The sequence below is a fragment of the Aotus nancymaae genome, unplaced genomic scaffold, assembly GCF_030222135.1.
Source record: "Aotus nancymaae isolate 86718 unplaced genomic scaffold, 86718_ANA_hifiasm-v0.15.2.pri h1tg000081l, whole genome shotgun sequence".
In the NCBI taxonomy this organism is placed as follows: Eukaryota; Metazoa; Chordata; class Mammalia; order Primates; family Aotidae; genus Aotus; species Aotus nancymaae.
The window spans coordinates 1,860,998-1,933,086 of record NW_026988496.1 but is presented as its reverse complement, the minus strand read 5'-3'; the positions used below and the strand labels follow the sequence as shown (position 1 = coordinate 1,933,086).

General features: G+C 39.2%; 1 protein-coding gene and 2 pseudogenes across 1 annotated transcript; 1 reads left to right on the top strand and 2 right to left on the bottom strand.

The window, feature by feature from the left end:
• Positions 1-14,584: 14,584 nt before the first annotated feature.
• LOC135271559 (small integral membrane protein 30-like) lies at positions 14,585-14,764 on the bottom strand (annotated as a pseudogene).
• Positions 14,765-21,096: 6,332 nt separating this feature from the next.
• On the bottom strand, positions 21,097-55,705 carry LOC135271543 (testis-expressed protein 11-like). Its single transcript, XM_064368971.1, has 4 exons — positions 55,631-55,705; positions 55,417-55,536; positions 45,030-45,110; positions 21,097-21,186 (listed from the first exon to the last, which is right to left on the bottom strand). Exons 1-4 carry the CDS (start codon positions 55,703-55,705, stop codon positions 21,097-21,099), a joined length of 366 nt encoding a protein of 121 aa, XP_064225041.1.
• Positions 55,706-59,465: 3,760 nt separating this feature from the next.
• LOC105732802 (WASH complex subunit 3-like) lies at positions 59,466-60,050 on the top strand (annotated as a pseudogene).
• Positions 60,051-72,089: the final 12,039 nt, after the last annotated feature.

Below are 72,089 nucleotides of genomic sequence, written 5' to 3'. Positions count from 1 at the left end.
GTGTGTGTGTGTATGTATGTATATAAAAAATGTCTCAATAGCAATAAAACAAATAATTCAATTAAATAATGGGCAAAAAGCCAGGCATGGTGGCACACATCTATAATTCTAGCTACTCCAAAGGCTGATGTAGGGGGATTGCTTCAGCACAGGAGTACAAGACCAGCTCAAGATCACTTTGGGCAATATAATAAGATCCTGTTAAAAAAAAAAAAAAGTGGGCAAGAAAAGTAAACACACATTTCTCAAAAGAACACATACAAATGGCCAACAGATATATGAAAAAACGTTCAACATCACTACACATTAGGGAAGTGCAAATTAAAACCACAATGAGGCTGGGTGTGGTGGCTCATGCCTGTAATTCCAGCACTTTGGGAGGCCAAGGCGAGTGGATTGCCTGAGCTCAGGAGTTCGAGACCAGACTTACCAACATGGTGAAACCCCGTCTCTACTAAAAATACAAAAATTAGCTGGGCATGGTGGCAGGCGCCTGTGATCCCAGCTACTCAGAAAGCTGAGGCATGAGAATTGCTTGAACCTAGGAGGCGGAGGTTGAAGTGAGTGGAGATCGCACCTCTGCACTCCAGAGCAAGACTCTGTCTCAAAACAAACAAAAAACCCATGAGATATCACCTCATACCTGTCAGAATGGTTATTATCAAAAAGATGAAAGATAATAAGGGTTGGCAAGGATATAAAAAAAAGGGAACCGTTGTACGCTGTCAATGAGAATGTAAATTAGTACAAACATTATGGAAAACTTGCATAGAAGTTCCTCAACAAACTAAAAATAGAATTACTATATGATGCAGCAACCCCACTTTTGTGTATTTACCTCAAATATTTGAAATCAGTTTGTCTAAGAGACATTTACACTTCTGGGTTCACTGCAGCACTACTCACAATAGCCAAGTTATAGAATCCACCTAAGTGTCCCTCAACAAATGAATGGATTTAAAATGTACCATTATAAAAATAAATAAATAAATAAATAAATAAAATGTACCATTATATACACAATGAAATACTATTCAGCCTTTAAAAGAAAGGAAAAACTGTGACTTGTGACAACATGGATGAACCAGAAGGACATTATGCTAAGTGAAATAAGTCAGGCATGGAGTCAAATACCACACGTTCTAAATTGTACCTGGAATCCAAAACAATTGAACTCATAAAAGCACAGAGTAGAATGGTGGTTACAGAGACAGAGCTGTGGAGAGAATGTGGAGATAATGACTAAAAAGTACAAACTTGGATAAGGAACAAGACGGTTGCCATGACACAGCTCGGAAGTGCCTCTCTCACCAAGAGAAACCAAAATATCAAGTAAACCATCACACTTCAAACAGATCTTTTGAGAGAAAACACTAACAGTCAACAGAGAGGCAACACAGACACTGACTTGGAATAGGCACAGGAAGCTGGGAACTCTGCATGGAGTTACCAAGCACCAGGACCAGCTGTCAGCCTTCAACAGGTCCTAAGGAAGGAGTAAATGAAGGAATTGTGGGTCAACACACTCCTACCATGGACCTCTGGGATCCTAGCTACAAGAGATTCCACAAACCCCGTATACATTTAAATTGGCAGGGGAAAATGCCAAGAGAGTAGGCAGAGGCAGAGCTTAAGCCTGCACAGAGCCCAGAAGGTTCTGCATGCAAGGCAGCTGCAGCAAAACATGACTCTGCTGACTGCCGGGCCAGGAGGGAGGAGAGGGCAGAGATGGCTTTCCTGCATGACTGAAGTGCATCCGATCTGCATGCCCCCTGTCTGCCAACACCTCCCAAGACCCCTGCCTGCATTCTCCCACAAGAGCAAGTACACAGCATAGCCTCCACTGCCCTGCCTGAGTGCTTTGCCAGTGGCTTTGGCGCACTTCAGCACCCCCAGGACAGCTAGTGTTCAACTGTGAGGGGCCAGAGTACAAAGCTGCAGGCCCAGTCCCAATCCTACATCGTTCGAGTACACAGCTCAGAAGTTTCAAGCTGTAAACAGAACTTGAAAGGAGGAGAAGTCCTGACTCTCGGAACACTGAGAAGAGTGAGGTGTGGGTATCTGAGCTGGTGTGAAGGCTGGGTGTGCCTCCCTCCACAAGACCGGTCCGGGTGTAGCCTATTTGCCTGCTGCAGCCTCTGCCTGAGGGATCCCTGCACCCTGGAACACCTAATGCCCCAGCAATCTGGACACAGAAGGCTTGGGAACTATGAGTATCCTGGCAACCTAACCTAAGGCTCAGGATGCCCTGTAAGGGAGGGGGGAATGCAGCCAGCAAGGACTCCCTTGGGACCAAGGAAACACAGGCATGATGACAGTGATTGGAGGGGACTCCTCCAAGGTGCAGGAATAGATTTGGTGAGGGGTTCACCTCTTGACTCCCCCTATCTCCTCCACCTCAAAGCACAGCTGTGAAGGTGCTGAAATACTAAAGAAGCCCAAAGCTGAATAACAGCCTATCTTCTGGCCCTTACCCTTTTTTTGAGCTATTTCTCGCTCTGTCCCCAAGGCTGGAGTGCAGTGGCACAATCTCCACTCACTGCAACCTCCACTTCCCAGGTTCAAGGGATTCTCCTGCCTCAGCCTCCCAAGTAGCTGGGACTTACAGGCATGCACCACCATGCCCAGCTAATTTCTGTATTTGTAGTAGACACAGAGTTTGACTTGGGCAGTGTAGTAGAGACGTAGAGAAGGAGTTTGGCCAGGCTGGTCTTGAACTCCTGACCTCGTGATCCACCCGCCTCAGCCTCCCAAATTGCTGGGATTACAGGCATGAGCCACCATGCCTGGCCTCTTTTTCTTTTTTTTTAAATTAGAGATGGGGGTCTCACTGTGTTGACCGGGCTGATATCAAACTCCTAGCCTAAAGCCATCCTCCCATCTTGGCCTCCCAAACTGCTAGGATTACATGTGTGAGCCACTGTGCCCAGCCCCGGCCCTTACTCTTAAGTACCATCTACTGGGTCATAGACTTAATTACACCACCAAACAAAAATTATTTTAGCAAACATTGCCTATGACACAATGCAGGAATCTAGCCACAAATAAAGATCCCATACTGAGACTTGACCCTCTGACAGTCCCAGGAACAAAGCTAATTGACTATACTCAACATATTCCAAAGTTAAACACTTAAGGGAAATGAAGAATATAAAAATAAAAAACCTCATCCAAACAACAGCAACTTTGAAAAGATAAAGAAACCAGCCCTCTCAGATGAGAAAGAATCAGCATGTGAATTAGGGCAATTCAAAAAGTCAGTGTCTCCTTACCTCCAAACAATCATACCAGCTCCCCAACAATGGTAACTAACCAGATCTGAGTGGCTGAAGTAACAGATGTAGAATTAAGAATTTCAATGGCAAGGAAGTTCAATGAGATTCCAGGGGAAGTTAAAACACAATCCAAGGAAGTCAGTAAAACGCTGCAAGAATTGACATAGCCATTTTAACAAAAAACTGAACTAAATTTCTGGAATTGAAATTTTCACTACAGAAATTTCGTAATAGAGTTGGAAGCACTAACAACAGAATAGACCAAGCTGAGGAAAAAAATCTGAGAGCTTAAAGACTGGTCCTCCAAATTAACCCAGTCAGACAAAATAAAGACAAAAGAATTTAAAAACTGAACAAGACTTCCAAGAAATATGGGATCATGTAAAGAGACCAAACCTACAACTAACTGCATTCCTGAGAGAGAAGGAGAGAAAGTAAGCAACTTGGAAAATGTATATAAGAATATAGTCAACCAAAATTTCCCCAGTCTTGTTAGAGAGGTCAACATGGAATACAAGATATTCAGAGAACCCCTGTGAGATACTATACAAGATGGTTATCCTCAAGACATATATTCATCAGATTCTCTAAGGTCAACATGAAAGAAAAAATGTTAAAGTCACCTAGAGAAAAGGATCAGGTCACTTACAAAAGGAACTCAATCAGGCTAATGGCAGACATCTCAGCAGAAGCCTTACAAGCTACAAGAGATTTAAGGGCCTATTTTCGGTATCTTTAAATAAAAGAAATTCCAACCAAGAATTTCATATCCCATCAAAGTAAGCTTCATAACCAAAGAAGGAATAAAATAGTTTCCAGACGAGTAAATACTAAAGGAATTCATTAACTCTAGACCAGCCTTACAAGAGATCCTTAAATGAGTTCTAAACATGTAAACAAAAGAATGATACCTGCTACCATAAAAACACATTTAAGTACCTAGCCTACAGACCTTATAAATGAACTACAGTCAAGTCTCCAAAAGAACCACCTAACAACACAACAAGATCAAAACCTCACACATCAATATTAACTTTAAATGTAAATGGTCTAAATGTACCATATAAAAGGCACAGAATAGCAAGTTAGATAAAAAAACAAGACCCAACCATCTGCTATCTTTAAGAGATGCATCTCACATGTAATGATGCCTACAGGCTCAAAGTAAAGTGATAGAGAAAGATCTATCATGAAAACAGAAAATTTTTAAAAAGCAGGGGTCACTATTCTTACATCAGATAAAACAGACTGTAAACCAACAACATCAAAAAGGACAAAGAAGGACATTACATAACAATATTGGATTCAATTCAACAAGAAGACTAAATTATCCTAAATATATATACACTCAACATTGGAGAACCCTGATTCATAAAACAAGTACTTCTAGACCTATGAATAGACTTAGCCACACAATAATAGGGGGAACTTCAAGAACCCACTGACAGCATTAGACAGATCATCAAGGCAGAAAACTGACAAAGAAATTCTTCACTTTAACTCAACACTTCAACAACTGGACCTAATTGATTTCTAGAGAATATGTCACTCAACAACCACGGAACATACATTCTTCTCATCTGCACATGGAACATACTCTAAGATTGACCACATACTTGGGCATAAAGCACATCTCAATGAATTCAAACAAACTGAAATCATACTCTCAGACCACAGTGCAATAAAAATAGAAATGAATACCAAAGAAGATCTCTCAAGACCACACAATTACATGGAAATTTAACACAACTTGTTACTGAGTGATTTTGGGTAAACAATAAAATTAAGGAAGAAATAAAAAATACTTTGAAATTAATTAAGAGACACAACATGCCAAAATCTCTGGGATGTGCCATGCAGTGGCTGACGCCTATAATCCTAGCACTTTGGGAGGCCGAGGTGGGCAGATCACCTGAGGTCGGGAGTTTGAAACCAGCCTGACCAACATGGAGAAACCCCATCTCTACTAAAAATACAAAATTAGCCAGGTGTGATGGTGCATGCCTATAATCCCATCTACTTGGGAGACTGAGGCAGGAGTATCGCTTTAACAAGGGAGGCAGAGTTTCTGGTGAGCCGAGATCGCACCATTGCACTCCAGCCTGGGCAACAAGAACAAAACTCTGTCTCAAAAAAAAAAAAACTAGCCAGGCGTGGTGGTACATGCCTATAGTTCCAGCTACTTGGGAGGCTGAGACAGGAGAATCGCTTGAACCCAGGAGGTGGGGGTTGCAGTGAGCCAAGATTGCACCACTGCACTCAAGCCTGAGCTACAGAATGAGACTATCTCAAATATATATATATATATATATATATATATATATATATATATGATGCAGAAAAAGCAGTGTTACAAGGAAAGTTTATAGCATGAAATGCCTACATCAAGACGTCTAAAATTAACAATGTAACATCACACCTAGGGGAATTAGAAAAACAAAAATCCAACTAACCCCAAAGCTAACAAAAGAAAAAAAAATGACTAAAACCATAGCAGAACTGAATAAAATTGAGACGTAAAACCGCATGCAAAAGATCAATGAAACCAAAAGCTGGTTTTATTTGAAAGAATAAACAAGATTCACAGACTGATAGCTAGATTACCAAAGACAAAAGAGAAAGAAGATCCAACCGAGCACAATCAGAAATGACAAATATCATAATTACAACCAATCCCATAGAAATACAAAAGATCCTCAGAGACTACTATGAACACCACTACACACACAAACTAGAATCTGGAGAAAATAGATAAATTCCTGGAAATAACCTTCCAAGATTGAAACAGGAAGATATTAAAACCCTGAACAGACCAATAATGAGTATCAAAATTGAATTAGTAATAAAGAACATATCAACCAAAAAAAAAAAAAGCCCTGGACCTAGAATTTACATCCAAATTCTACCAGGCATGCAAAGAAGAGCTGGTACCAATCCTACTGAAAATATTCCAAAATATCAAGGAGGAGCGACTCCTCCCTAATTCATTCTACGAAGCCACCATCATCCTGATACCTAAATCTGGCAGAAACAAGGAAAAGCAAAACTTCTAGCCAATATCAGTGATGAACATCGACATAAAAATCCTCAACAAAATACTAGCAAACTGAATCCAGCAGCACAACAAAACGTTAATTCACCACTATCAAGTAGGCATTATTCCTGGGATGTAAGGTTGATTCAATATATTCAAATCAATAAATGTGACTGACCACATAAACAGAATTAAAAACAAAAACCAGATGATCATCTCTAATAGTCACAGAAAATTCATTCAATAAAATCCAACACTTTTTCGTGATTAAAAAAACCCAATACACTAGGCATCAAAGGAACATACCTCAAAATAATAAGAACTATCTATGACAAACCCACAGCCAATATCATAATGAACAGGCCAAAACTAGAAGCATTTTCCTTGAGAAATGGAACAAGACAAGGATGCCCACACACCACTCTGATTCAACATAGTACTGTGGTATAGTTTGAATGTCCCCACCCAAATCTCACGTTGAATTGTAATCTCCAGTGTTGGAGATAGGGCCTGCTTGAAGGTGTTTGGATCATGGGGACATATCTCTCATGAATGGCTTAGCCCATCCCCTTGGTGATGAGTGAATGAATTCTCATGAGATTTGGTTTTGTAGAAGTGGGTGGTACCTTCCCTCCTACCCTTGCTCTCTTTCTTCTGCTTTTGCCAGGTGAAATGTCTGCTCCCACTTCACCTTGTGCCATGAGAAAAAGCTTTCTGAGGCCTTACCAGAAGCACATGCCAGCACTATGTTTCCTGTACAGACTGTAGAACCATGAGCCAATTAAACCTTTTTTCTTATAAATTAAATAGGCTCAGGTATTTATTTATAGCAAGCAAGAATGGCCTAATACATACTATGTATCCTAGCCAGACCAATCAGGCAAGAGAAAGAAATAAAAAGCAAACAAAAAAAATAAAAATTAAAAATAAATAAATAAATAACAAAATTAAAAGAAAAAAAAGCATCCAAATAGGAAAAGAAGTCAAGCTATCTCCCTTTGCTGACATTATGATTCTATAACTAGAAAGCACTAAAGACTCCAAAAAAAAAAAAGGCTCTTAGAACTAATAAATGGCTTCAGTAAAATTTCAGGATGCAAAATAAATGTAGAAGACAGAGCAAGATGGCCAAACAGAAGTCTCCACTGATCATTCTCCCTGCAGGAGCACCAAACTTAACAACTATCTACACAAAAAAGGCAATTTTTTAGGAACCAAAAATCAGGTGAGTGATCACAGTTCCTGGTCTTAACTTCATATAACTGAAAGAGGCACTGAAGAGAGTAGAAAAGACAGTTGAATTGCCGACACCACCCCTACCCCATTCACAGCCACATAATGGGAAGAATCTGTGCTTTTGGGGGATAGAGAGTGCAATGATTGTGAGACTCTGCATTGCAACTCAGTGCTGCCCTTTCACAGCAGAAGGCAACACTGGGCACAACTCAGTCAATGTCAATGGAGACTGCATTTAGACCAGCCCTATTCAGAGGGCAATCATCTCTTCCAGTAATTGGAACTTAAGTTGTAGTAGGCCTCATTTCTGTGGACTGAAGTGCACTGGGGTCCTAAATAAACTTGAAAGGCAGTCTGGTCCACAAGGCAAGTCCTTGTGGGTTTGGAGTCAGTAAACTTAGGGGCATGTAAGACACCAGCCTGGGTAGCCAAGGGAGTGTCTACCCTGCCCCTCCCCCAAGCCCAGGCAGCACCGCTTGCAACTCCAAAAAAGAACCCCTTCCTTCTGCTGGAGGAGAGGAAAGGGAAGAGTAAAGAGGGCTTAGTCTTGCAATTTGGATAACAGCTCAGCCATGGAAAGACAGGACATCAGGAAGAGTCATGAGACACCCATTCCAGGCCCCAGCTACTGGATGACATTTCTAGACACACCCAGAGCCAGAAGGGAATCTGCTGCCTTGAAAGGAAAGACCCGGTTCTGAAAGGATTCATCACCCACTGGCTAGAAAGCTGACAGATTTTGAATCATCAGCAGTGATATCCAAGTAGTGCATACCATGGGTGGGCCTTTGGTGAGAATCTGAGATGTGCTGGCTTCAGGTGTGAGCCAACACATTCCCAGTTATGGTGGCTATGGGGAGAGTCTCCTGCTTGACAAAAGAAAAGGGAAGATGACAGGGGACTTCATCTTGCAGCTTAGGTACCAGGTCAGCCACAGTAGGGTAGAGCACCAAGGAGTCTCTTGGGGTCCCCGATTCTAGGTCTTGACTCGATGGCACTTCTGGACCTGCCCTAGGCCAGAGAGAAGTGCACTGCCTTGCAAGATGAGTCCCAGATAGGGCACCACTCACAAGCTGACTGAAGAGCCCCTGGGTCTTCAGTGAACATCAGTGGAGCCTAACAGTACTCCCAATGGGCCTGTGACAGTGGTGGCCATAGGAAGATACTCTGCTTATGAAAAGAGGAGGGAAGAGCAGAAAAAACTGTGTCTTGTGGCTTGGGTCTCAGCTCACTCAAGTGAGCTGGTATTTGAGGTACAGTAAAAAGAGCACCAGGTAGCTCCCTAAGGATTCTGACTCCAGGCCCTTGTTCCCAGCCAGAATCTCTGCACCTGCCAGAAGCCGGGGGAACTCGATGCCCTGAATTGAAGGACACAAGCCCGGCAAGCTTCATCACCTCCCCTGCTATTGTAGAGCCCTAGTTCATTAATCAAACATAGGTGGTAGCCAGGTATCAGCTTATAGCAGGCCCTGAGTGAGATCCAGTGCTATGCTGGCTTCAGGTCAGACAAAGCGCAGTCCCAGGGATGGTGGCCACAGGGGTGCTTATATCATTCCTCCCCTACCTCTAGACAGCTCAATACAGAAAGACAGACTCCATTTGTTAGACAGAAAGTAAGGGAAGAAAACAAAGAGTCTCTGCTTGGTAATCCAGAGAATTTTTCTGGCACCCATCCAATACCACCAAGGTGAGACCTCTAAAAGTTTGCAAGAGCCACAGCATTACTGGGCATGGGGTGCCTCCTAAGGCAGATGCGGCTGCTGTGACCAAATACATATATCACAACATGTAAATATCCCTTTGGATATTAGAAAGCCTTCCCCAAAATGATGGGTACAAACAAGCCCAGACTGCAAAGACTACAGTAAATACCTAACTCCTCACTGCCCAGAAACCAACAAACATCCACAAGCCTCAAGACCATCCAGGGAAACATGACCTTACCAAACAAACTAAATAAGGCACCGGGGACCAATCCCAGAGTGACAGAGATATGTGACCTTTCAGGCAGAGATTCAAATTAGCCATTTTGAGGAAACTCAAAAAACTTCAAGATAACACAGAGAAGGAATTCAGAATTCTCTCAGATACATCTAACAGAGCGACTGAAATAATTACAAAGAATTAAGCAGAAATTCTGGAATAGAAAAATGCAATTGATATACTGATATCAGAATCTCTTAATAGCACAACTGAACAAGTAGATGAAACAAGTAGTGACCTTGAAGACAGTCACCTGTTGAAAATACAGGTCAGAGGAGACAAAAGAAAAAAAAATGAAGCACTCCTACAAGATGTAGAAAATAGCCTCATAAAGGGCAAATACAAGAATCACTGACCTTAAAGAGGAGGTAGAGAAAGAGATAGTGGTAGACAGTTTATTCAATGGGATAATAACAAGAGAACTTCCCAAACATAGAGAGATATCAATATTCAAGTAAGAGATTATAGAATACCAGGTTGATTTAAGCCAAAGAAGACTACCTAATGGCATCAGCCTTGGAAAAGAATTTATGACTAAGTCCTCACCAAAAGCAATTGCAACAAAACCAAAAATTGACAAGTGGGAACTAATTAAACTAAAGAACTGCTGCACAGCAAAAGAAACTATCAACAGAGTAAATGGACAACCCACAGAATGGGAGAAAATACTTGCAAGCTATGCATCCATCAAAGGTCTAATATTCAGAATCTTTAAGGAACTTAAGTAATTCAACAAGCAAAATACAACCCCATTAAAAAGTGGGGATTAAAAAGACATGAACAGACACTTCTCAAAAGAAGACATACAAGTGGTAAGCAAACATATAAAAAAATGCTCAGTGTCACTAATCGTCAGAGAAATGCAAATCAAAACCACAATGAGATATTATCTCACACCAGTCAAAGTGGCTTTTATTAAAAAGTCAAAGAATAACAGGTGTTGACTGGGTTGCAGAGAAAAGGGAATTCTTTTACACTGTTGGTGGGGATGTAAATTAGTTCAGCCACTGTGGAAAGCAGTTGTGAGATTTCTCAAAGAACTTACAACTACTATTTGACCCCACAATTTCATTACTGGGGATATAACCAAAAGAAAACAAATCATTACACCAAAAAGACACATGCACCCGTATGTTATTGCAGCAATATTCACAATAGTAAAGACATGTAATCAACCTTGGTGCCGATCAATGATGGAATGCATAAAGAAAATGTGGTACATATACACCATGAAATACTATCTAGCCATAAAAAAAGAGTGAAATCATGTCCTATGCAGCAACGTGGATGCAGCTGGAAGCCTTAAGTTAATGAACACAAAAACATAAAATAATGATAAGGAGATTGAATCAGTAATCAAAAATCTCACAACCAAGGAAAACACAAGTGAATTCTACCAAATTTAAGAAAAAATTAATGCCAAGCCTTCTCAAACTCTTCCCTAAAAATGAAGAGCAGAGAACCTATCCACACTCATTCTATGAAGCCAGCATTATCCTGATACCAAAGCCAGACAAGGACACTACAAAAAAATTATCCCTGATGAACACAGATGAAAAAATCTTTAACAAAATACTAGCAAACCATATTACAAAGCACATTAAAATGATCATACACCATGATCAACTGGGAATTATTCCTGGGGTACAAGGGTGGTTCAACATACAAAAATCAGTAAATGTGATATATCACATTAACAAAATAAAGGATAAAAATCATATGGTCATCTTGATAGATGCAGAAAAAAAAACTTTTTTTTTTAAATTCATCATCCTTTCAAGATAAAAAAATATTTCAACAAATTAGGAATAGAAAGAATGTACCTCGACATAACAAAAGTCATGCAACAAGTCCACAGCTAACATCATACTAGATGGTAAAAAGGTTAAAACATTTCCTCTAACATAGGAAAAAAGCAAAGCAAAGATGCCCACTCTTACCACTTCTATTCAACATTGTGCTAGAAGTCTTAGCCTGAGCAATTAGGCAAGATGAGGGAGGAAAACGCATTCAAATATGAAAGGAAGAAATAAAATTGTTTGCAGATGACATAATCTTGTATTAGAAAACCCTAAAATGCTACCAAAAATCTATTAAAACTAATAAATAAAGTTGCAAAACACAAAATCAACATAAAAATCAGTAGTTTCTATATGCAAACAAGGAAGTATACCCAAAAATTACAAAAACAATCCCATTTATAATAGTGTCAAAAATAAATACAATACTGATGAGTAAATTTAACCAAGGAAGTGAAAGACCTGTACACTGAAAACTAAAAAACACTGAAGAAAACACAAATAAAGGGACAGATATCCTGTGTTCATAGATTGGAAGACTTAATATTTTTAAATGTCCATACTACCTAAAGCATTCTACAGATTCAGTCCTATCCCTATCAACATGGCAATGGCATTTTTCACAGAAGTAGAAAAAACAATCCTCAAATTTATATGGAATCACAAAAGACCTAAATAGCCAAAGAAGTCTTGAGCAAAAAGAACAAAGCTGGAACCATCACATTTCCTGATTTCAAAATACACTAGACATTTAATAGTCATCAAAACAGCATGGTATGGACATTTAAAAAGACATATAGACCAACAGAACAGAATAGAATATTTAGAACAAAATCCACATATTTATGGGCAACTGATTATCAACAAAGTTGCCAAGAGCATACAATGGAGAAAAGAGTTTCTCCAGTAAATGGTGTTGGAAAAACCTGGATATCCACATACAGAAGAATAAAATTGGAAACTTATCTCCCACCGTATGCAAAAATCAATTCAAAATGAATTACAGACTTAATTGTAAGACCAGAAACTGTAAAATTACTAGAAAAAAGCAGGGGGAAAGCTTCTTGATATTGTATGGGAAATCATTTTTTAGATATGACCCCCAAAGCGCAGACAACAAAAGCAAAAATAGACAAACGGAATTACATCAAACTAAAAAACATGTACAACTGCAAAGGAAACAACAGAGTGAAGAGACAACCTGTAGAATTCGAGAATATCACATGACTTCAAAAAACTTTTGGAAAAATGGAATTAAAAGATTAAAATATATTACTTCTCAACATAAGCTCCACCAAGTTTAAGATACCTTTGTGATACTAGCCATTTAGCCTATTCATAAAGAACTGAGGAATTTAGCCATGTCAATGCAAGCTTTTTCACATTTCACATTAACTGAGGAAAAAATAGGTGCCCTTTACAGATTTTTTTTTAAGATTAGGAAACAAAAAGAAGTCAGAAGGGGCCAAATCAGGTCTGTAAGGTAGATGCCTAATGATTTCCCATTGAAATTCACAAAATTACTTTTGTTTGATGAGAGGAATGAGCAGGAACATTGTTGTGGTGGAGATGGACACTGGTGAAGCCTTCCAGGAGTTTTTCTGTGGCTTTCTGAAAACACTCTCATAATAAGCAGACATTATCATTCTTTGGCCCTCCAGAAAATCACCAAGCAAAATGCCTTGAGCATCCCAAAAAACTGTTGCTAAGATCTCTACTCTTCACAGAGCCATTTTTGCTTTGACTAGACTTCCACTTCTTGGTAGTCATTGCTTTTATTGTAATTTCTCTTTGGGATGATACTGGTAAAGCCATGTTCATCTCCTGTTACAATTCTTTGAAGAAATGCTTCAGGGTTTTGATCCCACTTGTTTAAAATGTCCAATGAAAGCACTGATCTGGGCACAATGGTTTTGGCATCCATTGAGTGGAAAATTTGCTCCACTTTAATTTTTCAGTCAGATTTACATAAGCAGAACAAATTGAGATGTCTGTGGTGTTGGCTATTATTTGTACTATTAATCATCAGTCCTCTTCAATTAGGACACAAATGATTGATTTTTTTCCTCACAAGTTGTTGTGTACAGCCTGCTGCTACAGGTTTCATTTTCAACATCATTTCATCCCTTTTTTATTTTTTAACAACATAATGAGTTTATATTTCATATAGTACTTCTCACCATGGGGATGTTACTCAATTAATATAAAGTTTTTTAACATTAAATCTCTTCTCCATTTCAATGTCGATATAAAGTGTTTTTTGTTTTTTTTTTTAAGAAAACCAAGTACCACATGTTCTCACTTACAAGTGGAAGCTAAATGATGAGAACTCATGAACACAAAGAATGGAACAATAGACACTGGGGTCCACTTGAGGATGGAGAGTGGGAGGAGGGAGAGGAGCAGAAAATACAACTATTGGATACTGGGCTTAATACCTGGGTAATTAAATTGTCTGTACAACAAACTCCGATGACATGAGTTTACCTACGTAACAAGCCTTCACATGTACCCCGAACCTAAAATAAAAGTTTAAAACAATAAATAAATAAAGGATTTTTTTTATATTAACTCTTTTCTCCATTTTAATGTTAGATACGCTGAATGCGCTTTTCTAAATTTTTTTTTCTCCAGAGATAAAAGCATCTATGTTTGGCTATTTGATATCTAAATACAATATTAACTTGGGCAATAACAAAACAAAAGTCAAATGAAAATATGGAGAAAAGACTCCTTAATGATTTAGGAGGCAGAGATTATAACTGAAGAGTGGTGATTTCTTAGGATTCTGGGCAAGAACTTCCTTCTTCCTATTTCATGTCCTTTTTTTTTTTTTTTTTTCTGAAGACAGGGTCTTACTCTGTCAACAAGGCTGTACTGCAGTGGCATGATCACTCCCACGTCAGCCTCTCAAGTAGCTGGGACTAACTACAGACACATGCCACCATGCCCAGCTTAGAGAATTCTAAAACCATGAAATATTACTTACATAAATTTCAGCCATCTTACTTCTTGAACCCCCTTTCTAGCCAGAAAATACAAATTATAGGCTGCATTTTTCAGTGCATTATTTATTGTAAGGAAAACAATTTTTCTAATTTGCATATCAATTAGTTCTCATTTTATAGGAAACAAATAATAATGTGGAACTCCCCTATTTACTGTTTCTTATAAACTTTCAAACACCAAAGCTCAAGTTTAGCCTCACTAGTACAAAGGTTTTCAGGGCAAAGTTTGATTCGGGATGCCTTTCAAAGTCACATCTGTCCATTTCTCTTTTGTGCACATACCCCCAAGCAAGCACAGATGACTGCAATGCCAAGAATCACACGTAACAAGAGAGTGATTGCATCTCTGGCTTCTATTGCTTCAACAAAATGCAGCAACAAAAGCAGTAAAATGAGGACTAAGAGCTATTGTGTTGAAACAGAAGTCATGATGGTGGGATCTTGATGGCTGAAGTCTGCAAAGAAACAGTATATATACAATTCTATCTGACTGGAAATGTTCCCTTCCTGGAGCTCTGGATGCTGAGGCTAAGGGGTTCCACTTGACACTGCCTTCCAGGAAGCAATCATTACAGGAATCTGGTTCCGTTTTTTTTTTTTTTTTTTTTTTTTTTTTTGACAAAGAGGAAGTATATCTTTATTGGAAATATAATAAAGAGAAGTCATGCATTATATTAAAAAATAATTTCCATACTTTTTTCTCTAATAAAAATATACATTTAAAAAGCTTTATAAAAAAATGGATAAACATAAGAAAATAAAAACAATCCATATTCCTCCTCATAATTCCAACACTAGTGATGGACATTGTTAATGTTTTGGTATAGACCCTTCCAGAGGCACAGTAGAAATATTTTGTTTTTAAAAAATTGGTATTGTATTGTACATGTGGGTTTATTTTTTATTATTTTATTGTACTTTAGGTTCTGGGGTACATGTGCAGATCAGGCAGGATTGTTGCATAGGTACATACATGGCAAGGTGCATCCCCCTATCACCTATATCTGGCATTTCTCCCCATGTTATCCCTCTCAACCCTCCTTACCTTTTTAAAAGGAGTTATCCATTTGAAAATTGCTGATTTCCTTGGGGCATTATCTCCATTAACTAACTTACTTTCGTCTCTCTCTTTCTTTCTTACAAGGAAATCTAATGTACAGTTTGGTAACTATAGTTAATACTGCATTGTATACTTGAAATGTGCTGAGAGTAGATATTAAATGTTCTCACTACACACACAAAAAAAATGGTAACTCAGACAACCGGACCTCAGAGTAATCAAACAGTTGCTAAGGGAAGTTGCACTCTAGAGAAGTATTCCAGCTCATAAAGGAAAAGTAAAATGACACAATTAGAATACTATTATTATACAAACACCGATGAAATAAAGAATCTAGGCAATGATCACTGATGGCTGCTAATATCACAGCCATCAGTGAAAACAACTAAAAAAGCAAAACAACTAACATACAAAACCCTTCATGGAAGTACACCACACCACCTATGAAATATTTCTGCAAAAAAATCTGGTAAGAGCTTTTACAATCTTAATTACTAATTTACAGGAAATACAGAGAACACAGAAAAAATAAACATATTAAGGAATGGGGACACCAAAATTCAAAATGCAGGAAACTACCTGACTTCTTTAACAAATACATAGCAAGAAAAAAAAGGAAAAAACCTATGGATTCAACTAGACATAAGAGACACCTCAATCAATCACAATACACAGTCCTGGACAAATCAATTGTATTAGATTTTATAAGATAGTCAGTGAAATTTGAATACTGTGTGTTTGATGATTACTAATAAAATTCTGTTGTAATGACATGTGAGGAAACACTGGAAACTATGTGAGGTGATAGATATGATAATTAACTTGATTGTGGTAATCATTTCACAGTGTATATATATATATATATATATATCTCAAAACATCATGTTGTACACTATTAAATATATAAAATTTTCATTTGTCAATTATATCTCAATGAAACTTAAGGGGAAAAGAAGAAAACAGTAGGAGGTCTTCTTACAGCAAAAAGGAAAGAGTGAACTTCTCAAGTGTTTATCAGCTACATCTTACAGCAAAAGGAAATCAGTGAGCTTCTCAAGTGTTTATCAGCCACAGAAATGTCTGATGTTGCTATAGGTCAGTAGTGTCAAGGAATACAGGAAAATTAAAAAAAATCATTCAGAATTAAGAATATGACTAAGGTTTGGAAAGTAGAGCATTTTTCTCCCAGGGAAAAAAATCTGCAAAGTCTTTGTGGTCAATAAATGTAACCCTAAAGCATTTTGAGTTGAACTTATTTATATTAATATGCAATTCTTCTTTGTAGAACACTAATTTGTTACAGTGAAATTTCTGTATACCTTTTCTCAAAAGCCAAGTTCAGCATAATATACGTCCAAATAGTTAGATAGGACTTTAAGAGCTAAACACAGTTTAAATTCCGCCAGGACAATGGAGCCTACTAACAAATTATCTAGATTGTGAAGGAAATTTCTATATCAACAGCCTCTCTCATCTATTTATCCCTGCCTTCTACCAGGAGCAGACATAGGAGCTCAATACTCCAAGACTCACAAAAGAGGAGGAGAAGGAGGGAAAAATGGTATTTTATTAAATAAACAAACAAACAAAAAACCTCTTAAACATATTATTTCCAAACCTTGCATTCAGATTTTGAAAATCTGAAATTTTATATTTATAAAGGTCTCAGAGAATTTGTCATTTAACACATTGCAGCAAATACACTGACAATTCACAGTAAAGTGAGCTGAAGGAATCTCAATTTCATTCATAATTACAGCAGCTTTCTTTTAACCTGTGGTATCTCTAAGGGAACATGATCAAAAGAGTATGGCAGAAAGCAAGGAGAGTAGGAGCTATTTATGAACTTAGCAAAAGAAAAGGCAGAAGGGTGATAAAAACGCAGAAAGGTCTTGAACCGAGATGTTAACAAAAATCAAGGAAAATATATGAGCTTTTTAAATGATACCCATTACCATTCTTTACGTTTAATATTGTTCTAGGCTTCAATTTCAACAAAATTCTAATATACTACAGCATTTTGATATTATACCATTTGTGGAAAATGAGGTTTTTACTTTTAGACTGAATGGGTACTTCCAAATTATATATAACCTTTAGTCTAAGATATTCACTGTTCTCAAAAGAGTTGAGCCAGTAGAATGTGTACTCATTTTCAATGACCTCCTTCTGGTATAAAATCTACAGAAAAGAGTGCTCAATTAGCAGCTATTCATCTCTGATTGTATCACCAACTGCTGCCAACAGGTTTTTTAACACATGGATATAAAGCATGAAGTAATTATTCCAAAGGGTCAGGCGCAGTGGCTTACACCTGTAATTCCAACACTTTGGGAAGCTGACGTGGGAGGATAACTTTAGGTCAGAGTTTGAGACCACTGTGGTTGATATAGTGAGGCCCCGTCTCTACAAAAAGATTTTTAAAAATTGTTCGAAATATTGAAAGATGTAGATGTTTGTTTTTATGACATTTTATTTGGGAAGTTAGTAAGTAATCCATGCTTGATCTGACTATGATAAATTTTAGAATAAACTAGTGGAATGGCCACAAGAGAGTCCATCTGCAATAAATAGCAAACAGCACCTAAAGATAGCAGCAGCAGTTACCGTTTGTTAAGAAGTTTCTATTTCCCAGGCATGTTACTGAATACTCTATAAGACATGCATTATCATATTTAAACCCCACAACAATTCTAAATAAAGTATCACAATATTTAACAATTCAACATTAATGTCATAGATGAGAACAAAGTCTGACAGTTGGTCTACTACTAGAAAAACTATTTACTGTGCTACAATTCCTACAGTTAATAATATTGATAATTATTTTTGCCTCTTTTAAAACATTAAAATATGATAATTCCTTTTAAGGCATTTGTGAATATTCCACCAGGTTACTTTTAATTCCCAAAAGATGTGGAAGAAAAAATGAAGCAGAAAGATTAAAATAATATGTAATTACTAGCGCTAAAATTAACGTTTTTCCTATTTTCTTAAATATTATTCTAGTGATGTGAACACAAAAGACTCATAATATACTAGCGCAATATAAATTTGTTATTTATTTAGATTTTTATGAAAATACCACTGTGGGTCACATTATATTCCAACAAATACAGCCATTAAGATATGCTACCTTATAATATGGATGTCTCATCATTATATTTTCTTTTCATGAGATTCTTTAGAAAATGATAACAGATAAAAAGTCAACAACCAATGGCATATGTGCAAATAACCTACGAGTCATGCCACGTCAAGCCTCAGCCTGCTGTTATGACCAGTTCCTGGAGAACATTTATTTTTATGACTCCTAACTCACCCTTATTCTTATCATAAACTCCAAGCTCACCTCCAGTCTTAAGCTTCCAGAAGCCATCCATGGCACCAGTATCATTTTTTTTTTACTTTTTGGACTTCCCTATTCCTGACTTCTTGGCATTATAGTCTTTTGATACATTGATGCCATAAACTTTGTGAGTGCTCTACTCCCAAATACAGGAATACAACTCCAGCCTGTTCTATTAGGAATAGTTCTTTATATAGAGTTTGATCAATCTTCGGGCTCTAAATTATATAACTTATTTGCATCAGCGTTTTGCTAGTGATAGATATGCCTGTGAGTACTATAATCTGAGTGCCCAGATTTGTATTTATTTTCTTAAATGACAAGCATCATAGTTACAATACTTAGTCTATAGTTAAAAGAATCATAGGAGTATCTCCAAATAACTAGAACTAACCCTGCACTCAGCAAGGATAAACATTTAGTGAATTGATTTGATATATTTTACTCCATGATATATATATATTTTTTGAGACAGAGTCTCTTTCTGTCGCCCAGGCTGGAGTGCAACGTCATGCGATCCTCCTACCTTGGCCTCCCAAAGTGCTGGGATTATAGGCGTGAGCCACCATGCCCAGCCTACTCTATGATCTTCTGATATTCAAAGCACTACATCTTATGTGACATTGCCACAAAAATACAATTTTCACATATGCTCATTTAACTAACAATTATTGAGTATCTACTGTGTGTCAGAATCTGTGCTGGGTCTAGGTTTTCAGTGAAAGACAGGGTTCTTGCACAGTTCCTATACTTTTGTATAATTTTCTTGAAATTTCCAGATTAAGCACAAGACTCCAAATCTTAGCATAGTACTCAGCATACAGCGTTAAATACTTAATTGACTGATATTAAAATGACGAAATTCATCTAAAACTAGTAATTTTAGCCAATACTACTCCCAATCACACCTCCACCTTATACTCTGGTACCAGAGTATAATAAGTACCAAGACAGCAATAAGTACCAAAGCAACAACAACAAAGTTTTCTATACTCCTGATAGAGATATAAAGGAGGAATGGGGAAAAGGGAGTAAGTTCTCATATTAAGAAAAGAACACTGGCCAGGAGTGGTGGCTCACACCTGTAATCCCAGCACGTAGGGAGACCGAGGCAGGTGGATTGCCTGAGCTCAGGAGTTTGAGACCAGCATGGGAAATGTGGTGAAACACCCTCTCTACCAAAGATAGAAAAAATTAGCCAAGCATAGTGGCACATGCCTGTGGTCCCAGCTACTTGGGAGGCTGAGGTCAGAGGATCACTTGACCCCAGGAGAAAGAGGTTGCAGTGAGCAGAGATCATGCCACTGAACTCCAGCCTGGGTGACAGAGAGATACCCTGTTTTGTTTTGTTTTTTTAACTTTTTTAAATTGCATTTTAGGTTTTGGGGTACATGTGGAGAACATGCAAAATTGTTGCATAGGTACACACATGGCAGTGTGATTTGCTGCCTTCCTCCCCTTCACCTATATCTGGCATTTCTCCCCATGCTATCTCTCCCCACCTCCCCACGCCCTGCTGTCCCTCCCCTATTTCCCCCCAATAGACCCCAGTGTATAGTGCTTCCCTCCCTGTGTCCTTGTGTTCTCATTGTTCAACACCCGCCTATGAGTGAGAACATGCGGTGTTTGATTTTCTGTTCTTGTGTCAGTTTGCTGAGAATGATGGGTTTCCAGGTTCATCCATGTCCCTACAAAGGACATGAATCAGGACATAGGCACAGGCAAGGACTTCATGACCAAAACACCAAAAGCATTGGCAACAAAAGCCAAAATAGACAAATGGGACCTAATCAAACTCCACAGCTTCTGCACGGCAAAAGAAACAGTCATTAGAGTGATTCGGCAACCAACAGAATGGGAAAAAATTTTTGCAGTTTACCCATCTGACAAAGGGCGGATATCCAGAATTTACAAAGAACTAAAACAGATTTACAAGAAATAAACAAGCCCATTCAAAAGTGGGCGAAGGATATGAACAGACACTTTACAAAAGAAGACATACATGAGGCCAAGAAATATATGAAAAAATGCTCATCACCACTGGTCATTAGAGAAATGCAGATCAAAACTACACTGAGATACTACCTCACGCCAGTTAGAATGGCGATCATTAAAACATCTGGATACCCTGTTTAAAAAAAAAAAGAAAGAAAGAAAAAGAAGAAAACACATTTTTCTATGAACTATGAACTGGCAATGTGTAAGAATAATAAACAATACATGTTAAAAGAGTAAATAAACATAGCATATTGGCTTCTGAAGTCAGAGAAGGTTTAAACTGCCCAGGTACTCTACAGTAAATATTAACTGACATCTATGATAATATTCCTGAATTTACATTCATTTTTTATGTTACCTAAGCCAGAAAGAACTTTCTTCATATTTATTTTTCTTCTGGGTTTCTGCTCCAAAGTTGTAACAGAGTTCATGAAGATATGAAATCTGGAATAAAAAAAAATGCATTAGATTCATGATTTCCTTAAACCCCAACACACTTTGGGAGGCCGAGGTGGCAGTGAGCAATGACCGTGCCACTACACCCCAGCCTAGGAGACAGAGCAAAACTCCATCTCAAAAAACAAACAAACAAAAACATACTTAATGTGTCCCATACATCAAAATAAGCTTCCTTGTCAAAACCTCTCAATTTGTATAAGGATAAACTGCAAAATATTCAGGTTGGGGAATTAGTTATGTATGAAAAAGTATTACAATAAATTACCAATAGAAGTTAAAAGATCCTTTGTAACAGGAAATGAGAGACCCAATAATTGCCCAGCCAAAGGGCAGGCTAAAACCCTGCTTTTTGTTGCCAGATCCAGTTAAAGGCACTAAAGCAGGAAGAATATTTAAAGACAAAAAATCCCTATTGATGAGGAGTGAGGGGAAAATGAATGGTTTTTTTTTTTTTTTTCCAAAATTGAGACAACTTTAAAAATTCTGAAGTTCTATAATGTGTCTAAAGCACTATCCAGTCAAAAGACTTATTTAGAAATAATTAGTTTCATGGACACTTTTGAGCAACAACAATTATTTTCTTTAGATAAATTACCATTGAGATGAAAGTAGGAACAAGTACGTGAGTGGTGCCATAGGAATCGGCATCTCAGTCCCTGCATTAATGCCATGTTTTACCTAATTTTCATCTCTCAGAATACTGGGAAACTGCATAGGAGAAATTTTAATTCTAATAATTTATCCAAATATCCCCACAGTGTTTATAGAAGTCATCTATCTAGAAATTGATTATACCCATATAAAAAGTATTTCATAAATTTTACCCGAATAAGACTACAGAAACAGATCCTCAACGAGGAATCCAAGATATGAAGCATAAGTAATGTGTAAAGACCTGTCTTGCTTAAAAAAAGCTTCCCTTTGAATTACAGTACATTAAGATGGCAGAAGTTCAATATGCATGTCTGAGCACATCAGACCTACTATATATTTGAGTCTAAAATAAATAAGCCAAGCACGGTGGCACACGCCTGTAATCTGAGCACTTTGAGAGCCCAAGGCAGGTGGATTGCTTGAGGCCAGGAGTTCAAGACCACCCTGGCCAAAATGGTGAAACCCCCATCTCTACTAAAAATGCAAAAATTATCCCAGCATGCTGTCAGGTGCTTGTAATCCCAGCTACTCAGGAGGCTGAGGCAGGAGAATCCCTTGAACCCAGGAAGCAGAGGTTGCAGTGAGCCAAGATCATGCCACTGCACTCCAGCCTGGGTGACAGAGTGAGACTCTGTCTCAAAAAAAAAAAAAAGAAAAGAAAACAGAAAGAAAGAATAAATATGACCAAGTATTTAATAGCACTACAGGGTGACTATGGTCAATAATAATTAAATTATAAATTTTAAGCTGGGCACAGTGGCTCAAGCTTGAAATCCCAGCACTTTGGGAGGCCAAGGTGGGTAGATCACTTGAGGTTAGGAGTTTGAGACCAGCCTGGCCAACATGATGAAACCCTGTCTCTACTAAAAATACAAAACTTAGTTGGGTGTGGTGTCGGGCACCCATAATCCCAGCTACTCAGGAGGCTGAGGCAGGAGAATCGCTTGAACCTAGGAGGCAGAGATTGCAGTGAGCCGAGATTGCGCCACTGCACTCCAGCCTGGGCAACAGAGAGAGACTCCATCTCAAAATTATTATTATTATTGTTATCATATAAATAATACACATTTTAAAATAACTAACATAGTATAACTGGATTGTTTGTAACACAAAGGATAAATGCGTAAAGGGACAGATACTCCATTTTCCATGACATGATTATTATCAACTGCATGCATATATCAAAACATCTTATGTACCCCATAAATATATACACCTACCATATACCCACAAAAGTAAAAGTTTTATATTTAAAAAAAGTAAAAAAAAAAATTGCAACACATTTCTCAATAGTCACATTAGAAACTAGATGAGAATCTAACTAATGTTTTCAAAATGCTCAGCAAAAATTATTTCCAAGTCCAAATTTTATATCCAGTGAAAGCATAAATTATGATGGTACAATAAAAATACGTTTAGACATGCAAACTCTTCTAACGATTTTCATTCCGTGCAACCATTCTCAAGAAACTACTGAAGGATATGCCCCACAATATTTAGGGAGCAAAATCAGAAAAAGAAAGACATAAAATTCAAGAAACAGGGTTACAATCTAAGAGGGAGTTGAAAGGAATTCCGAAGTCAATGGAGGAGGAAAATCTCAAAACGATAACTGTACGGGATGCTTACACAACAATCTGTAGATTAGAGAAGATTAGAAACTGACAGCTATTTCTTTAAGCAAGTGAAACCAATAAAATAACTAATACATTCTAACATATTGAAAAGAAGTTTACATAATTAGGGAAGAAATAATACCGAGTACATGAAATACTAAGTAATCAGGAAAACCAATACAATTAACTACAGGGAAAAACAAACTTTTGTGCAAGAAAAGAAAAGTTATCGGCCGGGCGCAGTGGCTCACGCTTGTAATCCCAGCACTTTGGGAGGCCGAGGCGGGTGGATCACGAGGTCAAGAGATCGAGACCATCCTGGTCAACAAGGTGAAAACCCGTCTCTACTAAAAAATACAAAAAATTAGCTGGGCATGGTGGCGCGTGCCTGTAATCCCAGCTACTCAGGAGGCTGAGGCAGAATTGCCTGAACCCAGGAGGCGGAGGTTGCGGTGAGCTGAGATCGCGCCATTGCACTCCAGCCTGAGTAACAAGAGTGAAACTCCGTCTCAAAAAAAAAAAAAAAAAAAAAGTTATCATAGTACTTTATATGATTCAACTACGATAGTATTTATATAAACACTGGAGTGTAAACACTAAATATTAATCTAACCAAAGTTATGATATAACTATATAGAGATGATCGAGTGACAAGAAGTGAGCATACGTGTTAGGGGTAGAGGGAAAAAGAAAAGGAACTAAATTCATCTTCTAAAATCAGAAGTCAATATATAATATCTAAAAGTAAAAAATCAAGCAGCAGTATAAGAACACTATGTAGAGAACCTTCCTGCTGCCGCGTTCGCACCCCACTGCTCCAGCCTCTGGGGCGCATTCCAGCTTTTCAGCCTGCGACCAGCAGAGAAAAAGAATTACATATTTTTTTTGCCCCGTACATACCTTGAGGCGAGCAAAAAAATTAAATTTTAACCATGAGGGAAATCGTGCACATCCAGGCCGGTCAGTGTGGCAACCAGATCGGTGCCAAGTTCTGGGAGGTGATCAGTGATGAACATGGCATTGACCCCACTGGCACCTACCACGGGGACAGCCTGCAGCTGGACCACATCTCCGTGTACTACAATGAAGCCACAGGTGGCAAATATGTTCCTCGTGCCATCCTGGTGGATCTAGAGCCTGGGACCATGGACTCTGTTCGCTCAGGTCCTTTTGGCCAGATCTTTAGACCAGACAACTGTTTTTGGTCAGTCTGGGGCAGGCAACAACTGGGCGAAAGGCCACTACACAGAAGGGGCCAAGCTGGTTGATTCTGTCCTGGATGTGGTCCGCAAGGAAGCCAAGAACTGTGACTGCCTTCAGGGCTTCCAGCTGACCCACTCACTGGGCGGGGGCACAGGCTCTGGAATGGGCACTCTCCTTATCAGCAAGATCTGAGAAGAGTACCCTGATCACACTTTACAAAAGAAGACATACATGAGGCCAACAAACATAAAAAAATGCTCATCATCACTGGTCATTAGAGAAATGCAAATCAAAACTACATTGAGATATCACCTCACGCCAGTTAGAATGGCGATGATTAAAAAATCTGGAGACAACAGATGCTGAAGAGGATGTGGAGAAATAGGAACACTTTTAAACTGTTGGTGGGAGTGTAAATTAGTTCAACCATTGTGGAAGACAGTGTGGCGATTCCTCAAGGACCTAGACATAGAAATTCCATTTGACCCAGCAATCCCATTACTGGGTATATACCCAAAGGATTATAAATCATTCTACTATAAGGACACATGCACACGAATGTTCATTGCAGCACTGTTTACAATAGCAAAGACATGGAACCAACCCAAATGCCCATCAATGATAGACTGGACAGGGAAAATGTGGCACATATACACCTTGGAATACTATGCAGCCATCAAAAACGATGAGTTCGTGTCCTTTGTAGGGACATGGATGAAGCTGGAAACCATCATTCTCAGCAAACTGACACAAGAACAGAAAATCAAACACTGCATGTTCTCACTCATAGGTTGGTATTGAACAATGAGAACACATGGATACAGGGAGGGGAGTATCACACACTGGGGAAATAGGGGAGGGACAGTGGGGTGTGGGGAGATGGGGAGAAATGCCAGATACAGGTGATGGGGAGGAAGGCAGCAAATCACACTGCCATGTGTATACCTATGCAACAATCTTGCATGTTCTTCACATGTAACCCAAAACCTAAAATGCAATAAAAAAATTAAAAATTAAAAATAAAGAACACTATGTAGATGTATGGAGATAAATACAAAAAGAGCCAACTAAAATAACTGAAAGTAGCTGTTATGTGAAATAAAAATTATAAGTCGGGATGGGTACTGGTGATCTTGGTTTTTCAGGGGTTTTTTGTTCTGTTTTTTGAGATAGAATCTTGCTCTGTCACCCAGGCTGGAGTGCCTAGTGCGTTCTGAACTCACTGTAACCTCTGCCTCCCAGGTTCAACCCATTCTTGTGCCTCAACCACTCAAATAGCTACAATTACAGGCACCTGCCACCAAGACTGCCTAAGTTTTCATAGGTACTGGTGATTTTGTAACAAGAACTGTAAACTTATTTTACTCTTTATTTATTTATTTATTTTTTATTGCATTTTAGGTTTTGGGGTACATGTGAAGAACATGCAAGATTGTTACATAGGTTCACACATGGCAGTGTGGTTTGCTGCCTTCCTCCCCATCACCTATATCTGGCATTTCTCACCATATCATCCCTCCCCAACTCCCCAACCCCCACTGTCCCTCCCCTATTCCCCCCCCACAGACCCCAGTGTGTGATACTCCCCTCCTCCCTGTGTCCATGTGTTCTTATTGTTCAACACCTGCCTATGAGTGAGAACATGCAGTGTTTAATTTTCTGTGCTTGTGTGAGTTTGTTGCGAATGATGGTTTCCAGTTTCATCCATGTCCCTACAAAGGACACAAACTCATCATTTTTTATGGCTGCATAGTATTCCATGGTGTATATGTGCCACATTTTCCCTGTCCAATCTATCATTAATGGGCATTTGGGTTGGTTCCAAGTCTTTGCTATTGTACTCTTTAAACTATGTATAGATACACACAGATAAAAATAAAAATTACATGTAACAAGTAGGCATTAAAAAGTAAACCCCATTCTTTAAAAAATAACAGTGACAACGTAGGTAAAAATCAGCACTAATATTTGTTAGAATGAATCACAAATGTTCTAATGGCTACAAAAAGAGCCTCAAAACATGAACAAATCTGGCCAATTTTTTCATATACTGTAAATATTTAGTTTAAAAGTATATGACTCACTTAAAATTTATGGAACATGTCATTACAAAAATTCCAATGAGTCATTTTTAAGGCTCAAATGATTTTGAGTTTGGGATGAAACTAGATAATCTTAAGTGATTAGGCTTTCCCAAATAAATAAAGCAGTGGGCAGAAAGGTCTGCAGAAAGCAATTATATGCCTACTAGCCCATAACAGGCAGAAAACTGAATTTTACATCAAGAGGAGTAATTAATTTATGTGCCAAGAGATTGGATTTTACTACAGAGAGAAAGGTACAGAATATTTACACATTATCTTTCAAATATTTGGCTACAAAATGGTAAATCTGAATAGGCAAGATAGAATAAAAGAATTGTAATAAAGAGTAAGCAGCCTAGACCTCATTTAGAAGCTTCGTGTCCCACAGAGCAGCAATGAAACCTAGTTAAATCTTGAATGAATTACTTCAAAGGGTTTCAGAGATAAATTGTCCATTTTCTTTTTGTAAATAAAAGCTTCATAATGAAGTAAAACTCTATACAGAAGATAAATTCTAGAAGAAACTGAAGATAGAAACGAAAGATAAAAAAAGGCAAGCCAAAGCCTACAAACTACTCAAAATAAAATTCTGATTAACAGGAGAAAGAGGTAAAGAATTATGTAAATAAGCTGCTACCAGAGATTTTTATTATAAAAAATACATACATAGGTACACATACCCTCTGTGCTATGGCTCAGGGCTTCTCTAAATTGAGGACTAGGAATTTTTATAATGAAGTGATCTTTGAGACCATGTTGTCATACACTCTCACTTTATAGATGAGGATACTGATTTTCAGAGCAGTGAAATGTCTCACAACTAGCCATACTAGTGAGTAACTCCTCCTACAAGGCTGTATGGAGATCATGAACATTGTCTTGAGTAATTAATTATATGAGTTTCAAATATCAAAGAAAGAATCCTTATGTTCTACTTATAAAAGTAAGTATATGCAAACATTTTTAAAAATAAATGTTCAAAATATAAGAATTTTTTAACTCTCACTAAATACGGAAGCTCCATTAAATAAAACATCACTGTGTCCCAGTTATTCCAGTTAATAAATTTTTTACTATACACTTGTAGAAGCTGGACACTAAATCATTACAGTAGTTCCCCCCATCCATGGTAACCACCTCCCAGCATGGCTTCAGTTATCCAAGGAAAGAAGGGTGAGTATAATAAAAAAAGTATTTTGAAAGAAAGAGACCACATTCACATAACTTTTATTACAGGATATTGTTATAATTATTTTATTTTATTAGTAGTATTATTCATTTTTTTCAGTGTCTAATTTATAAATTAAAATTATCATAAGTATGTATATATAGGAAAAAACATAGTATATAGGATTTGGTATTATCCCCAGTTTCAGTTATCCACTGGACATCTTGGAACATGTCCTCCATGGATAAGAGGGGACTACTGCATTGCTATCCATTTCGTTGTTTAACTTCACATCTCTGTCAAGCTTCTACAAGTGCTGTGTGGCATATATTTACTTTAAAATAGAAGTTAATTAAGTTTGACTTGCTTAAGAGTATGTTTTCTTGGTTTTGATTCTTTAGGACTTCATAAAATCATCTTAATAGGATTAAATACATCTTTCTAAAATTTTATTTAACTTTTTATTTCCATAGGTTATTGGAGAACAGGTGGTGTTTAGTTACATTAGCAAGTTCTTTGATGGTGATTTGTGAGATTTTTGTGCACCTATCACCTGAGCAGTATAAACTGCACCCAATTTGTAGTCTTCTATCCCTCCTCCCCTTCCCACCCTTTCCTTGAGTCCCCAAAGTCCACTGTGTCATTTTTATGCCTTTGCATCCTCATAGCTTAGCTCCCACTTATGAGTGAGAAAATACAATGTTTGGTTTTCCATTCCTGAGTTACTTCGATTAGTGACTGGTATCCATTCTTTACGTACTTTCTCTTCCTATAGCAGTGGTCACTTGAATAACAAGCATTTTAAAAAATTATTTTTATAGTTCTATAATTCTCCAGGGGGATGGAGATTCTGAGGACTGAGTGGTCTCCCTGGTAAGATTCTATGCGATCATTCTAATATAAGAAAGTATTCTCATGCCTGTAATCCCAGCACTTTGGGAGGCTGAGGCAGGCAGATCACTTGAGGTCAGGAGTTTGAGACCAGCCTGGCCAACATGGTGAAACCTCAGCTCTACTAAAACTACAAAAATTAGCCAGGAATGGTGGTGCATGCCTGTAATCCCAGCTACTCGGGAGGCCGAGGCAGGAAAATCGCTTGAACCTGGGAGGCGGTAGTTGCAGTAAGCCAACATCACACCATTGCACTCCACCCTGGGTGACAGAGTGAGTGAGACTCTGTCTCCAAAAAAAGGGTGTTATTCTTCCACCCAGGAGATGAGCATGTAGATTCAGAGCCCAAATAGGGTGAGAGAACACAGACATGAAATAATGGTAAGGCAAAGGGAGTCAGAGCAGTGGGAAGAGGGTAACCACCCAGGGAGAGAAACCCAAAATGAAGAGTCAGAGTATGAGCATGCAGAAGAGGACGTCCTCATAGTGAATAGAGTGGCAGAGAACATGGGAGATTGGTAACATACAGGGATACTAGTTAAATACATAAATATATTAAGGATAATTGAAGCCAAGTTTTTTGTTATTGGAGAAGAGAATTAGAAATATGGAAAATTAGGATGAATATTTTGTTGTTGGATTGAAATAGAAGATATCATGGTTTTCAGTATATTAGAGATGACAGATGATAGACAGATAGATAAATAAGATAGATAATATAGATAAATGTAATGGACATGTATGAGTGTGTATATATATGTATACATATGCTCTTTCCATTGAGAGGGTCTGCAAGAGCAGTGATATCCCAAAAGCAGTAAGGATGCGTAATGCCCAGATCTTGGCTTCTAAATAAGATTTTCTACTAAAATAAATAAGGACTCCTGAGATAAATAGCTAATTTCATGGCTTGATCAAGAAAGCACACACGTGCCTGTAGTCCAGCTACTCAGAAGGCTGAGGTGGGAAGATCGCTTGAGCCCGGGAAATCGAGGCTGCAGTGAGCTAAAAATACAAAAATTACCTGGGCATGGTGGGGCACGCCTGTAATGCCAGCTACTCGGGAGGCTGAGGCAGGAGAATTGCTTGAACCTGGAAGTCAGTAGTTGCAGTTAGCCAAGATCATGCCACTGCACTCCAGCCTCAGTGACTCAGTCTGGGTGACAGAGTGAGTGAGATCACATCACTACACTCTAGCCTGCGTGACAGAGTGAGACCTTGTCTCAAGAAAGGAAAAAGGAAAAAGCAAAGGAAAGTAAAATGGAGGAAAGGAAAGGAAAGGGGAAAGGGCAAAGGGGAAAGGGGAAAAAGGAAAGGAAATACAAAATAAGCCTGGAATATTTTATTGTGCCCAAAAACACATAGAAGTCAAGTAACACCAGCAACTTGGCAGACTAAGAGATCACAGCCCTAGTGTCTCCATAAAAGCAATGATTTAAAACTATACACAGGCCGAAACAGTTCTCAGAGAGCTCCAGAGCCTGTAATCCCAGCACTTTGGAAGGCTGAGGTGGGCGGATTGCTTAAACCCAGGAGTTCAAATCCAGATTGGACAACATGGTGAAACCCCATCTCTACAAAAAAATACAAAAATTATCCAGGTGTGCTGGGGTCTCAGCTACACAGAGGGAGTTAGGGCCGGCTGAGGTAGGAGGATCACTTGAGCCCGCGAGGTTGAAGCTGCAGTGAGTCATTTTTGTACCACTGCACTCCAGTCTGGGTGACAAAACGAGACCTTGTCTCAGAGAAAAAAAAAAAAAGAGGAAGCTGAAGCAAATCTGAGGATAACCACATAGAATACAGTAGGAAGAACAGAACAGTTTTATTTTGCCTGCATCACTCCATCCCCTAGGCCAGGATAGTTCAATATCTGAAGGTATTCCTTCAGCTATGAGTTCCAAAGTGAAGGAAAAGGAGAACAGGAAAATTCCAGAAGGCTTCCACTGAGGACTATTTCAGCCTTCACAGTGGAGGACCCTCCACAGTCTTTTCCCAAAGTGGACCTCAGCTGCTGGAGCCACCTAAAGCCCACACCAATGCACTTACCTGGAGCCTGTGCTACTGTGCACCCCCTCCAGGTGATGCCAAGAATCCCCCTTTGAGCTGGTGGCAACACCCACTCCCTGGTCCCACACCACCACATACCTCTTGGATTAGCATTCCCATATGCATCCAGGACTAGCACCACCACACATCTCACCAACCTAGCACACCTGCACACATCCACAGGTGAAGATTTTTCCCTACTAAAACCAGTCTATAAAGTCTGAAAGAGGTTACTACTTTTAAATTCTTAGAAACATACAGCCTAACAACACTGAACCAAGAAGAAAGAGAAACAATAGACCAATAAAAAATAAAGAGATTGAATCAATAATCAAAAAACTCCTCCAGAAAAAAAAATCCCAGTACTAAATGGCTTCACTGGTGTATTCTACCAAACATTCATAGAATTAAAATAAACTCTTCTCAAACTCTTCCAAAAAATGAAGAGGGAATATTTCCGAGTTCATTTTATGAAATCAGCATTACTCTGATACCAAAGCAAAACAAGGACACCAGAGGAAAAGAAAACTGCAGTCCAATTTCCCTGATGAATATAGATGCAAAAATCGTCAATAAAATAAGCATGGTTTAACACGTGAAAATCACCGTGATATATACTATATTAACAAAATGAAAGATTAAAATCACATGATTATCTCAATAGATGCAGAAAAAGCATTTGAAAAAATTCAACATTCATTAAACATGAACACTCTCAACAAAATAGGTATGCAAGGAACATTAACTCAATACAAAAGGCCATAAATGAAATACCACAGCTAACATCACAATTGATGGGGGAAAAAAAAGCTTTTCCTTCAAGATCTAGTACAAGGCAAGGAAGCCCACCCCTCAACACTTCTATTCCACAAAGTACTAAAAGTCCCAGCAACAGCAACTAGGCAAGAAAAAGAAAAAAAAAAAAATCCAAATGAGAAGGAAGGGTAAAATCATCTGTGCTTGAAAAGACATGTTCATATATTTTGAGAATCCTAAAAATTCAACAAAAAAGAAGTTAGAACTAATAAATAAAATCATCAAAGTAACAGGATACCAAATCAACATACAAGTACCAGTGACGTTTCTATACACTAACAACAAACTATTCAAGAGGAAGCTTAAGAAAACAATAAATTTACAATAGCAACAAAAAATAAAATACTTAGCAATAAACTTAAAGAGGTGAAGATTTCTACAGTGAAAATTATAAAACATTAGTGAAGGACATTAGAGACCACATAGATAAATGGAAAGACATCCCACATTCACAGATTGGAATAATTAACATTGTTAAAATGTCCATACTACCCAAAAGGATCTACAGATTCAATGTATTACTATCAAAATCCTAATGGCATTCTTTATAGATAGGAAAAATAATCCTAAAATTCATATAAAATCATAAAAGAATCCAAATAGCCAAAAAAAATCTTGCACAAGTACAAACCTAGGGGCATCACATTTCCTCATTTCAAAATATATTACAAAGCTATAGTAATCAAAACAGTTTGGTACTGGAATAAAAACAGACATATACACTAATGGAACAGAATAGAAGAGCCAGAAATAAATCCACACATTCACAGGCAACTGATCTTCAACATGAGTGCCAAGAACACACAATGAAGAAAGGACAGTCTCTTCAGTAAAGAGTGTTGATGGATATCAACATGCACAATAATGAAATTGAACCCTTATATCACACTATATACAAAAATCAACTCAGAATAAGTTACAGACTTTGTATTAGGCCGTTCTTGCATTGCCATAAAGAAATACTTGAGACTGGGTAATTTATAAAGAAAAGAGGTTTAATTGGCTCATGGTTCTGCAGACTGTACAAGAATGGCACCAACATCTTCTCAGCTTCTGATGAGTGCTTCCAGAGACTTATAATCATGGCCAGCTTCTGGTGAGGGCCTCAGGAGGGCAAACAGGAACCAGCATGTCACATGGCAAGAACGAGAGCAAGATAGTGGCAGGGTGGGAGCACGGAATAGCCAGCATGTCACATGGTGAGAACAGGAGCAAGACAGTGAGGGGGGAGGTGCCACACACTTTTTTAAACAACCAGATCTCATGTGAACTCAGTGAGAACTCACTATTGTGAGGTCAGCATGAAGATACTCATAAGGGATCCACCACCAAGATCCAATCACCTCCCACCAGGGCCCACCTCGAACATTGGACATTACACTTCGACATGAGATTTGGAGTGACAAATATCCAAACCATATCAGACTTCATACCTGAAATCATAAAACTTCTAAAAGAAAACAAGGGAAAACCTTCTTGACATTGGTCTTGGCAATGAGTTTTTGTATATGACTCTAACAACACGGGCACCAAAACCAAAAATAAACAAGTGGGATTACATCAGACTAAAATGCTTCTGCACAGCAAAGAAACTCCATCAACAGAGTGAAAAAGTATCCTACAAAATGAGACAAAATATTTGCAAACTATATATCTGATGAGGAATTAATGTGCAAGATATGTAAGGGACTCATACAACTCTATAGCACAAACAAACCAAAAAAACAGATAGCTCAATTTAAAAATGGGCAAATGATCTGAATAGACCTTTCATCAAAGAAAATATACAAATGGCCAACAGGTGTATGAAAAAGTGTTCAACATTACTAATTGATATGGTTGGGCTCTGTGTTCCCACCCAAATCTCATGTTGAATTGTAATCCCCAACGCTGGGGGAGAGGCCTAGTGGGAGGTGATTGGATCATGAGGGTGGATTTCCCCCTTGCTATTCTCATGATAATGAGTTCTAATGAGATTTAGTTTGAAATTGAGTAACACTTCCCCCTTCATTCTCTTTTTCTCCTGCTCCAGCCATGTAGGATGTGCCAGCTTCCCCTTCACCTTCTGCCCTGATTGTAAGTTCCCAGAGATTCCCCTAAGCTATGCTTGCTGTACAGCCTGTGGAATCATGAGCCAAACAAACCTCTTTTCTTTATAAATTACCCAGTCTCTGGTAGTTCTTTATACCAATGTGAGAACGGACTAATACACTAATCAACAGAGAAATTCAAATCAACACCATGACAGGACATCACCTCATACCTGTTTATATGGCTATTACTAAAAAGTCAAAAGATAATGTGTCATTGAGGAATGGAGAATAGGGAGCCCTTGTACACTGTTGCCAATGTAAATTTGTACAACTATTATGCAAAATAGTAGGAAGGTTACTAAAAAAAATAATAAAACTACCATATGATATAGCCATTTCACTTCTAAGTACAGTCATCTCTCAGTATCTGCTGGGGATTTGTTCCAGGACCCTCTATGGATACCAAAATCCACAGATACTCAAGTCCCTTATATAAAATGGCATAGTATTTGCATATAACCTACAAACATCCTCATATACTTTACATCATCTCTAGATTACTTATAATATCTAATACAATGAATATTCTATGGAAATAATTGTTGTACTGCATTATTTAGGGAATAATGTAAATAATACAGTATAATAACTGTATTTGGTAGGGATAGGAAAGTAGTAGGAAAAAGTATATACATGTTCAGGACAGCTGCAACCATCCTTTTTTCCCAAGTATTTTCAATCCCCAGCTGGTTGAATACATGGATGTGGAAACCAGGGTCACAGAGGGCTAACTGTATGTATGCAAAGGAACTCAAGTCAGGATTTTGAGATATCTGCATTCACATACTCATTGCAGCATTATTCACAATACTCAAGATACGGAAACAACCTAAATATCTGTTAATGGATAAATGGATAAAGAAAATGTGGTATGGATACACACACACACATTTTGTGTGTGTGTGTATATATATATATATATTAGCCTTATGTAGTTATACAGTTTTATACATATATATATATACACACACACACACACACACGTATATATTAGCCTTAGTTTGTGTCACTATAAAGGAATACCTGAGGAAGAGTATTTTTTTTCCACATTTTCCATCACTCTTAGGGTAATTTATTTTAAAAAGGTTTATTTCATTAACGGTTTTACAGGCTGTACAAGGTGGTGCCAGTATCTGCTTCTGATGAGGGCTTCAGGCTGCTTCCACTCATGGTGGAAGGCAAAGAGAAGCTGACCTGTGCAGAAATCACATGGCTAGATAGTGGAAGCAAGAGAGACAGCAGAGGGAGACACCAGGCTCTTCTAAATAACCAGCTCTAGCAGGAACTAATAGAGAGAACTCATTCAATACCATAAGGACTGCAACAAGCCATTCATGAGACATCTGCCTTCATGATACAAACACCTCCCACTACGCCCCACCTCCAACATTAGAGATGAAATTTCAACATGAGATTTGGTTGGCTGGGGGGCTGGGGGGCCAAACATTGAAACCTTAATGAAAGCCTTAAAAGAAAATTGTCTCATTTGAAACAATATGGATAAATCTGGATGACATTATGCTAAGTGAAATAAGCCAGGCACTGAAAAGCAAATACCGTATAACCTCATTTATATGTGAAATGAAAAAGTCAAACTTACAGAAGCAGAGAATAAAATGGTGGCTGCCAGGGGCTCAGGGGAAGGGCAAATAGGGTGATGTTATATATAGTGTACAAGGTTTCAGATATACAAGATGAATACGTTCTAGAGATCTAATGCACAGCATGGTGACTATAGTTAATAACACTGCATTGTGCATTGTTTACCTGAATTTTTCTAAGAGACTACATCTTAAGTGTTCACACCACAAAAAAATGTTAACTATGTAAGGTGATTAATATGTTTATTACCTTTATCACAGCGATCATTCCAAAATGTGTATGTATATCAAAACATCAAGTTGTGCACCTTAAATGCATACTAATTTTTATTTGTCAATTCTACCAAGATAAATATTTCAAAAAAAGACAAGTTGAGGCTGGAAACTGAAAGGACACAAATAGATCACCAGGCTAGTGAATCACTCTACCGTCCCAAAAAAGACATAGAAATCAGCTTAAAGGGTCTCTTAATGGCCAAATGTAGAAAGAGATAAGCATCGAAATAGTGTTTTAGACTGAGCACAGTGGCTCACACCTATAATCCCCGCACTTTGGGAGGTCAAGGAAGGCAGATCACTTGAAGTCAGGAGTTCGAGACCAGCCTGGCCAACATGGTGAAATCCTGTCTTTACTAAATACATACATATATATATATACACACACACACATACACATACACACAAAAATTAGCCAGGCATAGTGGCTCATGCCCGCATGCCTGTAGTCCCAGCTACTCGGGAGGGTAAGGGAGGAGAATCACTTGAATCCAAGAGATGGAGGTTGCAGTGAGCCAAGATCATGCCACTGCACTCCAGCCTGGGCGACAGAGCGAGACTCTATCACAAAAAGAAAAAAAGTAAAAATAAATAAATAGTGTTTTAGTTTTGGGTAAGATAAAGTTAAGTATGCACCACCCTTCATCTTCCACTGATTGGAACAATAAACCTGGACAGAATGCATCTAGCTATTTGAGGCCTCAAAAGGTAATAGCAGAAGGCGAATAAAGGAAGAACACTGGAATTCAAATTAACACCAAACTGGTGGTAAGTTTACCATTCTTTTCCTCTAATATCCCCTGGCTTAAACTTAATGTATCCAGAAACTCAGAAGCGAATGCTGTGGTACAGACTTAGGGTGCTTATCTACATCTGGCTTGAGTTGCTCAGAGAAAGTGCAAATATTCCATTTTGGTTTTTGTTTCATCTTTCTTCCATTCTCTTGTGCCCAGGCCCTAGGCAATCCCATGGTGGCAACAGCAGTGGTAGCTAGGGGAAACCACAATGCTCAAAAATTTGAGAGAGGAAAACCTTACTCTCCATTCAGTGCAGCCACAGATCCCACAGGATGGGGCGAACTCCCACTGCGTTTTTTCCTGTCTGTGTCTTCCTACTGCTTGGCCTCAGTCACAGTGCAACTGCAGATCATGGATAGTTACTGGTTAGAGGACTGAAAAGGGTAGCTCAGAGAACCAGAACCAAGAAGACCAGAGAGAGAGAGAGAGAGAGAGCGAGAGAGAGAGAAAGAGAGAGGGAGCTCAGAAAAACAACAAAATAAAGTTGATTAAGTTCAAGGCTCATCCTACAACCTTAACAACCAGGAATCTCAACCTAATTTGCATAACAAAAACTTTGATAACTGATCTAACAGATAAACCTCTGCCAAGTACCAGGACTGACCAATGATTGTTGCATATGCAAGACAAATCTGAAGAGCACTGCAAAATTGAAACAGCATTGGAACCATAACCCACAAAAAATGAGTTTAAAATTTGCCTGACTCTACCAGATGGATTACCTGGCCATAATAAAAATATCAACACTCCCCCAGAATTTAGACAAGACCCGGAAGCCAAAAATGTAATATAGAAAATGTGTAAGGGTTGGGCACGGTAGCTCACACTTGTAATCCCAGCACTTTGGGAGGCCAAGGCGGGCAGATCACTTGAGGTCAGGAGTTCTGAGACCAGCCTGGCCAACATGGCGAAACCTCATCTTTACTAAAAATACAAAGAATTAGCCAGGCATAGTGGTAAGCACCTGTAATCCCAGTCACTTTGGGAGACTGAGGCCGGAGAATGGCTTGAACCCGGGAGGCAGAGGTTGCAATGAGCTGAGATCATGCCACTACACTCCAGCCTGGGTGAGACAGAGTGAGACTCCGTCTCAAAAAAAAAAGAAAGTCACCTTATAAGAGATGTTGGCTGGGCGCGGTGGCTCACACCTGTAATCCTAGCACTTTGGGAGGCCAAGGTGAGTGAATCACCTGAGGTCAAAAGTTTGTGACCAGCCTGGCCAACAGAGTGAAACCCCGTCTCTACTAAAAATACAAAAATTAGCTGGGTGTGATGGCAGCCACTTGTAATCTCAGCTACATGGGAGGCTGAGGCAGGAGAATTGTTTGAACCCGGGAAGCAGAGGTTGCAGTGAGCCGAGACTGCGCCATTGCACTCTAGCCTAGGCAACAAGAGCAAAACTGTCTCAAAACAAAATAGATGTTAAAATAAGGGCGGAGCAAGACCTAAAAGCCTGCATCATTCATCCCCTCCACTGTAACAACAAATTTTCACAACTATCTGCACACAGAAAAGCACCATCACAAGAACCAAAATCAGGTGAACACTCACAGTACCTGGTTTTAACTACATATTATGGAAAGAGGCACTGAAGAGGGCAGGAGAAACAGTCTTGAATCGCCAAGGCCACCCCTCCCCCATCCCCTGGCAGCAGCTATGCAGTGCAGAGACAGAATCTGTGCACTTTGCAGAGGAAGAGCACAGCGACTGGGGGACTTTACATTGAACTCAGTGCCACACAGTCACAGTGGAGAAAAAAGTCATGCTGGATTCAGTCAGCACCTGTGCACAGAGGGAGCATTTGGACCAGCTTTAGCCACAGGAGAATTACCCTTCATCCCAGTGGTGGAAACTTGAGTTTACTGGCAAGCCTTGCTGCTGTGGGCTGAAGTGGTCTGGGGTCTTACGTAAACTTGAATGGCAGCCTAGGGCACAAGGACTGCAATTCCCAGGCAACTCCTAGTGTGAGGCTGGGCTTAGAGCCAGTTAACTTGCCATGTGACCTAGGGAGACACCAGCTGGCACAGCAAAGGGAGGGCTTGCACCATCCCTTCCCCAACCCCAGGCAGTAGGGCTCATAGCAATGAAAGTAACTCCTTCCTTCTGCCTAAAGAGAGGGGAGGGAAGAGTAAAGAGGTCTCGCATCTTGGATACCAGCTCAGCCACAGTAGGACAGGGTACTGGGCAGAGTAGTGATGCCCCCATTCCAGGACCTAGCTCTTAAACTACATTTCTAGACATCCTGGGCCAAAAAGGAACCCACTGCCTTGAAGGAAAGGATCCAGTCCTGGCAGGATTAATCACCTGCTGACTAAAGAACCCTTGTTATAGCCCTGGGATAACCATTAACGACGCAGGGAGTACACCATGGGCCTTGGGCTCTGAGAAGTGCTGGCTTCAGGGGACACCCAGCACATTCCTAGCACATTTCCTGCTGTAGTGGCTCCAGTGAAAGACTCCTTTGGTTTGAGAAAAGCAGAGGAAAAGTAAAGGGGACTTTGTACTGCACTCTAGGTACACTCTAGCTTGGCTCTTAGGGTCCCCAAATCCAGGTGTAGCCTCTTGGATAGCATTTCTGGTCCTGGGACACAGGAAAGCCCCCTGCCCTGAAGGATGAGTCCCGGGCCTGGCAGCATTCACCAGAAGCTGATGGAAGAGACCTTGGGCTTTATGTGAACATGGGTGGTAGCCTAGCAGAACACCCCATGAATCACTGATGGTGGTGGCCACAAGGAGAGGCTCCTCTGCCTGTGGAAAGGGAGGGAAGAGTGGGAAGGGCTTTGTATTGTGATTTGAGTGCCAGCTTAACTGCAGTAGAATAAGACATCAATCAGGTAAGTTGCTAAAGTTTCTGACTCCAATCCCTGGCTCCCAGAGAGCATCTATGGACACACCCGGGATTGGGGTGGAGAACTTGCCATCCTAAAGGGAAGGGCCTTCCTTGGACAAAGTCCAGTGCTGTGCTGGCTTTAAGTCTGACACAGCACAGGCCCAGTGCTTGCATCACCACACCCCCAGCTCAACACAGAAACAGCGATTCCATATGTTTCAGAGAAAGTAAGGGAAAAGAACAAGAGTTTCTGCTTGGTAATCCAAAGAATTCTTTCAGATGTTATCCAAGGTCATCAAGGCAGTACTCTCTATGAGTCTGCAAGAAACACACCATTATTAGGCTTGGGGCCCAAGTCCCTTTGGATAATGAAAAGCCTCCCAAGAAGGACAGGCATGACCAAGCCTAGACTGAGAAGACTACAATAAATACCTAACTCTTCAATGCCCAGACACTGATGAATATCTACAAGCATCAACACCATCCAGGAAAACATGACCTCACCAAATGAATTAAATAAGGCCCTAGTGACTAATTCTGGAGAAACAGAGATATGTGACTTTTCAGACAGAGAATTCAAAATAGCTATTTTGAGGAAACTCAAAGAAATGCAAGATAACACAAAGAAGGAATTCGGAATTCTATCAGATAAATTTAAAAAAGAGACTGAACAATTTAAAAGAATCAAGCAGAAATGCTGGAGTTGAAAATGCAATTGACATGCTGAAGAATGCATCAGCCTCTTAGCAGCAGAATTGATCAAGCAGAAGAAAACCAGAGCTTCAAGACAGGCTGTTTGAAAATACACAGTCAGAGGAGACAAAAGAAAAAAGAATAAAAAAAATGAAGTATACCTATATGATCTAGAATATAACCTCAAAAGGGTAAATCTAAGATCCATTGGCCTTAAAGAGGAGGTAGAAAAAGAGTTATGGGTAAGAAGTTTATTCTGAGAGATAATATCACATAATACCCCAAACCTAGAGAAATATATCAACATTCAAGTATAAGAAGGTTATAGAACACCAAGCAGATTTAACCCAAAACACTTCAAGGCATTTAATAATCAAACTCCCAAAGGTCAAGGATAAACAAAGAATCCCAAAAACAGTAAAAGAAAAGAAAAAAAAATCACATACAATGGAACTTCAACACATTTGGCAGCTGACTTAACAGTGGAAATTTTACAGGCCAGGAAAGAGAGGCATGACATATTTAAAGTGCTGAAGGAAAAAAAAGTTTACCCTAGGATAGTATAACCAGTAGAAAGTATCCTTCAAACATGAGGGAGAAACAAAGACTTTCCCAGACAAACAAAAGCTGAGGTATTTCATCAATACCAGACCTGTCCTACAAGAAATCCTAAAGGGAGTTGTTCAATCTGAAAGAAAAGGATGTTAATGAGCAAGAAGAAATCATGTGAAGGTACAAAACTCACTGGTAATAGTAAGCACACAGCCGGGCGCGATGGCTCACACCTGTAATCCCAGCACTTTGGGAGGCTGAGGCGGGTGGATTGCCTGAGATCAGGAGTTCGATACCAGCCTGACCAATACGGTAAAACCTCGTCTCTACTAAAAATACAAAAATTAGCCAGGCATGGTGGCATGTGCCTGTCATCCCAGCTACTCGGGAGGCTGAGGCAGGAGAATTGCTTAAACTGAGGAGGCGGAGGTTGCAGTGAGCCTAAATCAGGCCACTGCACTCCAGCCTGGGTGACAGAGCAATACTCCATTTCAAAAAAAAAAAAAAATAGTAAGCACACAGAAAAAGACAGAATGGTATCACACTGAAATTGTGGGGTATAAAGTTCTCTTGACTTAAGTAGAAAGAATAAATGATGAACCAACCAGAAATAGTAACAACAACTTTTCAAAATATAGACAGTACAAAAACAAAAAGACATTTAAAAAAATTAAAAATCAGGAGAACAAAATTAAAGTGTAGAGTTTTTATTAGGGTGTGTGTGTGTGTGTGTGTGTGTGTGTGTGTGTCTCTTTGTTAATACAATCAGTGTTACACTGTCATCACTTTAAAATAATGGGTTACAAGATAACATTTGCAAGCCTCATGGTAACCTGAAACTGAAAAACAAACAACGAATACAGAAAAAATAAAAAGCAAGAAATTAAATCATACCACCAGTGAAAATCACCTTCACTGAAAGGAAGACAGGAAAGAAAGAAATAGAATAGAATAAAAACTAGAAAACCAAAAACAATCAGAAAACAAATAACAAAGTGGCAGGAATAAGTCCTTACATATCAGTAATAGCATTTAATGTAAATAGACTAACCTCTCCAAAGAACATAGAGTGGCTGAATGGATTTAAAGAAAACAAGACCCAATGATCTCTTGCCTACAAGAAATACACTTCCTCCCCTATGAAAATACACATAGATTGAAAGTAAAAGGATGGAAAAAGATATTCCATGGCAATGGAAACCACAAAAGAGCAGGAGTACCTATACTTACATCAGACAAAATGGATTTCAAGACAAAAACTTTAAGAGAGAAAAAAAGGTCACTATATAAAGGTAAAGGGGACAATTCAGCAAGAAGATATAACAATTTTACATACATATGCACCCAACACTGGGGCACTCAGATATATAAAACAATTATTGGTAAAGAGAGAGACAGACCCCTGGTCAATGATTTTTTTTTTGTATATGACCCCCACAGGTGACAAAAGCAAAAATAGACAAATGGGATTGTATTAAACTAAAATGCTTCTGCACAGCAAAAGAAACAATCAACCGAGTGAAGAGACAACCGAAGGAATAGGAGAAAATATCCGCAAATCATACATCTGATAAAGAGTTTATCTCCAAAATATACAAGTACCTCAAACACTTCTATAGCAAGTAAACAAATAACCCAATGAAAAAAATGGGCATAAGACCTAATTAGATAGTTCTTTAAAGAAGACATATAAATCAGCAACAGGTATATGAAAAAAATGCTCAACATCACTAACCATCAGGGAAATGTAAATTAAAATCACAATGAGATATATCACTTCACATCTGTTAGAATGTCTATTATCAAAAAGACAATGATAAGTGTTGGCAAGTGCAAGGAGAAAAGGAAACCTTTGTACACTGTTGGTGGTAATGTAGATTAGTATACCCATTATGGAAAACAGTATAGAGGTTCCTTAAAAAATTAAAAATATAACTACCATATGATCCAGTAATCCCACTTCTGGATATATATCCAAAGGAAATAAAATAAGTATCTTTAAGACATATCCGTAACCCCTTGTTCACTGCAGCATTATTTACAATAGCCAAGCTATGGAATCAACCTAAGAGTCCAAAAGGGATGAATGGGTAAAGAAAATGTTGTGCTTATATATACTAGTCCACCATAAAAAAGAAGGAAATCCTGTCATTTGTGGTAACACCGATGAACCTGGAAGACATTAAGCTAAGTGAAATAAGCCAGCCACAGAAAGACAAATACTGCATGATCTCACTTATATGTAGATTCTGAAAGAGTCGGGTTCATAGATGTAAAGAGTAGAAAGGTGGTTGCCAGGGGGTTGGGGAACAGATGAGGAGATGTTGGTCAAAGGGTACAAAGTGTCCAGGCACAGTGGCTCCCGTCTATAATCCCAGTACTTTGGTAGGTTGAGACAAGAGGATTGCCTGAGCCCAGGAATTCAAGATGAGCCTGGGCAACATGGTGAGACCCCCATCTCTACAAAAAATGAAACAACCAGAGAGCCTTGGTGGCATGTGCCTGTAGTTCCAGCTAATCAGGAGGCTGAGGTAGGAGGATCACTTGAGCCCAGGAAGTTGAGGCTGCAGTGAGCCAGGATCATGCCACTGCACTCCATTCTGGCGACAGAGCAATACTCTGTCTCATCAAACAAAGGGGGAGGGGGTACAAAATTTCATTTAGGCCATATGAATAAGTTCTGGGGCTCTACTGTACAGCACAGGGACTATAGTTAATATTATAATAATGTATTGTATACTTGAAAATTGCTAAGAAAGTAGATCTTAAATGTTTCTCCACACACACAAAAAAAAAAAACTGTGTGAGCTGATGAATATATAAATTGGCTTGATTGTGGTGATCTTTTAACAATGTTTAATGTATCAAAATATCATGTTATATACCATAAATATACATAAATTTTGTCAATTATACCCCAGTAAACCTAGAAAAATGGAGGAATAAAGATGGTGAAAGAATGAGAAATTAGATTTTCCATAGTTTCAGCGTATCACTCACAAAATACTTATGAATAACAAAGGGGAAATGCATAGGTTTACTGTGAAAAAACCTGGAAGATACAATCTTAATCAAGAGATCAAGGCTAGCACCACCAATAATAGTATAAATCAATCCTGTATACCACCCAATAAGAAGCTATTAGAACATAGAATCTCTTCTGTGATTTTCTGGCCCCAAATTCATAACCTGTTGTAATCATGAGGAAACTTTGGCTAAACCCATATTAAATCACATGCTACAAAATGACTGATCTATAACCTTCAAAACTGCCAAGATCATGAACCAGAAGTCAAGAATGAGGAAGTAAGTGTTCTAGATTTCCAGATTGAAGGAGACTGGAGATTATGTATAATTCTAGATTGAAACCATTTGCTATATAGGACATTATTGGAAAACTTGAATTAAGTTTCTAGGCAAAGTGTCTACAGGAGTTCTTTGTACTATTCTTATAAGTTTTCTATAAATATGAAATTGTTTTTACAAGTTTTTAAAGCCTAGAAGAATGTCTGATGTGACACATAACAGGCAACATATAAATGTTTACTGAATTAAGTTCCACATTATGACACCCAATTTGGGGAAAAAGACCAATCTCACAAATAAATACGATGTATGTAATACTGGAAACATTCTCCCTAATATCCAATTATATCTCCATTATTTATTCTTCTGTGATAGTAAAGACTGAAGTAGCCATAGGCACTGAAATAGGAGAGAAAGAATGGAAAGGGAAGATAAAATGAAAAAGCAAAAAACTGTGTATTTAGGAGTTTTCATGAGCTCCAGTCTGGGATACAGGCTTTATCCTATCAAATCTCTCATATCTCCAAACCCCAGGGTAGAAAAATACTATGGCAGTAACATGATTAACTACTATCAACCTTGTCAGCAAATAAACTCATTATTTTCTTTCTTTTGTTGTATAGCATGAAATATGCAGCAAATGTTATCAAAATGGTTTGACAATAAAAGACAAAGCAATGAAAATTTTAAGAAATATTCCATATCAGCCAGGTATGGTGGCTCACGCCTGTAATCTCAGCACTTTGGGAGGCCAAAGTGGGCGGATCACTTGAGGCCAGGAATTCAAGACCAGCCTGGCCAACATGGTGAAACCCCATCTCTACTAAAAATACAAAATGTAGCACAGGCCTGTAATTCCAGCTACTCAGGAGGCTGAGGCATGAGGATCACTTGAACCCAGGAGGTGGAGGTTGCAGTGAGCCGAGATCACACCACTGCACTCCAGCCTGGGTGACAGAGTGAAGACAGAGTTTTAAAAAGAAAAGAAAAGAAAAAAGAAAAAAAGAGAAATATTCCATATAGTTTTTTCAAATGCCCTTTCTAGTAAAGAACAAAAGAAGCAAAATATTTCAATGATCAGTTACTTAAGTGGAAGTGATCTCAAATAGAATCTCTGAAAGGTTACATGAAGTAGTAATGATTTTTCCTGGAACTTGAAATAGCATATTTTTAAACTCTAGGAGAATGCAGATTTCACTCACCATTGCAGGGAGCCTTATCAACATATCTTTACATTGCAGTATACACATAGATGCTCTTTGAAAATCCCCTTGAAAAACTGCCTGAAAAAGACAAAGAATGTCAATAATTGGTTAAAATGAAATGAAAGTTGTCTCTAAGTCAATTTTAGCATATTTTAACTAGTGTTTAAAAGTCTTATTTTGTTTTCTAATATTTTTATCAATGCTAATTGTTCAAGCTAAACATGATAGCTTGCTCAGAATACAGAGGAATAAGTGGTAAGAATCTTTGGTGACACAGAGTTGATACTAAATGAACAGGAGTCATTCACTTTTTCTGGAAATGCAAAAACTGGTTGTACTACCTTATGTTATTATATTATGACATAATGCTAGGTCTACTATATGCTTCTGCAATTTGAATAGCTCTCGTATTCACCTCTATATTAGAGGAATTAAGTTAAACAGCAGTCTTTGTCTTAAAACAAGCTCACAACAACCTCACAGTCTGAACCGTTATGTATATCCACTGTGAAAAAACAGTTTATCAATTAGCCAGACATGGTGGCACACACCTATAGTCCCAGCTACTCTGGAGGCTAAGGCGGGAAAATTGCTCAAGTCCAGGAGTTTGAAGCTGCAGTAAGCCAAGAAGATACCAGTCTACTCCTGCCACAGATGAGAGCAAAATCCTCTCTCTTAAAAAAAAAAATTAGTAAAAAGAAAAGCAGCTTAGTACAATCTCATCATGAAGCCAGAAGAGCCACTCTGCCATTTATTATGTATAATTTTGAGCCTTAAGCTCTCACAGGTTGTTTCCTCATCCATAAAGTGATGAGACTGTACTAGACTATCTGTAGGGTTCCTTTCAGTTCTACCATTCTATGACTGAACACCCCCAAATGAATGAAAACATCAATCACACGTTACTTTAGCACTTGTGGAAGAGGCTTGTTTCAGCCATTTAAGAACTTAGTTTAACCAGGCACAGTGGCTCATATTTTTAGCATATCTTAAGTAGTGTTTAAATATCTTATTTTGTTTTCTAATATTCTTAGCAATGCTAGTTGTTTGAGCTAAACATGATAGCTTGCTCAAAATACAGAGGAATAAGTGGTAAGAATTTTTGGTGACACAGAGTTGATACTGAATGAGTGGGCACTTTGGGAGGCCAAGGTGGGTGGATCACCTGAGGTCAGGAGTTCGAGACCAACATGGTGAAACCCTGTCTCTACTAAAAAAACAAAAAAATAGCTGGGTATGATGGGGGGCACCTGTAATACCAGCTACTCCAGAGGCAGAGGTTGCAGTGAGCTGAGATTGCACCACTGCACTCCAGCCTGGGCGACAGAGCGAGACTGTCATCAAAAAAAAAAAAAAAAAAAAAAAAAGACAACGCATTAAAAAAAAAAAAACCATGGATACATACAAGAAAATAATCTTATAAAGTACTACATTTGGTATTTTCTTCTCTTCTTTATGTGGTATCAAATATTAATGTGCTTTAAATAATAAAAGAATTGAGTAGAGAGAAGAAAATATAAACAACGTAAGATGTCAGCTAGTTTTCTCCTCTACCTGCTGAATAGTAAGCCTGACATCTTGCTGACTAGATACTCTTATAAGGCTTTAATACTAGATATTATTAAAGGGGAAAATAAATTGCTAACACAAGTGCCTCAATAAGCCAAATCACTATATAGAGATTAGAAAATAACATTCCTGTCTACACTATATTCTATGAATACTTGATGATTAATTCATTATTTAAAGTGGAGAAAATCTTATAAAAGAGAAATGCTGAGTGACAAACCTCATATCGGAGGATGAATGCTGCTGTCTCTTCTTATGTAAAACAATATGAGACTTTAATGTTCAAACAACCCATAAAGTGTCCATCATTACTCAGATTTTATCTTAAAGAAATCAAAGTTCTAATAATTCAGGCTAGTTCTGAAAATTTATTCATCTTCCTATGACGAGAAATCAATATTTCAAGCCCAAAAGATAAAGATTTCAAGTAAAAGAAGTCTTAAAGAAGAAGCAGCACGATACAGTGCTGAAGCAACCTTCTGTGAGCATCAGACTCACCAGCAGAGCTTTCTGAAAATCACATGCCCAGCTCTCACCACTTGGAGATTGTGATTCATTAGGTCTGGAGTGATGCCCTGCCTATACTGATGTAGTGAAAATAATATGGGCTTTGCATTTCTAGCTTTTCTACTTCTTGGCTCAGTGAACTTAGGCAAGTCACAATCTTTTTGAGGCTCTATTTTCTTAATTATAAAATAGGGATAGTAAGGTCTACAATATAGGATTGATCTTATGAGGATCAAATGAGATCACAGATGTAAAAGCATTTCATAAACTGTAAGTCAGTATTCAAAAATGTGTACAATCTGGGCAGTCAAAATTACCATTAGGGCTGGGCACAGTGGCTCACCCCTGTAATCCCAGCACTTTGGGAGGCCAAGGTGGGCTGATCACCTGAGGCCAGGAGTTTGAGACCAGCCTGGCCAACATGGCAAAACCCTGTCTCTACTAAAAATAAAAAAGTAGCTAGGCATGGTGGCATGTGCCTGTAATCCCAGCTACTTGGGAGGCTGAGGCAGGAGAATTGCTTGAACATGAGAAGTGGTGGCTGCAGTGAGCTGAGATACCACCAGTGTACTCCAGCCTGGGCAATAGAGTGAGACTCTGTCCCTACTCCCCAAGTTCATCTACAAATTTAATCCAATTCCATTAAAATTCCAGTTGGCTTTTTTTTTTTTTTTTTTTGCAGAAATTGACATGCTGATCTTAAAATTGAAATAGAAATTTAAGAGACCTAGGGCTATGTGCAACATTCTGAGACATGACACTGAAAGCATGGTCCATAAAATAAAAAAAAATCGATAAATTGGACTTTATCAAAAATATATTCTGTGACCCTATTAAAAAGGACAAAAAGACAAGCTACAAAGAGACAATGTTCACGAATATTTATCTGACAAGGGAATTATGTCAAGAATATACAAATAATTCTATAAATTCACCAGTAAACTATCAATCCAAATAGAAAATAGGCAAGAAAAGTGACAGGCATTTTGCCTAAAGGGAGATACAGATGGAAAATAAGTAAATGAAAAGATGTTCAACATCATTAGCCATTAGAGAAATGCAAATTAAAACCACAATGAGATATTACTATACATCTATTAGGATAGCTACAATAAAAAATTGGTCACAATACCAAATGCTGGCAAGGATGCAAAGAAATGAGATTTCTCATACATTGCTGGTAAGAATGTAAATGGCGGCTGAGTGCAGTGGCTCACGCCTGTAATCTCAGCACTTTGGGAGGCCGAAGTGGGCAGATCACATGAGGTCAGCAATTCGAGACCAGCCTGGCCGACGTGGCAAACCCTATTTCTACTAAAAAGACAAAAATTAGCTAGGCATGGTGGCGCACACCTGTAGTCTCAGCCACTCGGGAGGCTGAGGCAGGAGAATCACTTGAGCCTGGGAGGCGGAGGTTGCAGCGAGCTAAGATCATGCTACTGTACTCCAGCCTGGATAACAGAGCGAGATTCTGTCCCCCTCCTCCCCCAAAAAAGAATATAAATGGCATGGCCACTCTAGAAAACAGTTTGGCAGTTTCAAACAAATACAACTAAACATACCCTTTATGTCCACACAAAAACCGGTATGAAAATGTTCATGCCAACTTTATTTACAATAGCCAAAAATTGGAAACAATCCAAATGCTTTCAATGGTGAATGGCTAAACAAAGGCACATCTATAGCATAGAATTCTACATAGCAATAAAAAGGGAACAGGGATGCTTGTGGTGGCTCATGCTCATAATCCCAGCACTTTGGTCGGCCAAGGTGGGCCGATCACTTGAGTCCAGGAGTTTGAGACTTACCTGGCCAACACAGTGAAACCCCATCTCTACCAAAAAATACAAAAAAATTAGCCAAGCGTGGTGGCACATGCCTATAATTTCAGCTACTTGGGAGGCTGAGGCAGGAGAATCGCTTGAACCCGGGAGGCGGTAGTTGCAGTGAGCTGAGATCACACCACTGCACTACAGCCTGGGCGATAGAGCAAGACTCTGTCTCAAAAAATAAAAAAAAAGAACAAACTATTAATACATAAAACAACAAGGATGGATCACAAAAAAAAATGCTAGTGAAAACAACCAATATAAAATGGTTGCATACTGTATTATTCCATTCCATTTATATAACATTCTTAAAATGACAAGCTTATAGAGATAAAGAATAGGTATTGGTTGCCTGGGGTTTTGGATGACAGGAAAGGGGTATCCCTATAAAGCAGTGGTGTAAAGAATCTGTGTGGTAATGATACTGTTCTGTATCTTGATTGTGGTGGTGGTGGTGAACATGAATCTACGCCTACACATGTGATGAAATTGTATAGAACTATACACACATGCAAACACACACAAATGAGTTCATGTAAAACTGGTTAAATCTAAATAAGATCTGTGAATTGTATCAATGGTCTATTTCCTGGTTTTATATTACACTATATGTATGCAAGATATTACCACTGGGGAAAAACTGGGTGAAGGGTACACAGATTTCTTTTTACTGTTGGCCAGGCACAGTGGCTCATGCCTGTAATCCCAGGGCTTTGGGAGGCTGAGGCGGGCGGATCACCTGAGGTCAGGAGTTTGAGACCAGCTTGGACAACATGGTGAGACACCGTCTCTACTAAAAATACAAAAATTAACTAGGCATGGTGACGCATGCCTATAGTACCAGTTAGCTACTTGGGAGACTGAGCCGGGAGAATTGCTTGAACCCAGGAGATGGAGGTTGCAGTGAGCCAAGATGGTGCCACTGCCCTCCAGCCTGGGCAACAGAGCAAGACTCGGTTTAAAATAAAATAAAATAAAATAAAATCACATTTATTAATACCACCACCAATTTCGTCAGAAAAGACTAAATATTTAGGCAGTGGCTCACGCCTGTAATCCCAGAACTTTGGGAGGCCAAGGCAGGTAGATCGCTTGAGGCCAGGACTTGGAGACCAGCCTGGCCAACATGGGGAAACACCATCTCTACTAGAAATACAAAAAAAAAAAAAAAAAATTAGCCAGGTGTGGTGGTGTGAGCCTGTAATCCAGCTACTTGGGAAGCTGAGGCATGAGAATTGCTTGAACCTGGGAGGCAGAGGCTGCAGTGAGCCGAGACTGCACCACTGCATTCCAACCTGTGAAACAGAATGAGACTGTGTCTCAAAAAAAAAAAAAAAAGCAAAAAAAAAAAAAAAAAAAAGACTAAGTATTTAGACGCTACCAAGATTATGGTAGTGGTACACATTTTCTAAAATCTCAGTTTTTACCTAAAAGCTCAAACTTTATCTCAAAACATACTGTCAATTGTTTTCCTAGAAGTTACATGCTAACCTAAGTGTCTATCAACAGAAAAATGGATAAAGAATGCAAAATGTGGTACATATACACAATGGAGTACTATTCACTTGGTTCATTTTTATTTTCCAATTTTTGAGAGGGAGTCTCACTCTGTCGCCCAGGCTGGAGTGTAGTGGCATCCATCATCTCGGCTCACTGCAACATCTGTCTCCTGGATTCAGGTGATTCTCCTGCCTCAGCCTCCCAAGTAGCTGGGATTACAGGCGGCTGCCACCAAGCCTGGCTAATTTTTGTATTTTTAGTAGAGATGGGGTTTTACCATGTTGGCCAGGCTGGTCTCAAACTCCTGAGCTCAGGTGATCTGCCCACCTCAACCTCCCAAAGTGCTGGGATTACAGGCGTGAGCCACCGCGCCTGGCACATTTCATTCATTTTTGTGAAAACATCTGCTAAATAGCCAAGTTTATGTACCAGTCATTCTTGAAGTTAAAAATAGTTAATTCAGGCTGGGCTGGTCTTTCCTTTCCTTCTTTTTTTTTTTTTTGGACAGAATCTCACTCTATTGCCCAGGTTGTAGTGGCAGGAAAGGAAAGGAAAGGAAAAAGGGAAGGAAAATAAAAAGGAAAGCGGGGGAGGGGAGGGGAGGGAAGGGGAAGGGAAGGGAGGGAAGGGAAGGAAAGGAAAGGAACGTTGAAAGGGAAAGGGAAAGGGAAAGGGAAAGGGAAAGGGAAAGGGAAGGGAAAGGAAAGTTGGCAGGGCAGGGCAGGGCAGGGCAGGGCATCTCCAGGATAGCCTCCATCATAATCTTTATAGGTAAGCTTATAGACCCTTCCTCAGTGTGACTCTGTCAGCTTCTACAAGTGGTCTCACTTTAAACAGGGAGGGAGCAGAAGCAAAACATATTACTCTTGCATCTGCAGATGATGCACAGCGCAGAAAGAGGCACTGCCAGTAATCAAGGGAAATGGGGAACTAGAAGAAACACCAAGATCTATAGTTATTTTTACAATTCTAAAAGATTACAGAAGGATAATTTGTGGCACATGCACACACAGAAAATTATCCCTCACCTTGCAGGTGGGCATAGGGGTTGAGGAAAAGTAAAATGTTAACAATTGTTAGGAAGGTCATGTGACCACTTTAGACAAAGTCTGCATTGCACCTAACCTAAGTCATTCATCTGGCACTTAATATTTTCCTTTTTCCAGTTATAGAAAATGTATTCATGGCCTATCTCTCAAGCTAGCTTATAATTTTCCTAAGGAAAATGACCATATATTACATCTCCACTCACGCATAGCACTGAACACTGCATGTAGATCACTTATGCATACAACTATTACAGTACCCAATTTTTTCTATCTTGTATAGTCATACTTTATCTTGCCAACTAAACTATAATCCTTGAGGATAGGATATGTGATTATTTGCATTACTCCACAAAACCTAGCATAGCAATCTGTTCATAGAAGACATTCCTTGTCTGTTGAATACTTTAATAAATAATACATTAAGCAATTATCTAACTGGTTAAATGTTAAGTGCCTAGAGAAAGAGAAGGCCTATATAGATCTCTAACAAATACCTCAGGAGATTTATTAAGACAGAAAACTCATTAACAAACACCAATATTAACGGCTATTTTAAATACGTCTCCTCCCAAGCAAATATCAACAAAACACATAAACACTAATGGTGAGAATATCTTAGAAATGGAAAATCAACTTACAGCAAAAAGAATTAGCCTTCACTTCAACTTCTGAAGATGTCATCACTTATCAAAGTCAAGAATTACACAGTTCTCATTACTGATTATAACTACTAACACTTTTAACCAGCTATACAAAGAACATGCCATTTCGATATCAACATCCACAACACTGAAGAAGTGCTACAAGACTTTCTGAAATCATAGGCTCTTGGTGTTAAAAAAGGGACATAAGGGTTATAGTAGTCAAATTTCCAACCAAATGAAGGAATTCCATCTGCAATGTATAATTATTAGGATATTCACACCTGTGCTTCAGTTTTCCAGTGAAAACAGACTTACAATCTTGCAGGAAGGCTATTCCTGCAGGAAGATTACTATCACTGATAAAAGGTTACTCCTTACATTAAGCCAAAATCTGTCTTCCTATGATTTCTACCCATTGTTCTTCATTCTATCCTGTGGAGTTTAACTTCCCTTTAATACAATAGTCCTTAAAATATTCAAAGAGAGCTATCATTTTTACTGTCTTCTTTTTCCAAGACAGACATCACTATATTCTACAAATATTTTTCATATGATATATTTTCTATACTAACCCAGTGATTTTAAAGTGTGATACCTAGCAGTTATCACAATATTCAAAATGTGAATTAAGATGTAGACACTATTTATCTATTAACATGCCTAGGACTGTGCTAGCTTTTTTTGCAGCTACATCACATCACTAATTTAAGTTTGAGCTTGTGGACAATTAAAATACATAGGTCTGCTCAGTTGCAGTGGCTCATGCCTGTAATTCCAGCACTTTGGGAAGCCAAGGTGGGAGGATCACTTGAGCTCAGGAATTTAAGGTCAGACTAGACAACACAGTAAAACCCTATCTCTACAAAAAAAAAGTTTTTTAATTAGCCAGGCACAGTGGTATGCACTCATAGTCCTACCTACTCAGGAGGCTGAGGAAGGAGGATCCCTTGAGCCCAGGAGGTTAAGGCTGCAGTGAACTATGATTGGGCCACATTACTCCAGCCTGGGCAACAGAACAAGATCCTGTCTCTAAAACAACAACAACAAAAATACCACACACAGGTCTGGCCAGGCATGGTGGCTCACAACTGTAATCCCAGAACTTTGAGAGGCCAAGGTGAGAGGAATGCTTGAGGCCAGGAGTTTGATACCAGCCTGGGCAACAAAGCAAAACCTCGTCTCTAAAAAAAAAAAAAAGATAAATAAATAAGAGAAAATTAAACAAAACCTAAATAAATGAAAAGACATCCCATGTTCATGGATTAGAACACAATATTCTTAAGATAACAATATCCCCCAAATTGTTCTACGAATTCAATGCTATCCCTATCAAAATTCCAGCTGGCTTCTGTGCACAAATTGACAACCTGATCCTAACATTCATATGGAAATGTAAGGGGCCCAGAAACATCCAAACGATCTTTAAAAAGAACAAAACTGAAGGACATGCAATTCCCAATTTGAAAACTTACTACATAGCTACAGTAATCAAGACAGTGTGGTACCAGCATAAGGCTAGACATATAGATTAATGGAATAGAATTAAGACTCCAGAAATAAACCCTCACACTTATGATAAATTGATTTTTGACAAAGGTGTAAAGGTCACTCAGTATGAGGAAAGAATAGTTTTCTCAACAAATGGTACTGGGACAATTGGATAGTCACATACAAAAGAATGAAGTTAGACCCCTACTTCCCATCATACCTGAAAATTTACTTAAAATGGACCATAGATCTAAGTGTAAGTGGTAAAACTATAAAACTGTCAGATGTAGAGAAGTTGAAGCCCTCATATATTACTGGGGGGAGTGTAAAATAGTTCAGTTACTATGGAAAACATTCTGGCAGTTTCCCAAAAGATTAAACACAGAGTTACAGTTACCATGCTACACAGCAATTCCACCCCTAGCTATATACCAAAAAAAATTAAAAACATATGTACACACACTGTACATGAATGTTGACATTAGAATTATTCACAATATCCAAAAAATTGGAAACAACTCAAATATTCACCAATAGATGAATGGATAAACAAAACATGGCATATTCATCTAGTGAAACATGCAATAACACTGATGAACCTTTAAAGCAATTATGCTAAGTGAAAGAAGCTAATCACAAAAGACCACTTATTGCATGATTCTATTAATATGAAATGTCCAAAATAGGTATATTTATAGAGACAGAAAATAAATTATGGTTGCTAGAGCTAGGGTCAGAAGCAATGAGGAATGACTGCCAATGTTGATGGGGGTTTCTTTTTGGGGTGACAATTATGTTTTAAACATAGCCTCTGGTGCACATTGCACAATTCTGTGAATATACTAAATTACAGAATTATACAGTGTAAACGGGTGAATTTTATGGTATATGACTTATATCTCAATAAATACGTTAAAAAATTTAAAAAAGGACTTTTCTTTTTTGTTGTTGTTTTGTTTGTTTTTTGAGACAGAGTCTAGCTCTGTCACTCAGACTGGAGTGCAGAGGCACAGTCATAGCTCACTGTAACCTCAGACTCCCAGGCTCAAAGGGATCCTTCCTCCTCAGCCTCCCTAGCAGCCAGGACTACAGGTGCACACCTTGAAGCCTGGCTAATTTTTTGCTTTCATTTTTTGGTAGAGATGGGGTCTCACTATGCTGTCCAGGTTGGTTTCCAATTCCTGGGCTCAAGCAATCCTTCCACTTCAGCCTCCCAAAGTGCTGGGATTACAGGCATGAGCCACCATGCCCAGCTGGGGATTTTTCATTTCCAGAATTGTGTAATAACAGAAAGCAAACTCATCATAGCTCAAATGCACACCTAAGTGTAAAATGACAAAAGGAGGAAACCCACAAGATAAACAGAGGTAAAGTATAATTTTAAATGGTGTGTGATCGCAGCAGACTTTTAGAAAGCATCAATAGACAACTCAGAACAACTGCAAATGAAAAGGCTTTTTTCAGGCAAATATTTTAGGCAGACTGTGAATGTAAGAGAGAGTCACAGAGACAGGTGTTTTAAGTAGAGATTGCTGCCATAAATAAGTGACAGATGTTACATGCAGGGGTTGAAAATGATGTTTAGCTGTATATCAGTCTTCTCACCCTTAGCCATCCCACAGATTCCAATCAGCATTACTAACATCACCTTCAGATATGACAGAGATAAAAAGGTCAAATGAATGCCTATAAAAGGCCAGTGACATCTGACTTTCTTCCAATAGGCTATATATCATCACTCTTACATTTACATATGGAAAATGCCCCACTGGAAGGCCCTGGTGCCCATGATACCTACTGACTCTGCTTGGTAAGAAAGCACTCTGAAGTGGTCTTTCTCAACAGCCATCTTCTCCATGGTCAAGTCATTCTTACGGGATCCCCTCTGAATTAATTTCATGTATAATTGCTCCAGAGTCTGGAAAGTAAAACCACAGTACAATGTAACAATGAGAATAACCACAGATATTACTACTAATAATTGACTCAGCTAAAAATCAATGGTAACTTACCACCTCAGCAGCTTGAAAACATTCATCAGCAATTAGAAAATTTCCAACATCCAACCACCCTCTTCCTATTTTCATATTCATCTAGAAGAGAGAAATGAGAAAATAATTTTTAAAAATTAATACTTCCCCCAAATTGGTTGGGAGAATACTGGAGAAAATATTGAATCCTCTGTCCACATTCAGTCATATAACTCACGGAAAACAAAAAGCAACAGTTAGCATTTGTTAGAGCTCTGTGTTGTACTTTGAATTCCATAATTTAAAAGAAATGTTTTTAAAGAAAAAAAGTAGAAAAAATTAATAGACTTAAAAACATGTCTTGCTGGGCTCAGTGGCTCATACCTGCAATCCCAGCACTTTGGGAGGCCAAGGCAGGCGGATCACCTGAGGTAAGGAGTTTGAGACCAGCCTGGCCAACATGATGAAACTGCATCTCTACTAAAAACACCAAAATTAGCCGGGTGTGCTGGTGGGCGCCTGTAATCCCAGCTACTCGAGAGACTGAGGCAGGAGAATTGCTTGAACTCGGGAGGCAGAGGTTGCAGTGAGCTGAGATGCTGCCACTGCACTCCAGCCTAGACCACAGAGTGAGACTCCTTCTCAAAACAAACAAACAAACAAAAAAGACAAATCTTCTGAGGAAATATTAAAATAAAACATTGAGATAACTTAGATAGGAAGAGAAAGTTCTGAGAACTTAATGCTTCACATACTTGAAGAAGGTATATGATAAGCATTAGACTACTTGAGTTCTAGTTTTTAATTCCATCTGCAATAAAATTTGGATTAATCCAACAAATGTTTATTAAGTACCTTTACATTCCAGTCTCACCGAAGGAGCTCACAGTATTGTAACTGGTAGATATCTAAATAAATAGTCAATATGTAAATATCCAAAAAAGCTATGGAAGAAGACAAGGACTAAATGAAGATGGAAGACTAAATACATGCTACAGCCCCCTCTTCTACCATAAATCCTTAGAAATGATAATATATAGAAATATGAGAAAATGTGTATGGTACATATTTTTTCTTATTCAATGAGTCCTGGAAAATAAGGGGCATTTTCAACAGACATGAAATTGTGGAGAACCTCTGAAAAACAGACAGCAAATGGGATAAGACAGAAACCCATATCCCAACATGCACAAAAATGCAAAATGTGGAAACGGCCCTGGATGCGAACAGTAGAAACATCAGGCAGTCGGCCTCCTCAAGAAAAGTATCTTCCTCCCTCCTTTCCAGAAAGGAACAGTGAGTACAATTACTTTGGCGGGACAGAAACAGAGTTCTATGTAGCTGACAACACAGGTTAATGAAAAACATCCAGTCCTACCTCTTCATCAGGCACTGGATTCAGGTTATAGTACAAAGTGTGACACAATATTCATAGAAGATTATCACAGAACTTCAAATCAAATATGAACAAGAATTACCCAACAACTGAGGGAAACCAATGCCATGAAAGGACATCATACTCAAGAAATAGAATATCTGAGAAAACAGAACTGAGAGAGCTAGCAAATGGAAACATACAGAGAATAAAATTATAATCCACAGAGTTAAATAATAGTGACAATCAATAATAAGCCTTTTCAGTTTTCATTATTTGGGATCAACAAAGCCCAAAATGCAAATGTTAGAGGTGACAGAAGGTGGAAAGTTAAAGGGAAAGAGAGGTAGAGAGAATGGAAATATCCTCACAAAGTAGCAAGTGAAGAGATAAACTCCAAACTTGATTTAAAAAAAAAAGAAATAAAGTTTAAATATATTACTTAGGGCTAAGCATGGTGGGGTGGCTCATACCTGTAATCCTAGCACTTTTAGAGGCTGAGGTAAAAGGATGACTTGAGGCCAGGAATTCTAGACTGCCTGAGCAACATAGCAAGACCCTGTCTCTACAAAAAATTTAAAAATTACTTGGGCATGCTAGTGCACACCTGTGGTCCCAGCTACTACGGAGGCTGAGGCAGGAAGATGACTTGAGCCTGGGAGGCGAAGGCTACAGTGAGCCATGATCATGCCACCACACTCCATCCTGGGCAACAAACAAGACTCTGTCTCAAAAAAAAAATGTATATATTATTTTAGGCCGGGTGCCGTGGCTCATGCCTGTAATCCCAGCACTTTGGGAGGCCAAGGTGGGCAGATTGCTTAAGCTCAGGAGTTCAAGACCAGCCTGGGCAACATGGTGAGATCCCCATCTCTACCAAAAATACAAAAAATTAGCTGGGCATGCTGGTGGGTACCTGTGGTCCCCGCTACTTGAGAAGCTGAGGTGGGAGGATCGTTTGAGCCTGGGGTGCCAAGGTTGCAGTGAGCCGAGATCATGCCACTACACTCCAGCCTGGGTGACAGAGACCCTATCTCAAAAAAAGAGTATACTTTTAAAATATATACATATATACAAAAAATTATATATGTGTGTATATATAAATATATATAATTTAAAGATTTGAAAGACAGCCAACAGATAAATTTAAAATAGTGTAACAAAAACTGAGAGAGATGGGAGAGGTAACATGATATGAGATAAATCCTCATCCATCATAATAGCAAATAAATAGATCATAAATAAAGCTGATAAATCAAGAATTAGTTACTGGCCAGGCGTGGTGGCTCACACCTGTAACCCTAGTACTTTGGGAAGCCGAGGTGAGCAGATAGCCTGAGCTCAGGAGTTCGAGACCAGCCTGGGCAACATGGCAAAACCCGGTCTCTACTAAAAATACAAAAAAATAGTTGGGCATGGTGGTGCATGCCTGTAGTTTCAGCTATTCGGGAGACTGAGGCACAAGAATCGCTTGAGCCTGGAAGGCGGAGGTTGCAGTGAACTGAGATCATGCCACTGCACTCCAGCTTGGGCAACAGAGTGAGAGCCTGTCTCAAAAAAATAAATTAAAAAAAAAATAATTCGCCATTGTATTTTTTTATTGTATTGTTACTGTTATCTTTATCAGATTTTTTGGTAATATTTTCAATACATGGTAGGTTGAATCCAAGGATTCAGAAACATATTGCCTATAAATTATTCTGACAAAAATCAAACCTGAATCAGAACAAGCTTCTAGATCTAATTATCAGTTCACAGAAAACAAGGGTTAGAGGGAACAGTGGACTATTAAGTGACACCATGGGGAGGCATCAGGATCCAGAATTTAGAAAACTGTATAGGACAACCTCATTTCTTCAACAAATAAATCTGTTCAACAGAGTTGTTTAAAAAGAGAGAAGAAAACATGTAGTTTAATTAAAACAGACATATTAACAAAATACAAAGTATGGATTATCTTTGGTTCTGATTTTAAGAAACCAATTGGAGAGGGGGTGAAAGAACTAGATATTTGATTTGGGGAAATCTTTATTAGGTTTTATCAAGTGTGATAAAGGGAACTATGTTTGCTGAATATAAAAATACATTGTCGGGCCAGGCGTGGTGGCTCACGCCTGTAATCCCAGTACTTTGGGAGGCCGAGGCGGGTGGATCATGAGGTCAACAGATCAAGACCATCCTAATCAACATGGTGAAACCCCGTCTCTACTAAAAATACAAAAAATTAGCTGGGCATGGTGGTGTGTGCCTGTAATCCCAGCTACTCAGGAGGCTGAGGCAGGAGAATTGCCTGAACCCAGAAGGCGGAGGTTGCGGTGAGCCGAGATCGCACCATTGCACTCCAGCCTGGGTAACAAGAGCGAAACTCCATTTCAAAAAAAATAAAATAAAATACATTGTCTTGGGGGACGTGAGGAAGCACTGGGACACGATTACAAGGTTGGGCAGGCCCCATCTGGGAGGGGTTTGTGAGTGAGTCCAGGGCCCCTGACTGCTGAGGAGATGTATAAAGATGGGCTTCCTCTCATGGGGGTCAGGCATAGACTTGATCAAGGTGACAGCTATTCACCAGAAAAGAATGGTGGCTTTTCTAAAGCAAACTGTTGTGCACACTGTATAGCTCCTCAACCACTCTTCTACATTTAGTGAGGAGAAACTGGCAAACTTTATCTTTGTATCCAGCAAATTGAAACAACTCTCAATATTTTAGATGCAACGTTGTCATCTATACCAGGCCTAGATGATGTTACATTTGAAGTATCTCCTTTAAGTCCCACTAGTGTCACAAATGGATCACATTTTGAAGTCACCTCAGAGTAATCACAGCAGGACAGTACACAAGACTCTGGACCACAGGAAAATCAAGTATCAGCAGAAAATATCTTAACTGTAGACAAAGATTCAAGATATGTCATATATCTCAAAATGGTTCAAGTGGGTATACCAGTGATGGCAATAAGAAACAAAATGATATCAAAAGGACTAGATCCAGATCTTCTTGACAGGTCAGGTGCTCCAATGCCTGATGGCAAAAGTGAAAAAACTGCAAAACAAAGTTCACACAGCAAATCTTCTTTTAGTGACTAAGCTTAATTTTGATAAAAATTACATGTGCATGTATATTCCAAAATCATAAAACCAACCCAAATGCCCATCAATCAACGAGTGGATAAAGAAACTGTGGTATATATATACAGTGGAATACTATGCAGCCACATAAAGGAATGAATTAACAGTATTTGCAGTGACCTGGATGAGACTGGAGACTATTATTCTAAGTGAAATAACTGAGGAATGGAAAACCAAACATTGTATATTCTCACTGATATGTGGGAGCTAAGCTATGAGGACACAAAGACATAAGTGATACAATGGACTTTGGGGATTTGGAGGGAAGAGTGGGTGTGGGGCAAGGGATAAAAGACTATAAATATAGTGCTGCATATACTGCTCAGGTGATGGGTGCACCAAAATCTCACAAATCATCACTAAAGAACTTATGTAACCAAATACCACCTGTACCCCAATAATTTATGGAAAAATAGAACATAAATAAATAAATACATGTGCATGTGTAGAGTTACATTTATACTCTATAAGAGACTGGACTCTCTTAGTCATAAAAATATCAAATGGCCACATACACACCACCAAGCTTCCTCTATTTTTTTAAAAATAAAGCATTTACAAGCTGAAAAGAATTACATTGTCTTTTAGAAACACGTGCTGAAATACTTACAGGCAAAATTATACATTTTGGATTTGCTTCAAAATAATCCAGCAGGTTGGCTAGGTGCAGTGGCTCACACCTGTAATCCCATCACTTTGGGAAGCCAAGGTGGGCGGATCACCTGAGATCAGGAGTTTGTATCCAGCCTGGCCAACATGGTGAAACCCCTCCTCTACTAAAAATACAAAAATTAGCCGGGTGTGGTGGCACAAGCCTGTAATCCCAGCTACTCGAGAGGCTGAGGCAGGAGAATCGCTTGAACCCAGGAGGCAGAGGTTGCTTGAACCCAGGAGGCAGGGGTTGCAGTGAGCCAAGATCGTGCCACTGCACTCCAGTCTAGGCGACAGAGCGAGACTCCACCTCAAAAAAACAAAAAAAAATAATAATAATCCAGTAGGACCACAGGTTTGCTATTCAAGAAGATACAGAAGAAACAAGAGTGGCCATGAGTCAATGATTACTCTAGCTGAGTGATGGGTAAACGGGGGTAATCATTGTACTATCTTACCTGTTACATATATGTTTGAGCTTTTACATAATAAAATATTTTTTAACAGTGGGAAAAATTTTTTCCCACTAAAAAAAATGTACTTGCCTCTAAAGAGCAAGAGGGCAGATAGGGCTGGGTGTCGTGGCTCACGCCTGTAATCCCAGCACTTTGGGAGGCTGAGGTAGGTGGATCACTTGAGGTCAGGAGTTCGAGACCAGCCTGGCCAACATGATGAAACCTCTGTCTCTACTAAAACAAACAAAAAAATACAAAATTAGCTGGGCATGTTGGCACATGCCTGTAATCCCAGTTACTCAGGAGGCTGAGGGAGGAGAACCGCTTGAACCCAGGAGGTGGAGGCTGTGGTGAGCCAAAATCATGCTATTACACTCCAGCCTGGGAAACAGAGTGAGACCCTGTCTCAAAAAAAAAAAAAAAAAAGAGAGAGAGAGAGAGAACAGATAAAGAGGGATGGAGCAGAAAACCACGTTTTATTACTTTCATTACTATTCCAAACAATTTAATTTTACATAAACATACATTTGTATTTTGGGAGAAAAGGGAAATAAAACTTTAAAAAATTAACCTGTTAGACCAGGTGCAGTGGCTCACGCCTGTAATCCCAGCACTTTGGGAGGCCAAGGTGGGTGGATCACCTGAGGTCAGGAGTTGAAGACCAGCCTGGCCAACATGGTGAAACCCTATCACTACTAAAAATACAAAAATTAGCTGAGTGTGGTGGCGCAACCCTGTAATCCCAGCTACTCAGGAGGTTGAGGCAGGAGAATAGCTTGAACCTGGGAGGTGGAGGTTGCAGTGAGCCCAGATGGCACCACTTCATTCCTGCCAGGGCTACAGAGCAAGACTCCATCTAAAAATTTAAAAGATTAATCTTTTAAATAATAAAAATATAAGAGGAAGACTTCCATTATCAGCCATGAGGGAATAGCTCAATTCAAACTGACCATCCCACTCTAAACAACCCTAAAAGCTGTACAAAATATAACTGTGTGAAGGCATTGGAGTGGCTACAATCTTTGAAAGAAGGAAAACGCACAAGGTGAACCCTGTGTTCAACTCAGTTTTATCATATTATATATGACACAGGATTTATCAGACTACTGTCACAGCATTTTACATGAACAAATGCTACCACTATGTGCCTATGGTTTACAAAGCATTTTTCACAAAAACTCTAATTTTAACTCAGTAACACTCTAAGGTAGATATTACTATTTTCAGTTTACAAACGAGAAAACTAAGTCATCTTCCAATGTCACATAGCTAGTAAGCAGCAGACCTAACCTAGGTCTTCAGACTTCAAATCCTGTACTCTTTTCCTTATTTACTTAGTGCTTCAAATTTTTCATTAGAAAAATTTATTTAGAACTAATGCCATTCCCTTAGATGAAGAAACAGTTAGTCTATCAAGTGAGAGGTGAGAAAAGTAAAAAATAAATCATCAACCCAGAATTATAAGTTCAGCATTTGGTTCACTAAACCACTGTAATAACCACAGTATTCTGAGAACTTTAACTGTAGTAAATATACCATTATAAAAGGAACACCAACATAAAAGGATAGCACTAAAAGATTCAACCCCTTTCCAGTTTCACACTAACTTTAACCATTTTCATAGAAGTAACAACCATCTCATTGCATCTCCATTTTCTCCTAAATTAAGACTTACCATAATCAGTCGTTGAATACCTTGTTCTGAGGCAAATGAGGCTTCACACATACTCAGCAACTTGCAGGCAACATAATGTACTGCAAAACAGTAATTAAACAACCATAAACACAAAACATTCATTCTCTTTTTATATATACCAACAAAGTGAAAAGATTGAAAGGAAGCCAGTTTTGTTGTTATTAAAAATAAAAATTATAAAGGCCTTTTTAAAAAATGAATTTTCAAAAGAAAATGACCTGAAACTTATTATAAGAATCATTTACTGAATGCTTCAGTAAGAAATTTATTTATTTTAATTGTACTTTGGGTTCGGGGGTAAATGTGTACATCCCGCAGGATTGTTGCATAGGTTCATACATGGTATGTTGGTTTGGTGTCTCCATCTCCCCATCTCCTACATCAGGCATTTCTCCTGGTGTTATCCCTCCCCATCCTCCCCCCACCCCTGCTGTCCCTCCCCTCCCCTCCCCTCCACGCCCCCAACTAGCCCTAGGAGTGTTGTTCCCTTTCCTGTGCCCAAGTGCTCTCACTGTTTATCACCCGCCTATGAGTGAAAACATGTGGTGTTTGGTTTTCTGTTCTTGTGTCAGTTTGCTGAGAATTATGGTTTCTAGATTCATCCATGTCTCTACAAAGGACACGAACTTGTCTTTTTTTATGGCTGCATAGTATTTCATGGTGTAGATGTGTCACATTTTCTTTGTACAGTCTATCATTGATGGGCATTTGGGTTGGTTCCAGGTCTTTGCTATTGTAAACTGTGCTGCAGTAAACATTTGTGTGCATGTGTCCTTATAGTAGAACGATTTATAATCCTTTGGATATATACCCAGTAATGGGATTACTGGGTCAAATGGAATTTCTATTTCTAGGTCCTTGAGGAATCACCACACTGTCTTCCACAATGGTTGAACTAATTTACACTGCCACCAACAGTGTAAAAGTGTTCCTATTTCTCCACATCCTCTCCAGCATCTGTCATCTCCAGATTTTTTAATGATCGCCATTCTAACTGGCGTGAGATGGTATCTCAATGTGGTTTTGATTTGCATTTCTCTAATGACCAATGATGATGAGCATTTTTTCATAAGTTTGTTGGCCACATAAATGTCTTCTTTTGAAAAGTGTCTGTTCATCTTCTTTGCCCACTTTCAAATGGGTTTGTTTGTTTGTTCCTACTTATTTATTTTTGAGACAGAGTCTTGTTCTGTCGCCCAGGCTGGAGTGCAGTGGTGCACGATCTTGGCTCACTGCAGCCTCCACCTCCTGGGTTCCAATGATTCTCCTGCTTCAGCTTCCAGAGTAGCTTGGATTACAGGCCTGCACCACCATGCCCACCTAATTTTTGTATTTTTAGTAGAGATGGGGACTCACCATGTTGGCCAAGCTAGTCTCGAACTCCTGACCTTAGGTGATCCACCCACCTCGGCCTCCCAAAGTGCTGTGATTACAGGCATGACCAACTGTACCCAGCCCAGAGAGATATTTAATACTTAATTTTAATTTCTTCAGGTCTTAAGTCCCAAAGACTCACTAAAAATACCTGATTCCACGATGCTCTTGTGTATACCATGTTAACAAAAGAGTAATTCTAAATTCAATTGACTTAAAGCTATTCAACATCTAACAAAATCTCTGGAAATCAGAATAGTTTTAGATTTTTCTCCTAAAATGTGAAACTTTCTAAATATATATATATATATTTTTCTGTAGAGAGGGGGTCTCACTCTGTCACTCGCCCAAGGTGGAGTATAGTGGCATGATCATAGCTCACTGCAGCCTCAAATTCCTGGGCTCAAGCAATTCTCTCACCTCAGCTTCCCAAAGTGCTAGGATTATAGGTGTAAGCTACCACGCTTGGTCTAAATATACTCTCTTCTGTAGATGTCATAACAGTTCTTAAAGTATAATTTAGAAAATACAGACAACTTCATTATATAACTCATTTTCCCTGAAAATAGGGGAGTTTGCATAATTATAACAGCTATTTCTCTAGTTTATTTCAGCGTAAAACATACACAAGTTTTAAAAAGCAGCTGCACAAATAACTGAACTAGTCACCTTTATGTTGGATGTCAGCAGCCATTCTACCTATGCTAACACCATTTCTGATTAATAGTCCATTGAAAAAGAGATTTGCCCAGCTGAAATTACAGGGTAATTGAAATGGTCAGATTTGCATTGCCCATCATAAGGTGTAAAATCTATTCATCACTTAACAAAATTAACTTCTTCTAAAAAACACTTTTGGTAAAATAATTACTAATCATTTATTTATATTGACTTGAATTTCCAGTTTTGAAAATTTTTGAAAATGTTTCCTTTTGGCTGGACACAGTGGCTCATACCTGTAATCCCAGTGCTTTAAGAGGCTGAAGTGGGTTAATCACCTGAGCTCAGGAGTTCGAGACTCACCTGACCAACGTGGTGTAACCCTGTCTCACTATAAATACAAAAAAAAAAAAATTAGCTGGGAGTGGTGGTGCATGCCTGTAATACCAGCTACTCTAGGGAGACTGAGGCAGCAGAATCTCTTGAACCTGGGAGCCAGAAGTTGCAGTGAGCTGAGATCATGCCATTGCACTCCAGCCTAGGCAACAAGAACACAACCCCAACTCAAAAAAAAAAAAGAAGAGGGGAAGTTCGGACCAGGCAGAACTCAACACAGTGCAGCAAAGTGGCAATGGCCAGGCTGCCACTCTAGAGTCCTCCTCACTAGGCAGGGCATCTCTGAAAGAAAGGCAGCAGCCCTAGTCAGGGGCTTATAGATAAAACTCCCATCTCCCTGGGAAAGAGCACCTGGAGGAATGGGCATCTATGGGTGCAGCTTCAGCAGACTTAAACTTTCCTGCCTGCTGGTTCTGAAGAGAGCAGCTGATCCTGAACTAAGGGTCAGACTGCCTTCTAAAGTAGGTCCTGGACCCCCATGCCACCTGACTGGAAAACACCTCCCAACATGGGTCAAAAGAAACCTCATACAGGAGAGCTCCAACTGGCATCAGGCCCATGCCCCTCTGGGATGAAGTTTCCAGAAGAAGGAGCAGGCAGCAATCTTTGCTGTTCTGGAGCCTACACTGGTGATACCCAGGTAAACAGGTTCTGGAGTGAACCTCCAGCAAACTACAGCAGACCTGTAGCAGAGGGGCCCAGCTCTTAGAAGAAAAACTAACAAACGGAAAGCAACAACATCAATATCCTTTTGGACCACCATACAAAAACCCCATCCAAAGATCATCAGCCTCAAAGATCAGAGGTAGATAAATCCACAAAGATGACAAAAAACCAGAACAAAAATGCTGAAAATTCCAAAAACCAGAATGCCTCTTCTCCAAATGATTGCAGCTCCTCTCCAGCAAAAGCACAAAACTGAATGGAGAATCAGTTTGACAAACTGATAGAAGTAGGCTTCAGAAGATGGGTAATAAAAAACTTATCAGAGCTAAACGAGCATGTTCTATCCAATGTAAGGAAGCTAAGAACTTTGATAAAAGGTTACAGGAAATGCTAACTAGAATAACCAGTATAGAGAGGAATATAAATGACCTGATGGAGCTGAAAAACAGCACAAGAACTTTGTGAAGCATACACAAGTATCAATAGCTGAATTGATCAAGCAGAAGAAAGGATATCAGAGATTGAAGATCAACTTACTGAAATAAGGAATGAAGACAAGATTAGAGAAAAAAGAGTGAAAAGGAATGAACAAAGCCTCCAATAAATATGGGACTATGTGAAAAGACCAAACCTACAATTGATTGGTGTACCTGAAAGTGACAAGAAGAATGGAACCACGTTGGAAAACACACTTCAGGATATTATCCAGGAGAAATTCCCCAACCTAGCAAGACAGGCAAACATTCAAATTCAGGAAATATGGAGAACACCACTAAGATACTCCATGAGAAGAGCAACCCCAAGACACATAATTGTCAGATTCTCCAAGGCTGAAATGAAGGAAAACACACTAAGGGCAGCCAGAGAGAAAGGTCAGGATACCCACAAAGGGAAGCCCATCAGATAACAGCAGATCTCTCTGCAGAAACCCTACAAGCCAGAAGAGAGTGGGGGCCAATATTCAACATTTATAAATAAACAAATTTTCAACCCAGAATTTCACATCCAGCCAAACTAAGCTTTATAAGAGAAAGAGAAATAAAATCCTTTCCAGACAAGCAAATGCTAAGGAATTTTGTCACCACCAGACCTGCCTTACAAGAGCTCCTGAAGGAAGCTCTAAATATGGAAAGGAAAAACCAGTACCAGCCATTACAAAAACACACCAAAGTATAAAGACCAATGGACACTATGAAGAAACTCCATCAACTAATGAGGAAAATAACCAGCTAGCATCATGACGACAGGATCAAATTCACACCTAACAGTATTAACCTTAAATGTAAATGGGCTAAATGCCCCAATTAAAAGACACAGACTGGCAAATTGGATAAAGAGTCAAGACCCATCAGTGTCCTGTATTCAGGAGACCCATCTCACTTGCAAAGACACACGTAGGCTCAAAATAAAGGGATGCAGGAATATTTACCAAGCAAATGGAAAGAAAAAAAAAAAAAAGCAGGGATTGCAATCCTAGTCTCTGATAAAACAGACTTTAAACCAACAAAGATCAAAAAAGACAAAGAAGGGCATTAAATAATGGTAAAGGGGTCAATGCAACAAGAAGAGGTAACTATTCTAAATATATATGCACCCAATACAGGAGCACCCAGATTCATAAAGCAAGCTCTTAGAGACCTACAAAGACACTTAGACTCCCAGACAAAAATAGTGGAAGACTAATACACCACAATCAATGTTAGTCAGATCAATGAGACGGAAAATTAACAAGGAAATTCAGGACTTGAACCTAACTCTGGACTAAGTGGACCTAATAGACATCTACAGAACACTCCACCTTAAATCAACAGAATATACATTCTTCTCAGCACCACATAGCACTTATTCTAAAATCAATCACATAATTCAAAGTAAAACACTCTTCAGCAAATGCAAAAGAATAAAAATCATAGCAGTCTCTCAGACCACAGTGCAATCAAATTAGAACTTGGGATTAAGAAACTCACTCAAAACCACACAACTACATGGAAATTAAACAACCTGCTCTTGAATGACTACTAGGTAAATAACTAAATTAAGACAAAAATAATGAAGTTCTTTGAAACCAATGAGAACAAAGACAGAACATACCAGAATCTCTGGGACATGGCTAAAGCAGTGTTAAGAGGGAAATCTATAGAACTAAATGCCCACATCAGAAAGCTGGAAAGATCTGAAATCAAAACTTCAACATCACAATAAAAAGAACTAGAGAAGCAAGAAAGAGCAAACAAATTCAAAAGCTAGTGGAAGGCAAGAACTAACTAAGATCAGAGCAGAACTCAAGGCCATAAGACAAAAAAAACCCTTCAAAAAAATCAATGAGTCCAGGACCTGGTTTTTTGAAAAGATTAGACCACTAGCTGGACTAATAAAGAAGAAAAAAGAGAAAAATCAAATAGACAATAAAAATGATAAATGACAATAAAAATGATACAGGGTATCACCACTGATCCCACAGAAATACAAACTACCATCAGAGAATACTATAAACACCTCTATGCAAATATACTAGAAAATATAGAAGAAATGGATACATTCCTGGACACATACACTCTCCCAAAGACTAAATCAGAAAGAAGTCGAATCCCTCAATAGACCAACAACAAGTTCTGAAATTTAGGCAGTAATTAATACCCTACCAACAAAAAAAAGCCCACGGCCAAACTGATTCACAGCTGAACTCTACCAGAGGTACAAAGAGGAGTGGGTATCATTCCTTGTGAAACTATTCCAAACAAGAGAAAAACAGGGACTCCTCCCTAACCCATTTTATGAGGCCAGCATCATCCTGATCCTGATACTAAAACCTGGCAGAGACGCAGCCAAAAAAAAAAAAGAAAGAAAGAAAGAAAATTTCAGGCCAATATCTCTGATGAATATCGATGTAAAAATCCCCAATAAAATACTGGCAAAACAATTCCAGCAGCTCATCAAAAAGCTTATCTACCATGATCAAGTCAGCTTCATCCCTGGGATGCAAGATTGGTACAACAAATGAAAATCAATAAACATAATCCACCAAATAAACAGAACCAATGACAAAAACCACATGATTATCTCAATAGATGCAGAAAAGGCCTTCAATAAAATTCAACACCCCTTCATGCTAAAAGCTCTCATATCTCAAATTAATAAGAGTTATTTATAACAAACCCATAGCCAATATCATATTGAATGGGCAAAAGCTGGAAGCATTCCCTTTGAAAACAGGCACAAGATAAGGATGCCCTCTCTCACCACTCCTATTCAACACAGTATTGGATGCTCTAGCCAGGGCAATCAGGCAAGAGAAAGAAAGAAAGGATATTCAAATAGGAAGACAGGAAGTAAAATTGTCTCTGTTTGCAAATGACACGATTATATGTTTAGAAAACCCATCAGCTCAGCCCCAAAACTCCTTAAGCTGGTAAGCAACTTCAGCAAAGTCTCAGGATATAAAATCAATGTGCAAAAATCACAAGCATTCCTATACACAAATAATAGACAAGCAGAGAGCCAAATCATGAGTAAACTGCCATTCACAATTGCTACAAAGAAAATAAAACACCTAGGAATACAACTTACAAGGCATGTGAAGGACCTCTTCAAGGAGAACTACAAAACACTGCTCATGCAAATAAGAGAGGATACAAACAAATGGAAAAAAATTCCATGCTCATGGATAGGAAGAATCAATATTGTAAAAATGACCACACTGCCCAAAGTAATTTATAGATTCAGTGCTACTCCTATTGAACTACCATTGATTTTCTTTGCAGAATTAGAAAAAAACTACCTTAAATTTCATATGGAACCAAAAAAGAGCCCGTATAGCCAAGATACTCCTAAGCAAAAAGAATAGAGCTGGAGGTGTCACGCTACCTGACTTCAAACTACACTACAACTATAAAGCAACCAAAACAGCATGGTACTGGTACCGAAACAGACATATAGACCAATGAAACAGAACAGAGCCCTCAGAAATAACACCACATATCTACAACCATCTGATCTTCAACAAACTTGACAAAGACAAGCATTCCTTATTTAATAAATGGTGTTGCGAAAACTGGCTAGCCATATGCAGAAAACAGAAACTGGACCCCTTCCTTAAACCTTATACAAAAATTAACTCGGCTGGGCACAGTGGCTCACTCTTGTATCCCAGCACTTTGGGAAGCTGAGGCGGGTGGAATGCGAGGTCAAGAGGTCGAGACCACCCTGGACAACATGGTGAAACTCCATCTCTACTAAAAGTACAAAAATTAGCTGGGCGTTTGGCATGTGCCTGTAGTCCCAGCTACTGGGGAGGCTGAGGCAGAAAAATCGCTTGAACCCGGGAGGCGGAGGTTGCAGTCAGCCGAGACTGCACCACTGTGCTCCAGCCTGGTGACAGAGCAAGACTCTGTCTCAAAAAAAAGAAAAAAAAAAAAGAGGGATCCAAGATGGCCAATTAGGAGCAGCTCAGGATTGCAGCTCCAAGCGAAAGCACAGAGGGTGAGTGGACACTGCATTTCCAGACGGATTTTTATTGCCCACAGACCAGGAGATTCCCAGGCAGAGGAGCCCCATGGGTCGCCAGCACGGCTGGTTTGGCCGGTATGGCTGTTTTCGCTGGCACGGCTGTTTTGCCAGTGCCCCGGCGCAGCGGTTCTACGTACAAAATACACAGGTCCAGGCGCCATTTTAGCTGGCAATTGGAACTCCTGGGAGACAGAGTCGCCCTTTCAACTGATTAAAAAGGGGACTGAAACAGGGAGCCAGGCCAGGAGATTCCTGGGCAAAAAAGCACCACGAATCTCACTGCAGCTGTTTCAGCCGGCACAGTGGGTCACTGCATGGGAAATCACACATATCCCGGCGCCTTTTCAACAGGCAACTGGAACACCTGGGAGACAGAGTCAACCGTTCAACGAAAAAAAAAAGGGGGGGTTCTGAGACAGGGAGCCAGGTGATCAGGCTTGGCTGGTCCTACCCTCACAAAAAAACAGCAATCGGTGTATGCGGGGAGAGATCCAAGATGGCAGGTTAGGAGCAGCTCAGGATTGCAGCTCCCAGTGAAAGCCCAGAGGGTGAGTGGACACCGCATTTCCAGACAGATTTTTATTGCCCACAGACCAGGAGATTCCCAGGTGGAGGAGCCCCACGGGTCGCCAGTGCAGCTGTTTTGGCTGGTGCAGCGGTTCCTGGTGCAGAGTAAATGAGACTGGCCCCCCCCCCGTTAGCCAGCACGGGGTGCTCCGGGAAGCTCCAGGAAGGCAGAGTCACTCATTCATCTGATTGAAAAGAAGGGGACTGAAACAGGGAGCCAGGTCAGGAGATTCCCGGGCAAAAAAAGCACCATGAATCTCAGCGCCGCTGTTTCAGCCGGCGCAGTGGGTCGCCACACGGGAAATCACACAGATCCCAGCATCTTTTCAACAGGCGACTATAACACTTGGGAGAGAGCCAAACATTCAACTTAAAAAAAAAAAAAGGCAGTGAGGCAGGGAGCCAGGTGATCAGGCTCAGCTGGTCCCACCCCCACACACACAAAAAAAAAAAAAACAAAAAAAAACCAGCAATTGGAAACGCTCTGGGTTGAGAGTTTCACAGCAACCACAGCTGAACCTGGGACGGTCCAGCTGTGTGGGGGAGGGGCGTCCGCCATTCCCAAGGCACTCCACCACTACGGAGGGAATCCCCCATTGTGGAGGCAGCCTGCCGTTGCCGAGGCAACCCGCCATTTCAGAGAGAGTCCGTCATTACAGAGGCGGGCCACCATTGCCGAGGCAGTTCTAACTACACTCATATAAACAAGACTGCAGGGAAGTCCACACGGCAGCTGGGCGGAGCCCACAGCAACTCAGCGAAGCATCTGCAGGCACACAGTGACTAAGCTGCCTCCTTGCTGGGGAGGGCAGCCCTGAAAAAAATAAAAAAAGGGAGCAGCACAGCTGAAACTCATAAATAAAGCCCTAACTCCCCGGGACAGAACACCTGGGGAAAAAAAGTGGTTTACGAGTTCTGCTGCAGCAGACTTAAACGTACCTGCCCAGCAGCTCTGAATGAACAACAGAGCTCACAGCTCAGTACCTGAGCTACTATAAAGGACAGACTGTCTCCTCAAGCAGCTCC

Bases quoted from the DNA above. Each gene is read 5' to 3' on its own strand.
- LOC135271543 (XM_064368971.1), bottom strand. From the start codon at position 55,705: ATGAAAATAGGAAGAGGGTGGTTGGATGTTGGAAATTTTCTAATTGCT. The intron at 45,111-55,416 runs GTAGGTATCATG...TGTCTTTTTCAG, and splicing joins TTTCTTACCAAGCAGAGTCA to GCAGTTTTTCAAGGGGATTT. The intron at 21,187-45,029 runs GTGAGTGAAATC...TTTTTATTCCAG, and splicing joins TGATAAGGCTCCCTGCAATG to ATTTCATATCTTCATGAACT.